Source organism: Mercurialis annua, linkage group LG7 (genome assembly GCF_937616625.2).
Source record: "Mercurialis annua linkage group LG7, ddMerAnnu1.2, whole genome shotgun sequence".
Lineage (NCBI taxonomy): Eukaryota > Viridiplantae > Streptophyta > Magnoliopsida > Malpighiales > Euphorbiaceae > Mercurialis > Mercurialis annua.
In genome coordinates, this window is record NC_065576.1 from 5225983 (window position 1) to 5298071 (window position 72089).

A 72089-nucleotide genomic window follows, 5' to 3' on the forward strand; every position below is an offset into this window, starting at 1 on the left:
TTATGTTATATCCTTAATTATTATCAAGTGATATTTATAAAATTAAAAATATCAAATAACAATTGGATAATGCAAGATTATATTAATATTTGTTAAAATTAATAATTTATAGCCATCTTCACGAATGAATAATTTTTTTTATAATTAAAAAGGGATAGCATTTATTGGTTGAATTAAACCCATGAGCGCTTATACCATTTTTGCATAATCGTTTTTTTTTACCATCTGTTTTATCTTGATGATATTAGAGCACATTTACCAGACAGTTAACGTAATGTGTAATTTCAAAACACAATTCTAAGGAAGAAATAAAAAAAATATAAGCATTTTTAATATGTGTGAAAAACAACAAAAAGGATTTTTAAATGTGATAGATAAAGCATTTATTAACATGATTCTTAATATAATAACAAAAAACTATTTTTATCATTTAAATAATTTTTTAATTGGTGTTTTGTTCAAAACAAACATTTAAAAAGGAACAAATGTTTTTAGTTTGTTTAAATTGATCTATTAACACTATTTTAAAAAATATAAAATTAATCATATTTATATCAAACAAATTATTAAACAAATTTATATTAAAATTGAACCGGTTAAAAATCTATTTTCAAATCAAAAATAAAATAATAGAAGTACTTTTTATTAAGGCTACTGCCATCTAATTAAATTAGGCCTAATGGTAAAAAATACCAAAACTTTACGACTTGTTGCAATTATATCCAAACCTTTTAATTTTTGCAATAATATTCAAATTACATTTTTTTGTTGCAATAATATCCAAATTGCATTTTTTGTAGAAATAATAGTCAAATTGATGGCTAAACTTGTTGTTTTCAATTAAGATATTAGGTTATTATTATGTTTTAATGTATAATAATATAGTAAAATTCCAAAAAAATGACAAAAAATTCAAAAAAATTCACATAAAAAATGCAATTTAGATATTATTGCAACAAAATAATGCAATTTGGATATTATTACAAAAATTAAAAGGTTTGGATATAATTGCAACAAGTCGTAAAGGTTTGAATTTTTTTTGCCATTAAGCCATTAAATTAGCAATTCATTGAAATTAAATCTTGTGCAAGTGCTTGGTCATTTCTAGAAAATTATAAGTAAAAATTTTACTCATTTTATAATCCATTGGTAGAGAGCTCAATGATTTAAAAGATGATAAAATAGTGGATGATGGGTACAATTAACCCATGGGTGGTCTAAAAGGTGACAATAACAGCAGATTAGAAATAGCAAGTGGAATAGAGGACGAGATGCTGAAGTCGACGGTCAGGATTTTCGCAACCGTTTATTTTGGGTTTAAGTTGTGGAGAAGGTTCTTTGTCTTTGGGGTCCACACTCAAATGCGGCGAGAAGCAACATTTCAAAAAATAAATAAAATAAAATTCCAATGAAACAAAAACCCACTTCGTCACTAAGCACAAACTTATTCTCCTTGATTTACTTTAACTGTTTTTTTCTCCTTATTTAACTATATACAAATTCATGTCACCAATAATCTTTTTTTCTTTTTGTGAAGATATCAATGATCTTATTTAATCACTTAATATTTGAGTATAAGCCCTATTCATTTAGTATATATTATTAGAGGCGAAGATAGGGTTAAGCGAGCTGGGACGTCTCTTTTTTATTCTAAAATTTTAGAAACTGATGGATTCCGTCATCTTGACGGCATTTAACCTGTAAAACAGTGTAGATGGCTAGTTGGACGGTTTGTCCGATTAGCTTTCCGATGCTTAAGTTAGTTTAGATTTAAGGGAAAATATTTGTATCTATTGTAAATTGTGTGTTTTTAGACATTACCTTAAACTTTTTATACAGTGGTAAGTGAGAGAATATCTTGTAAATTTTAAATAGAAAAAAAATTCGAATAGAAAAACGGTTCCTATTTGATATGTAAATTTATTTAGAAATATGATTGTTAATAGAAATATGTTTTTTATTCTTCTAGAAGATTGGTCTTCTAGAATCTCCTTTATTTTCGATATTGAATTATAACAAAAAAATTCGACAAGTTTTAAGATTGTCTCGGTGGGCAAACCCCATCGAACTACAACTCGTTGGCACCTTAGGAGGCAATTGATAAGGGGACAAATATTAAATTAAGAAAAGAAATATTTAAAGGTAAAAAAAATTAATGATGTGGAACCTACCAGTCCCAAGATAGGAGGAGAAAATGGGGGTGTTTGTCAAGTGGGAGAAAAGAAATGAAAAGTAATGGAAAGAGGATTGCCAAAATGGACGCTGACATGGGCCGTACTGTTTTCTTCTGCTCTCATTGGCCAACAAACTGACCAAAGAAATTGCAACTTAATTTATTCAAAATCCAAATCCCAATCTTTTAGATTCCACCTCACGTCTCTTTGCGTTCTCCAAAAGCCGCCTCTTTCTTCTACTCTACCCCCTTCTCTCTCTGCAGCCCAAAGTATTCCATTTATTATTATATTAATACTCCCTCCGTCCCATTTAAAAAGGAAATATCCCATTTTTATTTGTCCCACTTAAGAAGGTCATATCGTGTTTTTTGTGCCAATTTATATGAATTTTCCTTTTCTACCCCCATTTCTCTTTCCATAATTAATAACTATTAGCCTATACACAAAATACAACACTATCATAAATATGGGTAAAATAAGAAAACACTACAATAATTAATGTTTTCTTAATATATGTGAAAAAGTCATTTGTCCCTTCTTAAACGGGACGGAGGGAGTACTTCGTTTGCTATTGACCAATACAACCTCCATTTTCTCTTTTGGTACAACATTCGCCAAATTTCGTGAATGAGTTTCAATTGTAAAACGACATTTTTAGATTTTTTATATTCAAATTAACTTCTATTTGAACCTTGTAAATTTTTTGTAGGAAACAAATTCTGATTTCAAATTTTAAACGATTGTATATATGAATACGGTTTCGAACCGCGACCTTACTTATTTATTTATTAAATTTACTATATACTAAATCATCAGCTTTATACTAGATTGCAATTACGTTACTCTCTAAAAATTCTTAATTTTATTTTTATTTTATTTTTTTTAATAATATTAAAGTTGAAAATTTAAAAATTTGTGACTGGCATAACGACCGACAAACAAAGTGGCGCGGCATGTTAGATGCGACACGTAATTATTCATTATATTCACCGATAGTTTGAAGTACTTGCAGTCTTGTATATATTTCACAAGGACGCTCAATTTTATTTTATTTTATAAATAGTGATTATATTAGCACTACCGCAAGGTGTGATAGGCAAAAAGAAAGAAAAACACTAGAACTTTGGAAAGATATCTAGGTATCGGAATACATCGTTACCACCATAAATAAAATGAGGGTTTTGATATCTATTATGAATCACATCCTTATTAATATATAGAAAAACCAAATTCTTGGAGCTTGTAACCTCATTGCGAAAAATCAATTCGTTTCTAGCTTTACATATCTCCCAAATGCTAAAAAACCAAATTGTTGCCCAAAGCTTTTTGTATTTCTAATTCGCTAAATCTATCCACTGATAATAAAAGCTTGAAATATCTCCCGGAACCGACCACACCGTAACACCAATTTTAAAAAGAAAATATGTCCAAAACCTCCATGCCAAAGGACAATAAATAATGATGTGATTACCTGTTTCAATCCCATCACAATGAAAACGCTGCTCATAATCAAGAACACGACGCATAGCTAGAAAGTATTTGGAAGTAATACGACTCTGATGTAGAAGCTAAGTGAAGAACTGAAGTCTAGGGGTTGGGCTAAATAATCAACTGACCGCATAACCAATTACTTGTAATATCTAATTTGTTGTGTCACATTATTATATAGTCGTCAAGTCGGTTACAAATTGTCGTATTTTCAAACAGTAATATCATTGCAAAAAATTAAAAAAAATGGTAAATGAAATTAACAATTTCTAAAAGTTGTGATAGAAATGGGGTATTTATTTATGTAGTTAGTTCTTAATTTTTAAAGATAAATTTAATTATTTTAAACTATTAGCATATCTTTACTAGTTTAATAATTTTAAGTACGTGTCCTTTAAATTGGTGATTATTGATGGAACACACACATTGGCATAAAAAGGTCACGGTAGAAGTCTATAAAAAGGAACAACCTTATTCCCTTCGTTTTTTCTTACATTCATCTATTGTTCTCATTAATATCTTACTGACTTAAGCATCACAGTGAAATTGGGGTATAAAGTCCAAATTCCACCATTTCTCCTTTACGTATCCCATCTGTATATATAGTCCTAGCAATATCCTTATCCGCCCATATCCGCCAAACTAAGACGCATCTTCAATCCGTTTGTCCGGATCCATTATTCGGCGTCGTCTGTGAAAATTCCGATAAAAAATTTTGTGACTGGATTATATAATGACGGAAACAAACAAAACCTTACCACCGACCACATTCTAAGAAAAAGTCCCCCTACCACAAAACCAGAGAAACACCTCCTCCTCCACCTCCAATTGCGAAGGAAACCCACTTACCCTCTAACCCCTTTAACATCGCTTATCCACCTACAAGCACCATGATCAGCTGTCTCGTTCCAGGGATTTGGAACGTCAAATCTGATCACCAAGGAGAATTTCGAATCTACACTCCAAAATATAATCAATAAAACCGTTGACAATACCCTAAGGCGATTTTGTGAGGACATGGTCACGGTCATAGACAAAGCAACAAGTACGCCGATATCCCAGACTCCGACTAGAAGGATAGAAGGAGAACGAGAGATGCGACGGTAGCATGAGGGACATGAGAGGATCCAAACAGGGGACCAACGGAGTAAACTAGAATAACAAATAGAGGAAAATCGTTAGAGTAACGGTCAGACCAGCAGCATAAGCAAAAGGATCGGGAGAGACACCAACATAAGAAAGAAGAGTTAAACGATCGAAACTGGCAACAAAAGGCATTAATTTACTAAAAGCACAGAGACTGATAGTTGAGGCCATGTAATCAGCTACGGACAACAAAGCAAAGGGACACCTTAGCACCAAGAGCTTTACCCGAGGGCTAAGAAGCACGGAAACTTCGATAAAGTTGCGTTTTCCATTTCGGAAACGTTTCGGAAACCGGAAACTCTTGGACACCCGTACGAAACGTTTCGGGCCGTTTCTGTAAATAATAAAAATTAAAATTTGTAAAAAATTTAAAATTATTACCCACAAATAAAAAAATCTAACTAGTTACCCATAAATTTTACATTCGCATTGCCCACAATACAACAAATATACTTATTTGTGTTGAATTGTATTATATTTTTTATATATTTATAAAATTTTAAATATTTAGTACATTAAATTGAATTATTTTGTTAATTATCATAAATATTTAAATAATATTTTTATAAATATATCCCTAAATTTTTGTTATTTACACGTTTCTCCCACGTTTTGTGTCCTTCATTTTGAAAAACTTTCGTTTCCCCGTGTCCGTTTCGTATCGTTTTCGTTTTCCGTTTCCGTTTCCGTGCTACTTAGCCCGAGGGCAATCACCTTTGGCGACAGATATCTTGTTGGAGAAGGTGTCTAAAATGTTTAAAATACACAATTTTGATAACTTTGATAGAACCGAATATCCAGAAAGTCACGCGACTAAATTCTATAATAACTTGGACTTTTCTGACGCCATCTTGTGCAAGACATTCCTCACTACCCTCAGTGACACTGCACAATGTGGTTAAATCAACTTGGAACAGGAACAATCATATCCTTGAAGCAATTGAACCAATAATTTGTAATGAGGTTATTTACAAATATTCCATCCAAGAGAAGCTCAGAAGAACTGTACCGGTGCAAACAAGAAAAAAGAGAAACGTTCAGAGCTTACATAGAACGATTCAACAATGAAGCGATGAAAATTGAAGACCTAAACAATGACACTGTCATGCAAGTCCTAAGAAAATAACCAGGACGAGATTACAGGGAGATAAGCTCAGCTCGAAGAAAACTAAGACATACCCAGAAATCATGGCGGTAGCACAAAAATGCATACATGTGGACGATAGAAGGAGGCAGAAGAACCAAGACTTACTAAAAAATAAGAAAACAAAAGAACATCCTCGCAGAGACAAACGTCTCATTCAAGAAAAGATCACACAAGCGGACATCGAAGTGTCAACCGATACTCCCCTTACGAGGACTCGGGCCATAAGCGGAGCGAACGTAGACATGTCAGTGGGGAATACTAGGGTGAGAGGTATGGTGAGGAAAACCACGTAGAGTAAGAAATATCAATAATACTACATATTTTTGTATATAAATCGAATTTGTATTGGTTAGAAATAAGATAACTAAGTAAAACTATCAATATTTCTTCACTATTGTTAATATTCATAAAAATAAATAAGGGTATTTTTTTCAAATACCTAAAAAAATAATATGAAATACTCCATTTATTTTTATTTTGCACAATTCAAAATAAATTTTTTTATATATATGTAACAGAGAGAGTAATATTTATATGTATAATTTGTCGATATAAAAACTAATGGTAATTAAAAATACATATATATTAGAATAACAAAGCTATATATCTTTTGATTACAGTCGTACAATTTTAACTTTATTTTGAAATGTCTATATATAAATAAGGAATTGAAATTTTTTCAAATTAATTTTAATTTAAGGGGCCAAATTTATGAATTTATATTTTTTATTATCAAATAAATACTGTAAATTAAAAAGGTATAATGCAATGGATTGAATTCTCTCAAGTTCATTTAAACTTGAGGGGGTCATGTCCACGATCTACACCATTCATTGTAAAATAAATGGTGCAGATTAATTTAATTAAAATTATGCTTTTTTGATCTACACTGTTCATTTTATAATGAATGGTGTATATCGTAAACATGACCCCCTCAAATTCAAAACCAACTTGAGGGAATCCCAATCCTAATTCAATTAGTAATGAATGATATGAATCATGAACTTGATTCCCTCATAAATGAACTTGAAAAAATATTATTTATTGACAATTTTTTAGGTAAATTCAATATAACACGTTATCCGTGAACTAAATTAATAATATCATAACACGTCATCAAAATAGTAGTATTACTGTAATATTACTATTAAAAAGTGTAAAAAGATAACAATTAAACTTACGATAATATCACTATTTTAATAAGGCGTTATAGTAGATTTAATACACGGATAACGTAGTAAATTAAGTCTACCTAAAAATTTATCCTAATCCATAGACAAATTTAAGCTATGGATAAGCATGATGTACTTAAAGTAATGAATAAGTTAATAAAGCATGAAAAAGTTAGTGGTAGCATTAATATATAGCGAGATGAGGTCAATTACCTACCAATCTTAAATTATTTTGTCCAATGAAATGCTAATGCTCTTATTCTCTTCTCATGCCTCCAATATATCAGGTAAATTGCCTTTTCTGCCACGTAGTGGACAAGTCAATGTTTCAACCCAACTTTCTTTTCCTTTCTTACCCTTTTCTTTCTTCCTCCACAAATTAATAGCACTCCCTCTTTTTCTTTTTAATTATTTTAAAATAATTATCATTTTATATTTAAATGATAAAAATATAATATACCAAAAGTCAAAATACTAGCAAATAATGTTTCTTCTCAACCAACTTATAAATAATAATAATATGATTTTTTGAAAAAGGTTATGATTTAAATTTAAAATAAATAATTGTTTTAATAAATAAAAAAAGAAATTATAAAAAAGTATATGGACTATTATAGGATACCAATCTTAGATAATCGAGTCAACTCTTTAAAATCATTTTAGCCACACTCTTTTAGATAATACAAGGAAATGTAAATAATAATATTTTTTAACTTTTTGTTAATATTCTATCTGTTCCATTTTATTTTATTTTTTTGTTATAATTATCGACATATATTTCTCTTTTTATCTTTAATAATAATGAGTTTGATATATAGATTAATATGTAAAAATAATAATGGTATTTGAATATATTATATTTTTAATAAAAAATGAGATATGAGAAATATAAAAAATATCTATAATATTTAATATTTTTTTCTATAACTCTTTTAAACCTGTCTAATATAATCAGTTGGATGTCGAGTAAATGGTGTGAATGTTTCATAATTTTATTGAACATGTAATTCAAATGGCATAAGCGTTCGGCAACAAATGGTAAATCGTAAGTTCAAATCATTCCGCAAGCGTTTCCCGCTTTTTGATTATCTGACAATAAAAACTATAACCTCATAAATTAATCAGTAAGAATTACACAAGAGAATACAAGGTTTTTAATGTATGATTCAACTTCCCAAATTCATACTCAAAATAGAACAACATCCATTGGAAGAAATTCAGGTGGGGTTTTGAGTTTTGTTTCCTTCTCATGTACAAAGATGACAACTCAACGATTCACCCACAAATTTCTTAACACTCACTAACCAATTGCAATTTTATTTTTTTATTTCAATATAAAAATTTAAGACTCTCAAATCGAAAGCGTCCTACAACTGTACTATATATGTGGAGATAGTGACAAATAATTTTTACAAAGTATAAATAAAGTGATATTTCATTGGTTTACAATGAATGTCTATTTCACCCTTTTGTTTTCTTAAATATTTGTATATTTTTAATAAATTATAATTTTTAGAATTAATTTCTTAAATTAATTTTTTTTAAATTTACTTTTCATTATCATCATTTAAAAAATTAATTAGTAATAATATTTGTTAAAAAATTAAATTTAAATATTAATTACTCCATTTGTTTTGTTTAAAAATAGATCTATCCCATTTTTACATGTCTCATATAAGAAGTTTACATGGTGTTTTATGTGCTAATTTATATGAATTCCCCTTTTTACTACATTTCTCTTTCTAAAATTAATTACTATTACTCTATATACAAATTATAACATTATTATTAATAGGAATAAATTAAAAAAATATCATATTAATTAATATTTTCTTAACCTATTTGTAAAAGTCATTTGTCCCTTTTTAAACGGGAAGGAAAGAGTATATTTTTAAAAAAGTTATTTGCATATTAAATTTTAGTGTATCACGTTTGTAGCGATTTAGTCTTATTTGTTGCATCACTCATTCTAATTCTTTTAATTTTTAATCTTGTGTAGCATATTTCCGTTTACCTTTATTTTTGGTGAAAGAAGATTATAGACTATACACGCGAAAAATTGAGATATACGACGACGTTTTAATGAGATTAAATCGATATAAATGTGAAACGTTTTGACAATGAGATTAAATCGCCCTAAAGGATAAAGCGAGCAATTTTTTTGGGATGGAAATAGTATAAAGTGGACCACTATTTCATTATACGCTCTATATAAGTCCGTTCTTATATAGAGATAATTAGTTCATAAACATCCTAATCACAATCCAATTATTAAGAAAAATATAGTATAAGAAAACACAAAGCAAGCAATTACAGAAAGTGTAACAAATAATCTAGAAGAAGAAAAGTGATTTGGATTATTATTCATGTCATACAGGATTACAGTCATCACTTGTCACAAAAAAGAAAATTAACAAAAACAAAAACTTAAAAATTACCGGCAATTTCATTTGTTCTCTTTAACCCTAAATAAAGAGAAAATCCTCTACCGGCCACTTACAAAAATAGAAACTCGCCGGAAAATCCATCAGATTCCGGGGAAATTATATGAAAAAAGCAAATTCAATAGAGAGAATTGAACTACGAGCTAGTTTTCTAATCTCTCTCTCTCCCGTAGAACAGTAGCAGTGAACGTCAGATTCACAAAATTAGAACAAAACAGAAACCGCTCTCTCTATCTATATATTTATAAATGATTATATTTATAATTTATAATCTCAACTTCAAGTTTCTTCGTTGCTAAACAAACAGATTTAGCAACTTTCCGTTTTCTCCTCCGTTACCGTACTGATCATCTCCATATCTACTCTCAAAACACGTAACTGTCGTAGTCGCAGACTCCTCTGAGTTCATCGACGGCGTTCCCGGCCGACGAAGCTCGTGTTTCATCGGGGAGTATTTCGGAGAAAAATTCGGCGTCAATCGGAGATCTAAATCGTTCGACGGTTGAAAGCGTGACGGTAACGGAAGCTGCTGGTTGAGTGTAACAGGTTCGTTGTTGTTTGATCGTTTTCTTTTTGGTGAGACTTTAGATCTTGAATTAGAGAAACGAGAATGAGGAGCTGAGTTCAAATCCTGAAGGTTCCACATGTCCGTACAGGTTACTTCAGCTTCGGAGGTTTCATCGGAGACTGGAGATTGAGATCCGCCGGTGAGTAACTCAGGCATCGGCCGTAGAGTTCCGCCGCGTAAAACGGTTTCTACTGATGCTTGACAAACATGCCAGTTGCCTGTCCATAAAAGTCCTACGGCGCCGTTTACTGGATTTACAGTTCTACCGCACGCTTCAAATAATAAAGACTGAAACAAAGCTGCAACAAAGAGAAAAAGATAAAGATCCAAACACAGCTTAAAGACCAAAATAGCCTTTGCTAATCTGTTAATTACGAGATACTAACCAGGTCGTTGATTTTCAGGTACGGCGGAGATGAAAGACATGAGACCAGCACGGCCGAAGAATTTAGCGACGAAGACGGTGGCGTGGCCTTGAGCTTCAGGGCTCTCAATCCACTGTAAACACGGCCGGAGAATACAGGTTTCACTGCATCCTTTTCGTAACACTCTGCACCCATTGCAACTCATTTTTTTCAATTCTTAATTAGTTCTAATTCTTGAATTAGCAAGTAATTATAGTCTCATGAAACAAAATTAGTAAGACCAAATTGATTGCTTAGAGAATAAGAAATTAAGATAGTAAAAATGGTGGGTATAGGAAGAGGAAGATAGAAGAGAAATTAAGGGTGAAATGTAGAGGAAAGATGAGTATATATAAAAACTGAGGAGAAGGAGTTGGGTTCGGTTTGGTTTGGTTAGTTTGGGTTTAGGAGTAAACTAGGGTTGAGTTAGATTAGTAGTGGGTAGATATGTGGAGTGGAGTGTGTGCGATTTTTATTTTATATTTTGCGTGAGTAAATAGAAGGACATAGGGAAGAGGAAAAAAGGTTGGGTTTTTAGATTCCAAAGACTTGGGTGCAAGCGGCTCCGTGTCTCCGCTTATGGTTGTCTCTCCACCGTTGGATTTTCTTTTTTGGATTTATGAAATTGTGGTGGTGCTGTGAGGTGGATATTTTTTGGTTGACGAAGGAGGTGCTTCCCCTTTCGTCATCAATACTGTTGTGTTAATATTTAAATATTGAGAATGTTTTTTTATTTATATAGCATACTATTTGGAGCATAAAAATACTCCCTCGTCATAAATTCATTAAAATATTTAAAAATTATAATTAATTTTTTAATAGTCTAAGTTTTGTCCTGATTCTTTACTCCAAGTGAATAAATAGTGTGTGTATAAATAAATAAAGACATCATATCAAAATCTTGTTATATAAAGTAAAATTACTAATTTTCTTAATTCTTATAAAGTATTTATTTTTTGGGAATGAAGAAATTATTTTTAATCTAGTAAATAAAAACTTAAAAATAGTTTACAATTTTAGATAAATAAAGTTTAACCGTTGAATATTTAGAGTAAATAGAAAATTCTCTAAAGCATTTGACTATATTTTTAGAAAAAAGAAATATAAGTATATAGAGAAAAAATGTGGGTACTTTGGAGTAACAATAGTTAATTCTTTTTCTTTTTTGTATATGGATTTAATATTTTTATTTAATAAATAACAATAGTTAATTAAATGGAAATAAGAAAATGGGTGGGTATGGCATGCACATGTATGCAGAAATGGGGGAAATATTCGCTTTGTTCTTTGTGGGGTTATGATATTAGCTAGTGGGAGTGGAAAGATATTGGCTAATTTTTATTTTATGGCTAATCATCATTGACAGATTGGTGCAATATTAGGAAACACATCCATTGTTAGCGGTGTTTGTTTTCTTTTATTAGGAACAATTCACCAATAATATCTGAATTTTTATAAACCTATTATTTCAGTATTTACAATGAACGAACATTTTTAAAGATTAAATTATTTATAATTTCTAAATAATTTTTTTAAATATGTCTGACATAATTTGTCATTTTTTTTAATAATAGAAGAGGGTATCTATGGAAGGACATAGTTTTTCATTTTGATATTTGGGCAAATATTATTTGCATGCACTATTATTATTATTATTATTATTATTATTATTATTATTATTATTATTATTATTATTAGTATTATTATCTTGCTAATGTAACAATAAAATTACGGAAATATGAGATTTATTTACTTAGTCTATCGATGATCGAAAATAAACTAGTAGAAGATTTATTACTCCCTCCGTCTCAAAACAATAGTCAACTTTCTCATTTTCACACAGTTTAAGAAACACAATTAATGCTCTAACTTTTTACAAATTTATCTTCATTTTTTCTATCATACCTTTATTAAATATTAGGACTATAGGCTAATAGCAATAAATAATACATTTTAAATAAAGACAAATTGGAAAATAAACAATTTAAATTGTGATTTACAAGGAAAATGTACTATTGTTTTGGGATAAAAAAAATAAGAAAAGTGGACTATTGTTTTGGGACGGAGCGAGTATATATTTAAAAAATAGTAATTTAAAACAAACTAAATTTTATATATTAAAATAATATTTTAAATTCAGACATAGTTGATGTAATTTTTTAAGATTATTTTTATTAAATAAAAATAATTAAATTGATTTAAGTATTTCTGTCTGATAAATATAAAAAAGGTAATTTTTTTTTGCAAATGAATTAAGAAATACCATTAGTTTACATATTATTCTATAATGTTCCTAACTTAACTCTAGACTTATCCCAATTAACAAATTTTAATTGGTTAGAATTAAGAAATTTATTGAAACTGCTTGTAATAATTCACTATTGTTAATATCCATGAAAAATAAATAAAAATATTTTTACCAAAAGAGAGCATCTAAAGTAGAGCTAAAAGAATTCTATATTTTAGAACAATTCAAAGTACAAATATTTTCTCTGATTGTGGAGAGTATTTGTCATTCCATCATAAATTCAGATTCAAGTCTCTTAGAATCGCTTGATAAAAAAAGAATCTTAGTCCTCACTTGATTTGTTTTATAACAATTCCCGAAAAGTTAACTTTTTAGAAAGTATAATTTTTGAAAAGTTAACTTCCCAGAAAATTTAATAAATATTGCTCATTTTGATTTTTACTTTTCGAAAAAAACGTAATTAATTTTAATATAATATACTATATTTTTAATTAAAAGACGTAATTGTCCTTTAATAATTTTTATATTGTTAAACAAATAAGTATTTTCTTTTTAAATCGAGCAACAAATAATTTAATTTTTACTCATTAACTCTTATTTTACGATTCAAATACTATTTGAGAGTTTTTTAAATATTAAAATTTAAAAATTATATTTTTTAGTATAATTTTACATAATATTAAAAATTGTCGATAAGAATATTAAATTAAAATATTTAATTTTATTATAAATAATAGTTGTAAAATAATATAGGTATATTTTTCGAAGTAAATAAAATTATTTTTTATATGTTAAGGTTAAATTAGAAAAATCCAATAAAAATGTTAGGAAAGTTATACTTCTTTGAATTTTGATAGGGAAGTTACTTCACTGGTCAATGAAAAGTCAAACATCTAACATTCTGGAAAGTAAAATGTATAAATTGATTCAAGCAAAAAAAAAATTGCTACTTCCCGAGAAGTACAACTTCCCTATTCTATTTACCCCCAACCAAGCAACCCTTAGAATCACTTGTGCTACATTTTCTTTTATTAACGTAAAGTCATCTGATCAATATTTCGTAAACTTCATACTATTTTTTTTTGGCAAAAGGTACAAAACAATCCTGTAATTTTCACAAAAGTACTTATTAACCCTTAAATTATTTTTAAGAACAATTAAGCCCTTTTTGTTTTCAAAATAGAACAAATAACCCTTTTCGTCCAACACTATTAGAAACACCCGTCAATTGTTGACATATCTCTCATAATCATATAAGAAAAAAGTTCAACAATAATCTTAATGTTTAAAATATTTATCAAAAACTTGAGGGGTTAAGTGTTCAAAAAGTAAATTAAAAAGGTTTAACTATTCTTTCCAAAAAAATTAAAAAACCTTTTTGCCCAATTTGAAAACACCGAGGGCTTAAATGCCTCTGAATTTTTTTTAAAGGGTTTATGTGTTCTTTTAAATAACTTAAAAGATTTTTCTATACTTTTTGCCTTTTCTTTTCTTCATATGAAAAATTAGCCATGAAAACATACGTACGGCTCCTTTTTGAACTTTGACAAGAAAAAAAACATAGAGTTACCGTGTTTGAGAGTAATATGTATAGATCATAAAACTTCCCCTCTAGCAAATTGCTTACCATATCTTGCATGTAAAAGAATTACCTATAAACAATTTTAGCATGACCACGTTTAAGTTACCTGTCTCAACCAGCACACCACGTTAAAAGGAATCAAAGAAGGAAAGCCTATTATTACCTCAAAATAAATCCACCAAAGAAATGTCTTTATCTGTGTATGTTTCATTCGCCAATCTAGGATCCTCAACCTGACCACTTCATTTCAACAGAAGTAAATATATAAATTATGTAAATGAGTTTTTATATCTATAATTCTAACTATTTTATTTAATATATTTCTAAAAAATAATTTGGACATTTTTATTCGTCAATTTAGAAATTCAGACAAATATATCTATTTTCAGAATTTATTCTTATAAAATTTTGATTTTATGTAAGATTATTTTACCTATAAATAATTCTTATATTTCTGTCTCTTTTCCAGTTTTGGTCTGGAAGATTATTAAGAAATAGGTTATGAATTATGAAACGCTATCTTCTTTGGTTACATGGTTAGCTGTCAACATAACTTGTAGCATAACATGTTAAATTAGAATGAGTTCATTCGTTTTTTCCTAAATTAGCCATATTTGGTTTACAGCTTCCACTAGTTTATACTCATTATAATATTTCGGAAAAACTAAGAATAAGTTATCCTTTGTCTCATTGTTTATATAAATTAAGAAGATAAATGTTCACCGACACTACATGAATCTTCATTTCAAATTGTGAAATTATGACATTTTTTAATCTGTACTAAATGATATGTGAACTGTTTAGTTTACTTGTGTGAGTGATGTCCTGACTATCCGGACGGACTTAATCTCTACTTATCTTTAATTTTAATATACACCCTGTTCCATTAAAAAAAAATCTGATAGCAGTCTGGGTTAGAGCCTAAAGATGGTTTTGCTCCTGTTTGTGTCTATATTAGTGAATTACCTCTATTTTAATTAATAACTATAACATATATACGATAATTTTAATTTTACAATAGTAAAGTAAATTACGGGAATAAATCTATATTTTCACTAAAAATAGGTAATCTAATAGGTTTAATTAGATTACAAAATATTTTTTAGGAAACTTATTAATAACACTCGGACATTATTGTTTTACATCTATTTACTTAGAGAAGTACAACTTAGGTTTTGCTAAGAAAGTTACTTCCCTAGTCAAGAGAAAGTTAATTTCTAACATTTATTTTCAAACGATTTGGTACTCCATTTTCAATTTTATTAATGATTTGATTCCTCATTTTTAATTTTGTAAACAATTTGATCCTTCACTTCTAATTTCATTAACGATTTGGCATCTAAAATTAACAGTAAAGTATAATAGTTAATGAAATTGAAAGTGAGGGATTATTATTCAAATAAGAAATATAAAACTATAAATTATAATATATATATATAGAGTTTTATAGAAATTTGCTCATTATATTTGATGTTATATCAAACACACCAAACCAACACACAAACACCCCTAAAACTACCCATGAACAAGAACAAATGAATGTAACTTATAAGAATATGCTAGGGAACGATGCTGATGAAAATTAGGAACAATGTCCACTAATAAGGTTACACTTTGATATCATGTTCCACGAATTATTAATGCATGTGCATGAACGGAAAATATATAATGTATTAAAAAATTGAGTCCCACTAAAATTATAACCGGTTCTATTAAGATTTAAAAAAAATCAAATTATGGCCAATTTGACCAAAAGTTGAACTAATCAAAGTGATAAAAGGTTTAATTAGATATACGAGTGCCAATTTATTGATAAAACGAAAAAACAAAAAGAATAATGCTTGTCTAGTTGAAGTGTAAAATCAATAGTCTTTCACTCGGCCATTGATTTGATTTTTGTAATGGATATATTTCATTGGCAATTATAGAGTATCAAATAGAAATTTGGCAAATAAAAATAGACTGTAATTAGGTGAGCGTATAATTAGGGAGAGAGAGACGAAGATGACCGTTGGAAATGTCATGGTCTAGGCAGATGTGGCGTCCTTATCCATACAGTCAATCCTCCGTCATCCCTTTCCCCACTTAAAATTTCCATCTCATAGTACATGTTGGTTTGATTTGGTTCAATTCAATTTGAAATCGGATAAAACCAATAAATCGAAGTTTTTCTAAACCAGAATTTTACATATTAAATTCAGACATTTGTTATTTATAGCGATTTAAACACAACATTTAAAACGGTTAAACCAAACACCTTAAATATAGACCCCCAACCATGCCGTATTCACCAAATAACCAAACTATAATAATAATTTCAATTTATCCAATTCTTGCCTATATATGATGATGATTTAGTTACTTGATTTTCATAAGGTAAATATGTAATTTTTATCTCTTTACAATTTCCATTGGTAGTACACACAAAAAAAAAGTAACTAGAACCATAATTAGATATGTTACAGTTAAATTCTTAAAATCTGCTATGTTCTAAATCCAAGCCATCCGACTTCCACAACAATGGGGAGTCACATTCCCTGTAAAACCAATGTTGCAGGCTTCTTTTTTTTAGACATTTAATTGTTATATCTCTACACTGAATTCAAAAGCCAGAGTAAGTGTTTTGAATATGGAAAAAAAAGCTTCTCTTTCAATGGGCCATTATGCTTCTATGAGGCCATTATGCTTCTATGACTTTCAAAAAAAAAAAAGATCACTGTCAGAACTATAAAATAACAGGAAGAGAGTGAAAAAAGAGAAATGCGATCGATGACCGTAGAATGATAAGAAAGACGATTAAAATTAAAAAGAAAATATCCCCACAAGAAATTAAAAAAAAAACAGCCGATAACTAGCAGCGGAATGGACGGCTGCCTACCCCAGTTCCGCCCCTAGATATGACTATGACATGATTGCATATCTAAGGATGAGATTTTCCAAATTATAATCCTTTCAAATCTTGTTTGCCATTTTTGTTTAATAGTACTCTCATCATCATCGGCTTATTTGAAAACAAGAAATTTAGTGAAAAGGCAAAAGAAATAATTCAGATCAAATTCATTCCTACCTGGTTGAAAATCATTGAATCAAAATTAAACATGGTTTTACAGTATAATTCCAACACTAACAGCTTACATTTTACACAGCCATCAAAATTTGTCTGAGATGAGATATGCAAGTAACAGAAGTATCCTGTTTGTCTAATTCAGAGAAAATAAAGAGCTTTCTATTGGCTGATTATTAGACCTAAACACTTGTTTTCAATACGATTTGACTATGTTAATTGAACATATAGCCAACTAATAGGAATCTCCAGCAATAGACATTACAAACCCTTAATGCAAAAGCTTAAGAACCCGTATAATCACTAACCGAAAAACCAACTAACATTTTGATTCAAAACCCGACTTAACTTCGCATGTGATAGGATAGGAATTTGGATCCCTCCAATCATTAATAATGCAAAATTTAAACTAAACAGACACTCAATTCAGTTAGAGTTTAAAATTTTAAAGAAAAATAAAGCTTTCAGTTAGCTTTTGGTACAAACAAAATCGAAAGACCAATCAAATTCGGTTCGATTTGAAAAATTCAAGATTTTTATAAAATCAATTCAGTGAAGAAGACAAACAAATGAAGGCCTACATCAAATTGGCTATACGAACCAATAAAATTCATGTTCAAGAAAAAGAGAGGAGAAGCTGGGACCAAATGAACCCATCAATATTCAAGCAACAGAGACATTGCAGTATAAGCCTTAATAAAAACAGTAGCAGCTGGGACCATGTATTAAGTAAAAAATCTATATAGGATAAACATTTCTGTATAAGAAAAAACAAAACCTCATATATCATTATGAATATAGGCAAAGATCTTTGAGATTCTGATTTGTGGGGTCATGTAAGAAGGCAATTTTCATTAGCTTGAAACTCATTCTCACCCTCACGATGATGGTTTTACATTATCAGTACTATAATTGCTTTGGTTTATTTAGTTTTTGAAATCAATCCAAGAATTGTAATAATTCTATAAAATAAGTAAATAATAGATAATCCCCCCCTCTATCTACAATTATTAGGCTGATTACCATTGAGTTTGCCAAAATTATAAGCTTATTAGTGTTTTTAGAGGTTAGTTAACATGATAAATATAAAAAATATTCTTAATCGAATTAGTTTTAGTACTAAATTAAATGATAATCTTTGATAACAATAATTATTACTAATTGAAAAAATTTAATAATTTTAATATTAAAAGTAATTTTAGTTGCATTTTATGAGTACATTTTGAATCACTATTTATAAAAGTACATTAAAATGGTGAGTTGATCATTATAATAAGAATATCATAGGGGGAAGTTCTTATCTAGACCCGGTTCATGAAAAATTCATGTACCTATCCAATGAGGTGTTAGAGAAATTAAAAGGAAGAGAAAATAATGAGAAGAGAGAGAAAATTATATTAGATTTTCTAACACCTTATTGGGTAGGTGCATGGAAAATTCATGGACCGGGACTAGGTAAGAATTTCCCATATCATAGGTAATTACTATAATTTTAACTAAAAAAAAAACTAAATTTATTATTATGTTCAATTCAAATAAGCTTATCAATTATGCACGGAGAAAGTATTTATTAAATTTTATAATATAGTTGATTCGAGCCTATTTGATAACTTGAATTTGATTCAAAATTTATTCTATATGTAAATTCAAAATGACCTGAAAAATCATGACCCAACCTTATGGCCACCTTGACATCTAGCCCCATAATTTTTACACTTATAGACATTCAAGCATATGTATCAAAAGTTCAATCAACTTGATAAGTGGTTCAATCACTAAGAGAAGGCATAAAGAAAAATCAAAGTCTACGGTCCAATCATAGCAATTATTGCTTCAATGAAAACAATTATCGACTTACCTAACCCTTTTTTTTTGCTTCCTAGTCATTCCAAGATTGAAAATCTGCCAGCACCATGGCTCCACAATATGGTGCAAGATTGGTCTTTCCTATTGACGTGAAGAAGAAGCCATGGGAGCAGAAAGTCCCGCTCCACAACCGGTGGCACCCAGACATACCCCCGGTAGCAGAGGTAACGTCCGGAGAGCTTTTCCGAGTTGAGATGGTGGACTTTAGTGGGGGTGGAATTACACAAGACAACACTGCAGAGGATATCAAACATATAGATTCTTCTATTGTAAGTAACCTGTTATCTTTAGAGTTCTTTTTACTGTGTCTCTGTGTATGTTCTAGAGTTCTTTTTCTACTTCTCTGCTGCATAAACTAGAATTACTTGGATGCAACAATTTCCAAATAATTCTGGAGATTTTATTTCTAATTAGAATTTAGAAATGTTCTAGGAGGCTGGAATCAATAAAAGATGACATCAGATGTTGATATTTTGGCAGTAGTTATAAAACCAATTCAGCTAGAACACATATAGTTATAATATCATTTGACGAAAAAAGAGATGGAATGACGCGAGGGACAATATAGAAGGAGAGTATAGTTCCGAAGTAAAATTTAGTGACTATGATAGGAGAGAAATGAAAGTCGAAGGACTGTTATTAAAAATTAGCCAAAAAATTGTTCACCTCTATTTGTCATTTACTAACTCCTTGCTATAATTGATGCTGTTTCATTATCTATCATTTCCTAGTAATTTAAGGACAAAACTTATACTCTCCAAGATTCCATTGGCTAGTTCATCCATGGCTCCTTCAACCCCAAGACTTCTAGTGCCTATAGACTTAAAGAAGAAACCATGGGAACAGAAACTGCCTCTTCATAATCGTTGGCACCCTGAGATTCCTCCAGTGGCCGAGGTTATAGATGGTGAATTTTTTAGAGTAGAGATGGTAGACTGGACTGGAGGTATTATAAAAGATGATGAGTCTGCAGTTGATGTAAAAACCATAGACCTCTCTACTGTAAGTATCACTATTACATGAACTAGGTTTGAACTCAAAATCATAATAACATGATCCACTACTAATTTATAAGCATCAGATGAAAAACAAATTTAAAAATGAAATTAGAAGAAAAATATAAGGCATAGTGTTTGCCAGACTAGAAGTTGCCTATGAAGACAAAGTGGAGGCTGTTTTAATAAGATTCTTTAATGTTATTATTAACCGAAACTAGTTTGGAAATTGCTTCAGGTCCATTATCTCAGCGGACCGATCAAAGTTCTAGACAGGGAGGGAATTCCGGCCAAGCCAGGTGATCTCCTAGTGGTTGAAATATGCAACCTGGGTCCACTCCCTGGTGACGAATGGGGATACACAGCAACATTTGACAGAGAAAACGGAGGAGGATTTCTGACTGATCATTTTCCTTGTGCAACCAAAGCTATTTGGTATTTTGAAGGAATATATGCCTACTCTCCTCATATACCAGGTATCAAAACATACTATGTCGTTATAAAACTAAAAGCAATTATATAGTCACACCTATAAGATTTGGACAGGCCACAGCATGCAGTATATGCTGCTCAAATTGGTTTATATGCATATCAGGGGTACGATTTCCGGGGTTGACTCACCCTGGAATAATCGGAACTGCACCATCAGCAGAACTCCTAAACATATGGAATGGACGAGAAAGAGAAGTTGAAGAAAATGGCCTAAATTCTTTCAAACTATGTGAAGTCTTGCATTCTAGACCACTAGCAAATCTTCCGTCAACAAAAGGGTGTCATCTTGGCAAGGTATGGTGTTAAAATGATAAGAATCTAAAAATAACCATGAAGCTTTATGAAAAGAAAGTTGGTTGCTAGCCTAAACGTATATCGTATGCAGATACAGAAAGGAGCCCCAGAGTGGGAAAAGATTGCCAATGAGGCAGCAAGAACAATCCCAGGCAGAGAGAATGGGGGAAACTGTGACATCAAAAATCTTAGTAGAGGTTCAAAAATATACCTTCCAGTATTTGTAGAAGGAGCAAATTTTAGTACTGGTGATATGCACTTTTCTCAGGGCGATGGTGAAATTTCATTCTGTGGGGCAATTGAGATGAGTGGTTTCCTAGAACTCAAGTATATTTCTGTTTTTCCATATCTTCATAACATCTTTATTCATGTTGTAGAAGTTCCATATTATGATAATTAGCAAAAAACAAATACTTCACACACACAACACAAATATCATCATGCATACTGGTCATAAAGTAGATTTGCATATCAACAATGATAAATAGACAGATAACCTATTCCACGTAAGAACTTGCCAATCATAAATTTCAAAGAATGTTGGACCAGCAAATATTTCATTGTTATGATAAGCTTCTTTTTACATGAAATTAAATCGTTAATTGAGTGCAACACAAGGGGTTTTTATTTCCTCAATTCTAAGCTTGTTATTTTGAATTTGGATTCACTAATTCTCTTTTCTGATCTCTTAAATATCCTAATTTGTCTAGTGCTGATAAGATCAAGGCGTAATCTCAATAGCCGTTCAAGAAAATGTACTTTGAACATAAATATTTATCCCTTAATGCCATAACAATAAACTTACTTTATTTTGCTTCTTAATACCAGAAGAGTTTTCTTCTTAAATGCTCTTGCAATATTATATAAGTTTCCTTGAAATTTATTTGGTTTACTATTATCTTTGCAAAGAGTTGTATTTTTTTACTTCTATGGCTTGTGGCAACTCTCCTATAATTCTATCTATGCTAATAGGTTATCCTAGATTTTGACACTAGTTCCTACGCCATCAGGTGCGAAATTATAAGGGGCGGAATGAAAGAGTACCTTACACCAATGGGGCCAACACCTCTTCATGTGAACCCAATTTTTGAAATAGGCCCTGTTGAACCGAGATTCTCAGAGTGGTTGGTATTCGAAGGCATAAGTGTTGATGAGAGTGGAAGGCAGCACTTCCTTGATGCAAGTGTTGCTTACAAGCGTGCAGTGCTAAATGCCATTGATTACCTCTCTAAATTTGGTTACTCCAAGGAACAGGTTCGAGATATCTCCAGACTTCACATAATCTGTCACAGAATTCACAAACATATGCATACAAAGAGCATCACCAATGAATAAAGAAAAATGAACTTTGTTCAACTAATAGGTGGCTTTAATGTGGGCTTTAATGTGATTCTCAGGTGTATCTTCTGCTATCGTGCTGCCCGTGCGAAGGAAGGATTTCTGGAATAGTTGATGCTCCTAATGCTGTTGCAACCCTGGCAATTCCAACAGCTATATTTGACCAGGTAATTAACTCCCATCCTATACTTATAAACCTAGTTAAACTTCACTGCCTAAAAGTTTTACCAGATCTGGCAAACGCTAACCAATGGTTCAGATCATTAGAAGTTAAAAAGCTACTATATCCTTTCAAACTTAAGTTGACAACATGAAATGTTCAATAGCCTGTCCTAACATGTCATTACTAGCAAAAGGATTCCACATGAATAAGAAAACACCGCACTAGTATAATTACGGAGAACATTGAGAGAGCAGAGAAGGACAAGGCATTATGTATAATCTGTTTGTTTTTTCTTTTGATTTAGTTCCTGAGATAATTTCAATCATGCAGGATATTCGTCCCAAAACAAGCAAGGTGCCTATTGGACCACGGCTAGTTAGGAAACCAGATGTCCTAAAATGCACCTATGATGGAAATTTGCCGATCACAAAAAACCCTAGTGCCACGGCATGACTTCGTTGAAGTGTTTGAAGGAAGAAGCAGAACTTTCAGGCTACATATCTTATGCCATATTACATGTGTCTACAAATTAATAACATGAATGCATGTATATACAGAGAAACAATCGAAGATATGACTTAAAGGCCTCTGAATTCTGATGATCATGTTCCAATCTTGAATGGCGAGTTCTTGTATGTTTGAAAATAGAACTTGGCCCATCATCACGCACTATGCTGAACACAATCATGGCAAAGATGAGTTTTAAAATTTAGAACAAGAAGAAATCCTGAAGATAAGATCTGAATCTCAAGTGAATAACTAATTGATTGCATTACTGAGCAAGCACAGAAGCTCATATAGATGCATAAATTAGCACTAGATGATTTCTCATTATTATTTTTCATTAAAATATTAAAAAACACTCCAGAGAATAAGATGATATATACAGAAAAGTAAAACAATTCATTTTAATTACATGGAACCAAAAAGTTAAATTCAGGTGCACAAAAATACATATGAAGGCCTCGCTTAATATTTGAATAATGAAGGTAAAGTGGACAATGAATCTAAAGCTTAGTGTCCACAAAGAACATAATATTTCCCTGATCATAATATGAGATAATTGAAAACCTTTTCATCTATTAGATATTTGTCAAGTTAAAAACATCAGGCAAAAGTACAATTAGTAACAGTATTAAAGTCCAAAAAATAGTTTTCACCTTTCAAAGTGAAGAAACATGGATTAGTTCTCCAAAATTGGCCAATAAAATTACCTCCAAATTTCAAAGGTAATTTATTTTCCCTCTTGTTAAAGAAAAACCTATTCTGAAAATTGTCAACTTAATAATAAATTGATAGTGTTCGATGGTGTTGGAGAGATGGACAACGCACACCAAAAGCCCAGAGCCAAAGGTCCAATTCAATACTCAGCACCTGACATATAAACCATTATATTAGAATTAACAAAATAATGAAACAATTGAAACAGAGAAGCTATGGATGAGAGATTGATATGATTCTTGGGAGGATGGGTGACATTACAAAACTAAAAGGGCTGGAAATGAACTCTGAATGTCAAAATGACGACAGCACTGCATAAATATTTGTTCGACTTGTAGTAAAAACCAACATGAGAGTTTTAATCTTATAAGCATTTCTGTGCATAAACAATGCACTATTCTATATTTGACTTTATGAGAGTAGCCAAATACTATGATTTAATTGTAACCAAATATGATAGTCATAAACAGAATGTTTAATGAACTGCATGACATGCAATGCATCAATATTCCAGAAAACTACTTTATGTATGGCTTATGATTGTGCCTTCAATTACAAGTTGTGAGTATCTTAGAGGTCTATAATAAGCCCATTGCTAATTAATTAAAAATCAATGTCACCAGGGACTTCTTAATAGCATGCTACTGACTAACCAGAGTACATATCATGATCAGTAGCCCTTGACCAGAGTGATTTTTAAGAATTTGATTCCATACATGCATTTGTAAACAAAGTAGAAGAGAAAGTATATGCCAAATATCATGAAGAAAGTATGGACTTATATAAATGAAGAATAGGTAAAATACATACACACAGGGGGTGATGGGTATAAGAGATGAAAGGTTAATAATACCTGCTTTCCTGAAATTACACGGAGTAAGTCCCTCATTTTCTCAACAGCATATATGGAGCATGCTCGTAGTTCAACTTCCTCCTCACTGCCTGAAGCTATAACAGAATCAGACGTGATCATGTTGGCAAGAGTCGAACTATACTTTAGCACACCGAGCTGCTGAAGAACAGCTGGAACAATATAATCAGCAAATATAGTGACTGATCCAATGTCATTAAATTCCCCATATCTTCTGCCCTTGAATGCTCCATATAGATCAGCTACAAATATCTGAGCTCTTTTATACAAGAAAACTTGGTGGCCTTTATAAAGCGAGTGATCACGAAAACCTGATATTGAATGTTGGAATCATGTAGAACTGAATTTTAGCATCTCTTCAATATTAAAGATACATGCTCCTATGCAGCCTTTAAATAAATGTCTACTTCATGAAACCTAATATCTCAATTTAAAGAAGAAAATGGAAATACCAGGAAAGTGACTGGTTATGGTAGCAACAAGCTTTGCAGCTGATTTCCCACAGGACTCTACAAGATTGGCAGCACTACCTCCAAAGCTTCTTTCCAGTTCAAAGCCAACCTAATTACAGATTTGAGGACACCAATCAGTCATTTTGTAATTTCTAATTAGGATGAGAAACTGCATATCAGATTTAAAATTGGAATAGATCAAGAATTTAAACTAGTGTTCCCCAAAAATGGAAACAATATCAAGGTGCTGAGTAAACCTCATGGAGTAGACGAATCCTTTCATCCTCCAAAGGAAGTGGTCTGGGCCATTTCAACAACTCGCGTAATTCAGGACCTGAAAAGCATTTTTCTCATGATAATTTGAAAAGAAACAGAAAATATATAATTCAAGCAAGCATACGCAATTCCAATAATGCTGAGCATGTAGAGAAATACAGTGGCATATTTACAAAAATCAATGTTAATTTTTAACAGGTAAGAAGCAATGAATCAAAAGGACTAACTTATCAAACAGAGAGAGAAACAATGGTACACGTGTGTGTGAGATCATGTTTGCCTATAAAGTGATCTACCTGTGTACTTTTGCAGCCGATCAGCGTCAAAAACAGAATTGTCATTCTGCAAAGCTGCCTTTAGGCCTGAAGCCAAATGGTCATAGTTCAGATCCTTATCTGAGAAGAAGAAACAAGAATTTATCAATAAAAAGAGTGTTAATAGAGCAAACCGTGTAAATAAACAGCTGAAACAAATAGAAAATGCATATAAGTCCATGTTATAGAATACAAAAATCGGATAAAAGGAGCACAATCAGCTCCACATCTACAATTTAACTGTATGCTAAAAAGTGACATTTGAAGGAGAAAACTTCTAAAGGCGAGTAACTTCTAATAACACAACGTTTTAAACAAAAAATAAGGGCCTTGAACTAAAAGATCATTCATCCACTTTTCTTCTTTTAATTAATTGCATTGTTAATTTCCATCAACAAGAAAACAAAAGAATTTAGACAAACATAAATAAAACAGAGCTTAGGACTAATCCAAATTATATGAACTATTAACAACGAACTGAACTGCAAATTAAACTGAAATTTGAAAAGAATATAAAGGCAATAAGTACTACAATGTTTTAGACAGATATTGACAATTTACCGTGTTTAGTATTAATCCGAATTAAACAATTATTCAACAATGAAGTAACTATATACTGAATACCGTAAAAATAAAAAAAAATCCAACACATTTTGAAACAGATATTAATTAAAAAATTAATGAGTAAGACATAAATAGATGTTATACCAGGCCAAAAGCAAAAGTTTAAAGCATCCAAAACAAAAAGGTACTGAACGGTGAGGGGACCATTATCAAAGTAATGAATTCCTTCAAAATTCCATTCTATCCTCGGTATTTCCTGAATATTCTCCACTGCTCTCTCTATTCCTGAACCACAAACACAAATTCAATCCACATTCTTCATAATTTCAAATATTTTACACATAAATTCGGAAAAAAAAACATTCAAATTTGAAATGCGACATTGCAAAAATAAAGAGAATATGAAGAAAAACCTGCGGAATCGACTATGACGTGAGAAGAATGGCTAGCCACCCAAGCTGCGCTCGACTTCACCTCTTCCATGGCTGCTGCTGCTAATTTTGAATTTTTGAACCCTAAATGAAATATTTATATCGTGGAGAATGAAGAATTTTAAATGAAATAAAATTAAATAAGGGTGCGCGCGTGGGCCAATCGTGTCGTAATTTCGAAGTTTCCCGCTTTTCTAAGGGCGTCGTGGAGTATGGCTGTGTAGTTTATGGTTGTGCTTTTTAGTAGTCAGCTTCTTTCACGTGTTTGTTGATTTGGTTTGGTCAATAACCGAAGGGAAAAAGGGCAAAATATACCCCTATGGTATATAGCAGGATACAAATAAACCCTTTATGAATTTTTGCTGTCAATAGACCTATTAGGGCGTCTCCAATAGTTGGAGGTAAACTAGTGTGAATTTCACACTAAAACTCCACAGTTATAGTGTTTTATCTCTAATAGTTGACTATTGTTTTACGTCAAAAAAAAATATTTTCAGCATGTTCCTATCCAATAAATTATCTAAACATCTCACACTCTCCCTTAGGACCAGACCGAGAAATCGAACCGAATCGAAGTTTGATGTTTGGTTTGGTTATTTGGTTAAAATGGTTTGGTTCGGTTACTCGGTTAAAATGGTCTGGTTCGGTTGCGAGTATAAAGAGTTATCAATTATCGGTTAGCGGTCTGGTTAGAGTTTTGGTAAACCGAAATAATCAAAATATATGAGGGAACCGAAGATTATAAACAATGTCGTTTTATACACACGTACCACGTGTGTAAGAAGCCTCTAGAATTCTTCGAAGCCCTATTATCTCTCCTCACTCGCAGCGTTTTGTTTTCCTCTCCCACTAATAGAAAACAATGTTTTAGCAACGAATTTTAACGGCGGATAGTATTTTCAATTTTTGGTTCAGCGACAAAATTTTTCGTCACTATATTAGAGACAGATTCCGTCGCGTCAACATTTAGCGACAAAATCAGTCCCTAAATGAGGCGCCAAACTTGGCGCCTTTTTTAAAGGAATTTAGCGAAGGATGGGGGCTTCGAGGCCCGATTGGCTTAGCAGATCAAAATTATGGGCTTTGAAACTCGAAATAAATTGGGTTTGACCCATTACATCAAATATTTTAATTCAACAACTAAATACAAATCCGCTGGCTCAAACGAGGTCCAATTTCGAGTTCAAACGAAGCCGGAAACATGAAAATAAGATTGGATTGAAGTCCAGAGGATTTGGAAAGTGTTATGGGTTGGGAAAAAAGGGAGATCTCAGTGCTAGAGCATAGTGGTTCCGCGCGGCTCATTCCCAGAGGCGTTAATTTGTCATTTTTCGGCAATTTTGTCGTTTCGATCCAATTTTCATGCAAAAAAACACTTAAAAACACATAAAAACGAACAAATAACACATTTGCATGTACTAGAATAGATATACAGTTGATAGTACACATTAAATCAACTAAAAATATATTTCTAATGTGAAATCATGACAGGTTGAGAAAGAATATGCTTAGCATAAAAGCGTAAAACATACTCTAGCATGCGTTTTGAGCATCAGAATCAAACCAATACATAATACGACTTTATAAAATATGTTAAACTTGCCCATCGGTCCGACTTTTAAAACACTGATATATACGATAATTTTGGTTATTTTAATCTTTTGAAATACTCAACTTAGAAAACGAATCAAACCGAAAATCTTTAAAACCGAAGTGAGCCTATATTTTTGATTCGGTCCGGTTCGATTCTACGGTTTCCGTTAGTTTTTGCACACCTCTATTATAAAGCAAGTGAAAGCAAGCTGTCAAAAAAACAAAACAACGTTGTACAACGACGTCGTATGAACAAAGGTAAAAGTAAAAAGTAAAAAAAACGATTCCGGTACCGGCTGAATTAAAAAGAAACAAACCCCTTTATTTTTAACTTTTCCTCTTTTTGTTCAAAGAATTGATGGCCATAAGGCCTCCTCTGCTACACCAATTCGCAAACTTCAATCACCACCGCTGCCATTTCCAAATTCACAATTCCAACTCCGCCAAAAATTTCCTCTCTATTTTATTTCCTTCTCGTAAATCCAAATTTTTCCCTCTCGACTCGCCGCCGACTACTTCTTTTCTGCAATCCGTTTCCACTTTCTCTCACCGGAAACAACCTCCTGCTCCGCCTCCGCCGCCAACATCGACGCCTTCGGTCCGCGTCCACCGGTTGAGAGAATCAGTTGCTTCTTTGACGGACACGCTGGCGCAGAAGATCGGGAAATCTATTCGCCGCCCTGGCGCTCCTTCCAAGGCTAGGGTTTATGCTGATATTAATGTTGTTCGTCCCAAAGAGTATTGGGATTATGAGTCGCTTACCGTTCAGTGGGGGTATCTCCGTCATTTCCTTTCGTTTTCTTCAAGAGTATAATACATTTTTCTCCTGATTTTGATAGATTGAAAAATTGATTGATTGATTATGAGTTTCTTACCCGTGACATTTATAGATTTGTTTTTTTTTTTTATAATATGATTCAAATAGTGGTTATTTGATGACATTTTTATCTAGGAAGTGAAATTAGCTGATATATGATTGGTTGGATGTAGTGTCATTGTTTTTTGCTATGTTGAACAGCTAATCAGTTATAGATAGTGTTTGGAAAGTTTAAAGAGCTGCGAGATGTTTGGAAATGTTCAAAAAACACTTCGAAATGATGTCAATGATTTGAATTCTTGCATATGATGTATATTGAACAAGTGTGCATATTTTTTAGATTTTTTTATGTTGTTTTTGTAACTCAAGTATTAGAAGTTATTTGATGGTGTTTTAATAGGGAGCAGGATGATTATGAGGTGGTGAAGAAGGTTGGGAGAGGGAAATATAGTGAAGTGTTCGAGGGTGTCCACTGCACAGATAATGAGAAATGTGTCATTAAGATTCTGAAGCCTGTGAAGAAGAAGAAGGTGAGTTTTGCTCATCGTCATGACCTTTAATCTTATTTTTTAATGTATTATGTTTATACTAGTTATATCACTTGAATACTGGTGCTATTCTCTATGTGGATACTGTCATATTTAATCACTCCAAATGTCATAATTCAAGACGGAAAATAATGATTTTTCTTCTTTCAAACCCTCATTATTCATGTAGGTATTGTATTCTATTATAACCATATAGTCTACGAATTACCATGAATATAGGTGATAGTGTCTGCTTTTGGGTTTTGACTTGTAGGATCCAATTTTAGTGCCTTCAATTTTCAAGTTGTTAATGGTTACATTAAGTTGTGTGAAAATTACTTGTCTTATCATTTATCCCATTTATTGTATAAGACAACAAGCTAGAATGTTCTTTTGATAGCTAGGGATTCATAGAATTTAATGACATTTTTTCCGATAACAACAAAATGGTTTGCCTATGCATTATGTAACTAAACAGATATGCCATGCTAGCATTTTCATAATTTCTTTTAGACTAGTTAATATGGCATTTAAATGCCTTTTAGGTGACGTAAATTTACACATTTAAGTCCTATGTTAATTTGATAATTTACTCATCAACTTTTGATCCACCGTCCACGTACTTGCACCCAACACCTGACATGTATCCTGATTCATTATTCTTAAAATATGATAAATTTTAAAAATTGTGTTGAACTTAAGTAATATTATATATTTATAACTAAAATATATTTTAAAGTTGGTATTATTGCTATCAGTAGTTAAGTTTTCTTTTTAATTCATTCTTTTGTACACAAGCCTTCTTTTATTTAGTTTTGTACTCTATGTATGTATCAAGATTGAAATTTTATTTCTCGTTGGTGGTATGTTTGGATGTAATTGGCTACTTGGACTGTTGGATATGGTTTAGTTTAATTATTCAAATGAATCCACTTTCTAGTTGGTAAGATGGATAAAACCCGGAGAAGAGCGTATATCCTTAGAGCATCTCTAATGGACTCGTTGAAAGAGTTATCTAAAAATTCAGATTTCAATAGACTCTTTATCTCTGAAATTTAAAACAGAGAGATGGTTTATGGAGAGCCAATCTTCACTCTCTATGCTATATATCATTAATTATATTTATATTTAATATAATTTTTTTCTTCCAACAACCGTCATTTTAATGTTCTCTTATATATTTTTATTCTTGTAATTTTAAAGAAGGAACGTCAACTACATTTTTTTTTCAGAAGAAGAAACAATGAATTTTAATTTCTTAATGAAGATTCATATTTTATTTATATATTTATTCTTTACGATGTGCATCATTCTCTATGATGCACATTAGAATTCATCGTTTGCATCATTTACAAATTTACAATGCAATAGCTACTCATCTAAAGTTTCCAAGTGTGATTTTGCATTATTAATTCTCGAGTGATTATCCTATGAAGTAAAATTTGTGACCTGCTAGTATTTTCAAAGTTGATTTCTAGAAGGATAATCATGTAATGTTGGGATATACAGATCTTGTTTGTCTTGGTGAGCATACTTCCTTGTGTCCAGATCTTATGTACAGAATTTAGCTGTTAAGCTTTAGTGTTAATGGAATAGATAAAAATAAATGATTAGAACTTAAAGAGTTCATTGGAGTACAATTAAGATTTTTACTCTTTATATTAAAGATGCTCTTAAAAATAAAGAGATGCTTTGGCGTGAATATGAATTGTACTTTTTTCCTTTTTACCCCTCCAAGAGTTATTTCAAATGCATAATCACATGATTTTTATATACATATTCTTACAACTCATGTATTTGGTTTTCTCCAAACACAGTGTCGAAACATTACCGCATAGTAGTGCTTTGATTGCGAGATTCCTAAATCCTCCACTATTCAGAAATTCCTAATTAAAGTTGAACTTGGAAGGTCCATTTTATTTTTTCGTTTGTCTTGTCTATTTGTCCTGAATATAGTTGCAATTTTGTTAAATTAGTGTGTGTACTGGAACTGGAAGTTGTTTCTTCTTAAGAATTTAGTAAGAGCAATTTTAAATTGCTTTTCTAGCTTCAGCAATCACTGAAATTGGTTCTTGTTATGTTTTCTGGAAGATGTGATTTTTTTGACAGGAGTCACATTAATGTAGGTTTTTAGCTTAAGAAATTATTTTTAATTATATAAGTATTTTGTAGTTGAAATTTGCAAGAATCATTTTTATTTTCTGTCATGTTCGCTGCTTTGTCTGCTGTGTTTTCTGAATGATGCTTGAATTTATTATCTTTAGCGGGCACATGCTAAGTCTGTTGCAATTTTATTTTTTTGATATGTAAGCTGAATGTAAAGACCATTATAAAGGAGTGCATGCATCGATTTGCACCTTATGCATGAATATCTAATCAGGGGAGAGCAAAGCCGAACCAAACTGAAAACCGAACCGAACCAAAACATTAGTTGGTTTTTCGGCGAAAACGGTTTGATTTGGTGGTAATTTAGAAAAGTTTGGAGGTCGGTTGACGGTTTGGTTTGGGGGTTGTAAAACCGAAATAACCGAAAAACCGACTGAACCGAACTCTTAAAAAGTAATAAGGATTTTTTGACTTTTGATCTACATTTCGGGGATTTTTTGTTATTTTACCTAAAATTTTAAGATTAAGTCCAAACCAAAACCGAAACCGCGAACCGGCCAAATATTTTGGTCAAATATGATTCTGGTGTTTGGTTAAAAAAAACTACGGTTCGATCGAAAATTTAGAAAATTTCAGCATGGTCAGTTTCGGTCGATTTGGAACTGAACCGATGATACTTACCCCTACATCTAATGCTGCTGTTAGATGCCTGACAAGTAATAATTTAATCTCACTTTATACTGAGCATTAGCATATGTTTGAGTATGGTGACTAGAATAAGTCCAGTTTAGATTGAGACTAGTAGCATCTATAAATTGCTCCCATTTGCATATGAGGTAAGTTAAAGAGGGCCGAGAACCCGAGATGGTTGCGTTTCCTCTTCTTTATTTTCTTCTGAATTAGTCACCGACATGCTTATGAATAATAAGTTGTGTGGAAATTATCTTCAGTTAAATTAAGTTAGGAAACATAAAATGGATCAAAACATATTCAAGTTTGAGGTTTTTTTAATGGTGAAGTTCATTTCAGCTGTATTTGGAAGAATAAAACATAATCGATGTGTATGAAATGAGTTACCTCTATGTTTGTAATGATATGAATGAAATTTAAAATCATGATATGTTTAGAATTCTCATTTAGGTGGATAACATATGAGAATCAAACTCAAAATGGTTTGGATATTTAAGGATCAAACGTTTACAATAACCTGATCTGATTAGCATTGTAATTCCTTGCTGTTTCATCTTTTCATGCTGTGTAAAATTCCAAATGGAAAAGCATATTTATTTACCTGAAATTTTTAATTATAAACAACTAAGATTTATTGGGTAATAATGGGGTATTATATTACTGCACTTTGCACTGATATTAAATTGGTGATGTGTTCGTCTAATTCGTTTCAATTTGGTAAATGAACTATGATTTTAGTGACATCTGGAGGTTTAAAGTGATTCCCGGCCAAATTATGCATTCGTGGCGATTGGTTTTTGATTATTTATGCCAATTTATACATTTATTTTATGTACACCGGTACACACATAATCAACCAAAAATCTCACAATTTTTTTTAGTGAACGAAAATCCTTGTTGAAATTAAATTGTAGTTTAGTCCCTAAAATAAAAGAATTAAAGTATGGTAACCAAAATAAAACAAGCAAAACCCAAGCTATATGTGCTCTTATAGTTATTCTACAAACAATATAGTTATTTTCAACCAATCGAAACTTAATTATACTCATACCATCTATGTCTCGCCAATGACCATGATAATAACGTTATAATCTCCATGTATGATGACTGATAAAATTTCAGCAATGTATAGGATGTTTTTGTCCGCTTTTATCATGGATAATGTGTAATTGACATAATTCTCTGCATTTTATTGTGGGTTTGGGAGTTATAAGCTAATAGCTGTATGCGCCCTTGTTTTTACGAAGCTGCTAGTTTTAGCTGTATGGAGTACGATCATCATCAAACATTGTTTGTGCCTGTGCCCTCCAGAAGATGAATATGCAAAACCTTTTTGATTGTTTTTTTTTGTTGTATGGGTTGTTTATGGATTCACTTTGTGGAGACTAACTCTGGTGTTACACCAATGCAGATTAAGAGAGAGATCAAAATACTGCAGAATCTTTGTGGAGGGCCAAATATTGTCAAGCTGCTTGATATTGTTAGAGATCAGCAATCAAAAACTCCAAGTTTAATCTTTGAACATGTGAATAATACTGATTTTAAAGTGCTCTATCCTACATTATCAGACTATGATATGCGGTATTACATTTATGAACTTCTGAAGGTAAGCTGCTGCTATCTTGTTATTTAAATTGGAATATTGGTAGCACTTTTGCTCATTCATTTTCATTTTAACAGTTTAGCTAATTGGTTAGTAATTTTGTTGAGTTCTGCATGAAGATTTTTGTTCTAGTGTTACTTTTTTATCGACCATTACAATTGCTGTCTGTGGTAAACTGTTTTCCAAATTACTACATTCATTTCTCTCCGTATCTCTTTTTCTTGTTACCTTTTCGTTCTTCTTTTAGTATACTGTGGTAGATTGGATTTTCATGCATTTCAAGGGTTGTGTTATTATTTCTGTGTTTGACCATTTGTACCCATGCACAACCCATAAAAAAAGATATCATCATTTTCTGAGTTAGATTGAATTTTTGGAGTCCTGGAATTTTATTTTTTGGGTTTTTCATGTTAGCTCGAGAAACTTATTGCACCTTTAGTTAGTTTTTTTGGGTTTTTAAGAAACCTAAGTCATCATTTCTAATGTTCTTAGCAGTTCTTAGCTTTAAAAGATTTTAAAAGGATTGAATTTTGGCTATGTTTAACATGGAATAGAATACCTATTCGTAAGGAATGAAATCTATTCTTTACTTTTTGAGAGTACTTATTCCACATAATTATGGAATAACAATTCCATGGAGTTACTACTCCATGAACAAAAGCAAGTAATAAGTATTTTATACGGAATAGCTATCCTATTACGGACCTATTTCAGGAACCAAACTTAGCCTTAAAAGAAAAGTTTGTTTATTATACTTGTTATCTCCACTTAGGAAATTGTTCGCATTGTTAAGAAGCCCTCCTTTTAAGTTTTTAGCATTTGTTTGAGGTACGAACTTGAACAGGATTGAATAACTATCTTTTATTGGATGATTTGAGAAGCTTTGATGCTTTTTGATGCAGTTCCTTGAAATATGATGACAATGAACTGATGTATGAATTATTTCTTGATGCAATGCAATTTGTATTCTTACCTACTGGGAAGTTCCTTATGGTCACTGTGAAGAATTTTTAGTTGTGGCTCCTATGGTTTGTCTGCCAGTTGGTACTTTGTTCAATGTGAGATTTGAAGTGCGTTTTGAAATGTTTTTATGCTTGATACTAGCCTGGGACTTGTAATTGTGTGCTACTAATAATCTGGTTCTATATAACTTAATTTGATGCATTTTCTCTGTATGTTATAGATAAACGCGCACTTACATGTTTCTCTATAGTAGTTGCTTGTTATATTCACATATCTTCAATAAATATTTTAAATTCTTTGGATTGTTGTTGTATCCATATTTTGAATATCATTTTTGTATTTGATAATTGTAGGCATTGGATTATTGTCACTCTCAAGGTATCATGCATCGAGATGTAAAGCCGCATAATGTAATGATTGATCATGAGCAGAGAAAACTTCGACTTATAGACTGGGGACTAGCAGAGTTTTATCATCCTGGGAAAGAATACAATGTCCGTGTCGCTTCAAGGTTTGTTCCTTTTGAAAGTTTTAAGAGCCTTGTTCTGATGTATGTTCTCACTCAATTCTGGGTTAGTTTCATAATCAATTAATCTTTGGTTCACCAAGATTTATTTTTTCACAGTTTGTAGCTTTAAGAAAGTTCCTCATGGTAGTAGTATTAGGTCATTGCCCAGTTGACATTTATATGTTGACGAGTCTCACTGAATTTCGATAGTAGTAGTAGAATTTTGGATGATGGTGGTTCCAGTTTTGAAATTGTATGGTTCTCCATTAAAAGTTTGGTCTGATGTGCAGATACTTTAAAGGACCCGAACTTCTAGTTGATTTGCAAGATTATGATTATTCTTTAGACTTATGGAGCCTTGGTTGCATGTTCGCTGGAATGGTTAGTTTATTTTTCCCCTGTCCTGTTTTTTTTTTCTGCTTCCCTTTCACCCCTTTACTTTCTCTTTTCGGGGTAGACCTCTTTCATTTGCATCATTTCTTCGTTTAACTATGCATATAGTATATTCTCCTTTTACTCTTTTCTGATTCATTTGGAGTGGCGCTTGACCTGTCAATTTAAGTTTGGGACTCGGATTAAATGATACACGATAATGGACTTCTTGGTGTTTTTGCATATACGGGCTTCAATGTTTGTTGTCTTCTTATTCAGATTTGATCTATATGTCCTTTTAAGGTCTCTGGGATTGCTGTTTGGGGCCAAAAAGCCCTTAAACCTTTTTGAATTAAAATTTGATTTTATGAACATTTATTTGCCTGCTTTTTCTTTTTTTTCAGACAACAGTTTCTTTAACTAAAAAATTGTTTTTTTGTTTGTTTGCCGTAAAGCCAAATGCACCATTAATGCCATGGACAAGTGGATCTTGATCGGCTTGCTAAGTCATCTGTGGGTTAAATATATTTGTAATGCTTTCTTAGTGGTGCTTATGTTAGATGTTTGTATTTTGCAGATATTTCGCAAAGAGCCATTCTTTTATGGGCATGATAATTATGACCAACTAGTCAAAATAGCCAAGGTATGTGGGATTCTTATAGAAAATGACAGATAACTCGCTGGGTTTTTGACATTTTTGTGTCTCATAGACACAAAAATTCTTTTTTTGTGCCTCCTACCACCAGCCCGCTATCTGAGATAGCGGGCCCATGTATTTTAGCACCAGCCCGCCATATGAGATGGCGGGCTGGTAGCTAATTACGGTGATTATATTAATCACCGTAATTAGCTACCAGCCCGCCATCTCATATGGCGGGCTGGTACTGATCCCCAATCATTGGGGATCAGCCCAATGATTGGGGAGAGAGTTAATTACTCTCTCCCCAATTATTTGAAACTGATTGGGCAATAAATATTTATGGGTACAAGAAAGACCCATAAATATTTATTTCTAATTTAAATAAAAACGGTTTAAATAATTTTCTATTTCTTAACTTTTTAAAATAAAAATTAATATATAATTTAGATCACTTAAAATAGAAAACTAACCTATAAATCTTGAGAACTAATTCCAGACTCTGATTCTCTATCAAAGAAAAAAAATAGACGCGGATTGAAGTAAAGTTTATCTGAGTGTTTATTTGTGCCATATTATATTTACAACAAGTTAATGAGTATTAAAAAAATTTAATTATTACTTATCTTTTTTATTATTATTTTTATATGACTAACATATCATTAGTTTGTTATGCAAATGACATGATGCAACGGTTTTATTGTATAATTTTTAAATTTATTTTGGAGTTGATAACACATTTTTACATGTACTTTGAAAATAATTAGAAGAAAATCCTAAGTATAGATATACCGGTGAGTTATAACTCATATGATATAAGTGATGAAAAAAAGTATATTTTCAAACTTAATGTGAGTGTTGGCTTATTAATATGCTTCTAATTATGAAATTTTGAATAAGAGACACTGCTAGTCTCTTCGTCAAGGCTATAAAGCTAATCTTGATTTTAAATGCATTTAAAATCAATGCACCGAGTTTTGCTTAAATTTTATTTCTAATTATAATGATGGAATAATTCACATCTTTTATTTATTTTAATAGTATATTCTTTTTTTTTTGAAAAGTTTTAACAGTACATTCTATTGTTTTGTCTAATATACTCAATGATTTTCTCCTTTTTATTTTCTCGAAAAAATGAGTGTTCCTATATTACAAAGTAAATTTTTTTATCATCGATTAATTAATTACTTATCCAATTTTGTCCCGTAGAAGTATTTTTGATTAGGTTAGACTTTAAATTATCAATCTGTGCAATAGTCCGCACCACCATCTACGACTTTCATTTTTACTCGAACTTTATTCGACATTTATAAGATCTTCAAAATTAATGTCAAACTTAACTTCTTAAATTAGATTGGTTCAAACAATAATTACAAATGACATTTATAAAGTTTGAAAGATCAAGTACAATATTCTTTAAATTTGTTTTATAAAATAACGCTCGGAAGTCTCCGAAAATAACCCGAAAATAGTTAACGTAAAAAATAAATTCATTGGTAAAATAATTTTTTTTTTATAAAAAAATAAACTGATTGGGCAATTATTGCCCAATCAGTTTCAAATGATTGGGGAGAGAGTAATTAACTCTCTCCCCAATCATTGGGCTGATCCCCAATGATTGGGGATCAGTACCAGCCCGCCATATGAGATGGCGGGCTGGTGCTAATTACGGTGATTAATATAATCACCGTAATTAGCTACCAGCCCGCCATCTCATATGGCGGGCTGGTGCTAAAATACATGGACCCGCTATCTCAGATAGCGGGCTGGTGGTAGGAGGCACAAAAAAAGAATTTTTGTGTCTATGAGACACAAAAATGTCAAAAACCCTAACTCGCTCTGTATTTTATCCTCATATAATTGTTCCTCTTTGAACTGTCATCTCAGTAAGCTGCATGCTTGTAGCAAAGTCCTGTGAAAAGTGCATTTCATGTTTAGTAAATTTAACTACTTTATAGTTGTCCATGGTTAGGTCTTGATTTTACTTTTCTTTCCCTACAGATACTTGGAACGGATGAATTAAATGCTTATTTGAATAAGTACCGTATAGAATTGGATCTACAACTTGCTACCCTAGTTGGCAGGTAGGTTTTTTGTTTTCTTACACCCAAGAATTTAAGTGCGGCGCTAGTAATTATCTTGAAAATTAATTGTGTGTGTTCTCATCTTGACAGACATAGCCGGAAACCATGGACTAAGTTCATTAGTGGAGACAATCAGCATTTGGCTGTTCCTGAGGTACAGAATTACAAATTTACACGAGGTGAACATATATATAGCATAGAATTGGTTTTTAAATACATGGATTACTTATTTCTTGCAGGCTGTCGATTTCCTTGACAAGTTGCTGCGATATGATCATCAAGAAAGGCCAACTGCCAAAGAAGCTATGGTAATCTCTAGTCTATATTCACTTAAAAAGACTCCACTTTAGGGTTTCAAAATTATACGTGGCCATTAAATTTTTTTTGTTTATATTTCTGCTATTGCTAAAATTGAAATGTCATCATCATTCCTTGATGACTGTCGACTTAGTGGACTGGAAACATCAAGGTAAGGCTTGGTTGGCCTAGTGGAGCCAACTGCAGGAGGAGCAAACATGATCTGCTAAATAAGCTGTATTTGCATATGAATCTGGCTTTTGTTTAATTTTCTGTTCATCTTTTTTTTGGTTTATTAGGTTGTTTTCTCAGTCTAGCAGATACTGCCCATACTGTCGTCTTTTTCTTCAATTTGGTCAAACTATTCTGAAAGTAAATGATCTTGATTTCATGCAGGCCCATCCTTACTTCTATCCAATTAGAAATGCAGAAAGCAGCAGGGTTCGTACGTAGTTTCAACTCTCAGGATGCTGCCAAGATTCAACATCTTACTGTGCTTGCTCAGGGGCCTTCCCTTGTAATCTGACGGAACTCGTAATTTCTGGCGGTGAGCTTGCATTCATGATTGTTTCATGTTTCTGTTGTTGCAAAGCGAAAATTGATTTTTTAAATGCTCAGTGAAAGTCTCCTCTTAACTTTGAGAATGTAGTACTGCTGCTATGCGTTTTACTTTGTGCTATTTGATTGGGAATGGAGTTTTATTTGGTTGTTATATTTTATTTCCTGGTTAGGTTAATGTAACCATATATTAATTTTTCTCTTTCAGACAAGTCGTTCATTTAATGTTATTAAACTAGCAGTTAATTTAACTTCGATTTGTTTTTTAATAAACTTGGAAGTTTATTGTGCCCTTAGCATCTGTTTTCGTTCATATTCTTTTAGGGGCATTAGCAAAACAAATCCGTTTCACTTTTTTTTGACGAAACAAATTCTGACCTTTTCAATATTTGCATGTGGTTGTTATATTATTGGCATATTAAATATCAACGTTTTAAAAATTTGCAAAATAAATTCCAGCTTTTCGCATTTTTGCACTCTATAGTCTAAAAAGGATGACAAAATGGCCGGAATTTGGGATGAGTTCACAAAATACAAAAATTGAAAAGGTTAGGATTTGTTCCGTAACATTCTAAACGTTAAGCTATAATTGCTAAAAAAGTGAAACATTAGAATTTGTTTTGCCAACGCTCCTATTCTTTACTATTCAATTGTTGTTCACATGAGGGATTCCTATATTACGGTAGGTGATCATATGTTAGTCAATTGTTTGGCTTATATCCTAGTAAGGTTCAATTAAGTTTAAATATGATAAGAGATTAAATAAATTATTTATGACTATTTATAAATAAATTTTATTGTGAGACTATTTTAGAAATTCTGTGAATTTGAAGAATTAAAATATTAAAATGGCATGGGATATGAGACATGGTGAAAGAATTGGGCTGTAATTAAGTGGAGTTGAAAAACTACAAATTTGAGCTAATTTGATTTTATTATGACAGATAATGAGTGAAAATTGAGACGATTTTTTTTTGTCAAAGGCTAAAATTTCCATTAATAATAACAAAAATTATATAAATGAACGGTTTTTCAACAAGTTGAAAAATAACTCTAAAATAGTGATGAGAGCTGTAAATACAACAGTATATACAGTCATCGATAAGGATTTTAGCCGAGTTCAAATTGAGACGAGTTCGAATACTCTCAATTGAGTTTATTTTAGAAGCTCAAGATTGCTAGAACAACTGAAAATTAAACATGAGCTAGTTTGATTCGATTATTTATATAAATATTTAATAATAGATATATTTGATTATAAAAAAGAAAAGAAAACATTAACTTTCTAGTATTAGATTGGCGAGTTCGTTGAACTTGATAGTTTAGTGCTCAAAGTCAATTTATTGATTCAAATAATATGAATTTGAGCTTCATTTGTTTGACATTGAATTGGTTTTTGAGTTAATTTTTAAGTAGTTTGCGAAAACTAATAAATCAGCCAATATTTTTGTATTTTTGAATTACGGGAAAGACAAATATAGAAACTCCAAATTCTAAGTAACGGAAGAAAATTGTTGTAAGCAAAAGCAAATTGGCAGAAATAAATTTTAGGAGTCAAAATTGAGCCAATTCTGTTGCGTAAACAGATAATGTCTATATCTGAAACGAACAAAGAACAAATTGCTTAATTAAAATTTGGAGTGGGCACACAATTCTAAGGCATCCTTAAATTCTGCAGCAGCTAATGAAATAAAAAACTACAAAACATAATCTGACAGACCATTCCATTATGCCAAAGTTGCACACGTTAATATTGGCTAAACTTAGCCCATTCTGTTTTCAACATTTAATGCGTTTCTGTTTTTTCTTTGCTATCTCTATTTTCTTGGCTATATCGGACAGCTTTGCTTCCATTTGGAGCATTGAATTTATCCATTTTTTTAGTCTTTTTTATCTTTTGCCAATCGTCAATTGGATGTATATGCCGACGTAACACTCATTCATCAAGTCATCATATTATGAGCTCGCGTATCGAATTAAAAAAAATGTGTATATAATTGAAACGTTTTAAAGTCCGTAATTAAATTGAGAAAATAAAAATAGCTTATTAATTTTTATAACATTATCCCTATTAGAAATAGGTTGAATCTGAATATCTATTAGATCTTTTTTGTGCGTGTTTTTTTAAATACAATAATATTATCTTTAATTAATTAAAATAATTAAATGTGAGTTAATTAATCCCGACATATAAATTTACCTATACTATAGCTCATGCTCGCGCATTAGGTTGAGCAAGAATTAAAACTAAAATTAAAAATCATTATTAAAAATCATTATTTCTTTTAAATTTTAAAAAATTAATTTAGATGATCAGATTTATAATTGTAATAAAAATAATTATTGAAAAAATTTACCGAAAATCAAAATAATTCTTTAAAAATTATTTTTCAAACCAAATTAAATTTGAAATTAAATTAGTTGTTAAGAAAACTCTTGAAAATCAAAATAATTATTTAAATTTTTTGAAAACCAAAATATTCAAATGTAATTTATAACATTACATTAATTAAGAGTGTCTAGATTATCTAAATTATAAGAAAATATTTAAAATCAATATATTTTATCATCATTCTATAACTATCAAAACAAACTATTTGATGCTATTCAAATACGGATATATGATGAAAGCAAAGTATGTTTGTTTGTCCAATTAGACATAATAAAGCTTTGAGTGAATTGACATATTAAAGACATGAAACCTATTATTGGACCCTACATATTCCATAACCTAACATTTTTAATAGATTTATACTAAATTTGCATTTGGTTTAGTCGTCGGTCATGTACACAATCCCAAAGTTGGATACTTCCAAATCATCATAACCAATAATTGTGCTAAAGATGGTTATTCATCTTGTGTCATTTCAGGACAAATTCTTTCCAAATTGGAGCATACATTTTACATTCCAAAGCATAGCATATTGAATATGGCAAGCCTCAAATAAATTTATAATTTTATTTGATTATCTATTAGGGTTAAATGTTTTTGTTTGATCATTTAGAGAGAAGAAATTTTTGATGTTTGTGAGTTAGATTTGATCCCCGACTTTAATAAATATTTTCTAAATCATTTGAGTTATAATTCATTAAATTTTGGTGAATTTTTTTTTTTGTAATTTTTATTTATATCACCTTAACTACCGTCCTCTCCCTAGTTGGCTTTTAAATTTTAAATTGTTTTTTTTAATGAATTTTAAATTATAACTATATTCTCTCATGACATTTATTTGTATATGGATTGTTTTTAACATCACTCTAAGTGAATTTATATAATAATATTATTAGGTTGCTCGGGTTCTATTTAGATCTATTAACTTTTAAATAAAATCATTTAATATGATTTATAGGGTTCCAATTAGCCTGCAGATTGTTATTTTTTTTTATGAAAAATGAAATCAGAGTGATGTCAAAGACAATACTGATGCAAAATAAATACAAATTAATATTTACAATGTTTTCAACAATTATATCATTCTCAAATTTTGAAATTCAATTATATGAGAGTTGTGGTTCAACTAAAACGTGTTTAAATAAAAAAAGGCTAGGATCCAATACTCCCAATAAATTATGTATAGCTCCATTTATATTCATTAGCCCTCGATCTCTATAGTTCTTATTCCTTTTAAATATTAACCATATTTGAATTAAATTCTCTAAATAATTTAAATATTATACAATCAGAACATATCTTTTAAGATTAACATCAATCGAGAGACAAAGAGAAATGGTTGACTCTCCCATCTCCACCATGTCAATTTAGGGCCAAATGTCCTTAACTTTCTAAGTTGATATGTAGTGTTGTCATAAAAAAACAAAAAGGGAAATTAAAAACTTTTTTCATTGACCTCACAATTTATATATTCTCATCTTTTAACTGTATAAAGCACATTATTACAAAAAAAAAATTGTCATAGATATTTGTGTCATAACCTTCACAAACAATGTTGTAATATATTTATTTTTACGGATGAGCTATTATAATATATTTATTTTACTGATGAATTATAATTCAAATGATTTAAACGTTAAGCGGCAAACTATTAAATAGAGAATTCATTTAATATATGTATACTCTTTATATAACTTCATTCATTTTTCAAATATATTTTTTAATTCTTCAATTGTCTTTGTATTTAAATCCTCTTAAATTTTACATTTATTCCTGACCACTAGGTCGAAATATTAGTATTATTAGATAACCTCAAACGAAGACGATGCATTGACCCAAACTCTCTAAAGACACTTATAGAGGTTAAATATTTATATTTATAATCAATTTAAAATTAAACTTTAATTTAATTACTTCAAGAAAGTTAATGAAAGCATAAATATTAAATTTGGTTTGGATTATTAGGTAAAAAAAACAGTGACAAGAGGAGCAAGTGGAGGGGAGTCTAATCAAAAGGGTCATAAATCAAAGTCCATGTGACCCCCAACTAATTATAGTACATAAAATTAGTTTTCAAAATTAGAAATGGAGACAAGATTAAGACATAAGAATCCTAACCTCATCTTCCTTATCAGACATTTGGCATATCATCCGATACTTTGGACCGCTATTTAAGGGACCATCCACCTCATATACACTCACTTTTTTAATATAAACAAGGTCAAATGTCGTAAAAAGGCCAAACCTTTTATAAAAATTTCACAAAAATCTCGATCTTTCAATTTTGTCGATTTTGGCCAAAAATATATTATTTGGTTTCAATTTTGACCAACTCTCAATTTGATTTCAATTTGCATATGTGTCGCCTTTTTGACATGCACATATATTAAAAGGTCATGATTTTTGTGAAACCAAATAATCAATTTTTAGCCAAAATCGACAAAATTAAAAGGTCAGGAATTTTGTGAAACCAAATAATCAGTTTTTGGTCAAAATCGACAAAATTGAAAGGTCAGGACTTTTGTTAAACTTTTGTAAAAGGTTTGGTATTTTTACGACATTTGGCCTATAAACAAATATCTCAAATAGAATACCTAAATTTGAAAAGAAAAGAAAAATATCATTTATGCTCCTAAAATTTACCTCTATAATTAAACAAACTCTTAATATTCGGAAAGGTATAAATATGTCCCAACCTCTTGAAAAATAAACAATCAGGCCCCCATATTAACTAATAAATGAGACGTTATAGGCCTGATTGTTGAAATTGAAGGGCCTAATTGTCCATTTTTCAAGAAGTTAGGGACATATTTAAACTTTTATGGAAATTGAAGGCTTTTGATTCGGGAGGCAAATCTTAGAGGTATAAATAATTTATTTTTTTTCTAAAAAAGGTCATTTATACTCCTAAAGTTTGATTTCAGGATCAAGTAAGCATTCGATGACCGGAAAGGTTCAAATATGCCCCTACGTCTTGAAAAATAAACAATCAGACCTCCCAATTTCGACAATCATGCCCCAAACGTCTCATTTATAAGTAAAAATGGGAGCATGATTATCCACTTTTTTAAAATGTCGGGGCATGTTTGAACCTTTTCGAACATTGAAGGTTTACTTGATCTTACAGTCAAACTTTAGAAACATAAATGATCCTTTTTCCTTAAAAAATCTACCCTACTTTTTCTCTTTCTCTCTATAATTTTTTTTTGCTCTCCCTTGTCTCTAAAAACACTCTTTTATTTTATTCTTTTAAAAGTGGAAGAAGATGATTTTTCCGGCCATAGCCGAAAAATATCTTCTCTCATACTACTACATATATAGATTTTTAAATTTTTCTTTCAGTAAAGTCTTTATTATTTATGCTTTGATTTGTGTTTTTCTTATCATGTTTGAATAATTTATATGGTATTTTCTCCTCTTGTACTTGAATTTATAGATCTTTCAATAATTTTTAATGTTCATTCTGTCTTTAGATCCAAATTCTTGTAGATGTAAAAAATTGAGATATTTATAGATTAATTTTTTTAGAATCTTATTGAAGATGAAAATCGGAAATACTAAGCTTCGTCGGATAGAGCGGATTGCATGTCAAATCGGAAGAAGAATTATCTAAGTAGCCTGTTCAACAGAAACATAGTTCATCGTTGAGTTAATTTTGTGAAATTCATGTTACAGATTTTTTTTATCTTCGATTAATTCGTTTACTTATCTCATATTCTTGCTTAGTATTTAGTAGTTCAAAGTAGAAAGATCATATATTGCCCATTATGATATGATTTTTATTATTTGTACATTAATCTCCATAAATGAATTTTAGCTTTTGAAAAAAAATTTAGCTCAATTGAAACGATAAATCTAATTATAAATTTTATTTTTTTAATTCAGCATAATTTTAAATATAAAAAATCCGAGTTAAAAATTATATTGAAGTAAATGAATCAAGCTAATAAATTAATCAAATTGATTAATTTGGTTTGCTTTAAACTTAAAAGAATTATACTCAATTTGAAACAAATGCGGATTATATACGTATTTAGGAAATGTTTAATCATTAAAAGTATTTATTTTTTTGATTTTTTTTATCTATAAACCAAATTTTTAGAAATTTTAATTTTAGTCTTTTTTTTATTTTTTGAATTTCAACTCTAACTATTGTTTTAAATTAGAATAAAAAAGTCTTAAAAATATCCCCATATTATTCTATGTTTGGAATTACTGATGATAAAAAGGTGTATTATTAAAGGTAAATTAGAATAATTCGAGTAGTATAAAAGGCATATTTATATTTTTTTTCCACTTTGGTTTGAATAAATGGCTATAATTGACACTACAAGAAATCAGCCAATTAGCGACGGATATTTCCGTCGCTAATTGGCTAATATCCGTCGCTAATCTTGATTAGCGACGGATTACCGACGGACTCAATCCGTCGGTACAATTTGGGTCGCTAATCGTTTAGCGACCCAAAAAACGAACCGTCGCCAACTTACCGACGGAAATTTCCGTCGGTAAGTTGACCTGGACCTGTCGGTATTTTGGTCGGGTTGACCGACCAAATACCGACACATTTAGCGACGGACAATTCCGTCGCTAAATCAGCGACGGAACTGTCCGTCGCTAAATGTAGTCGCAAAATTGGACTATTTAGCGACGGATTTTCCGTCGCTAAATAGTCCAATTTTGTCGTTTTTGAGCATTTTAGCGACGGAATATCCGTCGCTAAAAGCTCATATGTGGTCGCTAATTTTTTGTTTTTTTGGCAGAAAATTCCCGTTTTTCGGCATTTTTCGATTTTCCCTATTTTTGAATAGACCCGTTAACTAATCACAGACAGACACAATAGACAACAACAAATAAACAAAAACCGAAACACAAATAAACATAAACCGAAACCGTTATATATAAATAAACGGTAAAAAAGTATACAATTCGATAAATATTAAATAAGTCAAAATATGCAAACTGTATTATAAAAATCCAAGTCCAAATACTATACTACCCCAAACTAGTAGTGTCGTCAGCCGGTGGAGGTGGAGGTGGGGGAAACTGCGGTCGTAACTCCGGTGGGAGTGTAGTCATCAGTCGCGCAAGCTCAGTACGGATCCGCTCGTCGAAACCCGCCTCCACAGTACGGATCCGCTGCTCGACCCGCTCTTCAAAACCTGCCTCCACAGTACGCATCCGCTGCTCGAGTCGCTCCTCAACCTCTCTAGCAATGCGCTGCTCGATCTCCTCACTAACGACCGCCTGCTGCTGTGACTGGGATGATCCGCCGCGGCGCAATCGGCTGCTCTGGCCGATGTAGGATGCTGAAGCCGAACCAATACCGTAGACTCGCTGCTTCTTGATTGCCTCGAGAGACAAAAACAGCTCGTTCTCGTCGATCGGCTCTGGAGTCGACGAACTCCCTTCTCCAGCCGCCTGAGACTGGGTCGCTGCAGCAAGCTCTGCCTGGAAACGGTCCTGAGAATAAAAATACAAATTTATAGTTTAGTAAAACTTTATAAAAATACTTCACAAATATTAGTTTAAACCTACATTTCTAACTAAAATTCGGCAGCATTTTCTCTAAAATTAGATCATCACCCATTTTTCAGGGACATCCTGCAACAACTACAGACAACTCTGTTCAACAATACGAAATAGCAATCACAACACCCACAACAAACACGTAAACATCCTATAAACAACTAACTATATAAAGTTATATTTATATCATAGTAAGCAGTCACTTAAGGTTAAAATAAACTTACGTTTTTATCCTTTGATCTCTTGTCAACGAAGACAGTCCGATCAGCCTTGGTCAGGTGCAACCGTACATGCAACTCAGCTAAAGTGGGCTCTCGACCGAGCTCCTCAGTCTATCATATGAAATGAAAAAGTTAATTAGTAGATAAACAGAATATATAACGATTAGTAATATTAAAAACTTACCATAACTGTCTTATGCCTCGTAGCCGATCTCGATCCTGCGGTATGTCGAACCGGTCCGGTGCCAGCTCCGGACGGCTCACTCAGCCGATTAGCTCGTGCTACCTCAGACTTCTTCTTAGCCTCAGCAGTATCCCAGTCTCGCTTCCACGACGCCCAAGTATCAGCACTAACACTGCCCTCTTTTTTATCTGGCTTCATGTTGTGGAGAGTATCTTTGTACCGATTAGCCGCATGTCGGTAGAAGACCCCTCTAATCAGGTCCTCAGGGTGGGTGGAGTCCCAGCAAAAACCCTTCTGCAAACCATTAATAAATAAAAACAATTAGAAATCAAAAAGACAGTAAAACATATATTTAAAATTTTAATTTAACAACCTTGAACTCCTCGAAGTAGAAGCCCTTATGCTCTGCTGTCAGCTTCTTCCACGAGGAACCCTCAGGGAACCAGCTAGATCGGAAAATGGGCAAGATCGCCCTCGATGCGCTCCCGCTGTCGTTCCTGCTATCTAGTAACCTTTCTCTGTACGTTAAAAAAAAGTTAGTTTTCACATTTTTGAAATAATATTTGTTAAAAAAAAGTTGTCAATCATACCTTGCAGCATCAGGTGTAACTCTAATCCTCCCAGTCTCGTCCGTAGCTGGCGGCTGGTCCTGTGGCTGTCTCGCCGCTCTCCGCGGTGCGGGTCTACCCGCCAGCACCTGCTGCTCAGCCCCTGTATCCGAGCTCTCAAGTGGATCCTGCTCTGGGTCGCCACGTCCACGTCCACGTCCACGTCCCTGACCAGTGTCCCTACCCCGGCCTCGGCCGGCAGAAGAAGAACCTGAACCTCTCATATCTGCAAAACAAATTACAAAACAATATTCGACAAGAAAAAAATAATCACATCTATTATAAAAACCATAACACATAATTTTTTAACAAAATAAAGTTACTACATCAACAAACGTAAATAAAAGTCAAAATTCTACAGAAATAACATTAAAACAAATCATGCAATTTCTATATCATCTTCCGCTCCAATGTCATCATCGTCTGATGAGGATGGTGGATAATCATCTTCCGTCTCTACTATTGGAGGGTTGTGTAATGCAGCCTCGTCCGCCTCGCCATTCGGATCAACTAAATTTGTCGGGTCGTCATTCGTTATGACATCGAGCGGATGTTCTGCACTATCATCTTGGAAAGCTGGAACAGTTGTTTCAGGCATGTCTAGCTCAGAGCGAGCTTTTATCTTGCATACTGCCCACCAATCTTTCTTGTCCCTCTTTTTGCTAGGATAAGGTAAGTAATGTACTTGGTCGGACTGTTCAGCTAAAATGAAAGGTTCATATTTGTTGTATCTCCTTCTGTGATTAACATCCACTATGTTATACCGAGGATGGACTAACATACCAACCGTTTTTGTAGGATCAAACCAATTACATTTAAATAAAACCGTCCTCTTTATTGGTAGAGCTGGATACTCTAACTCAATAATGTCAGTCAACACTCCATAAAAGTCGCTTTCAGCTGGGCCGTAGAGTGATCCTTTTACACAGACTCCGCTATTCATTGTGACCCGATCCTCCCCATATTCTTCAGTATTGAATTTAAACCCGTTCACACAGTACCCCTTGAATGTTTTGACCGATCTAAGCGGTCCCTTTGCAAGACTTAGAATATAGGGATTGGTACTGACAGTTGGGTCTTTCACCTGTAGCACAATTATTATACGGATCAACACGATAATATAATATACAACTACGACGGTAAAACAACATTAATACTTACATATTGCTCGAACCAAAAGGCGAATTCCCTCTCCAATTTGACTACAACTTCGGTCTGTGTAATTTCGGGGTTGAATTCATACAACTCGCCTTCAAAAACTCTTTTTACAAGAATACGAGCGAATTAATACAATTTGTATCAAATTCTTCAATACTGAACTTAAATTTGTATATTAAGACTTACTCTCTGTAAGGTTCGATTTCAGGGCAATTCAAAAGGATGTAGCTTCGGGCAGCAACATATTCAGCATCATCCAGATATCTGTTCCGACAAGCACCTACAGGTCGCCCTTTTGGTTTGAAAATATTTAATCTGTCGAAATCATCATCAACGTCCATTTCGCAAACTTCATTTCTTTGCATCCGACATGGTACCATCGGATCACCATCCTTGAAATAAAAAGATGCAAATTTTGCTGTTTCCTCCAGTAGATATCCGCTGCTAATGCTTCCTTCCACTCTGCCTTTATTCGAAACCTTATTTTTGAGTTTTCTCAGGTATCTGCATAATCATATAATTAGTTAATTTACCTAATTATCGGTTGACGAAATAGAACTTTAAATATATCACCTTTCAAACGGATACATCCAACGATACTGAACAGGTCCTGCCATCATAGCTTCGTATGGAAGGTGTACGGGGAGATGTTCCATCGAATCAAAAAAACTCGGCGGAAATATACGTTCCAACTTGCACAGTATCTTCGGGATATCAAGCTCTAATCTCTGAAGATCTGCCTTTTTCAGCGATGTGGCGGTTAACTCTCTGAAGAATATACTCAACTCTGTTAAAGGCTCCCACACTTCTGCCGGAAGAAGCTCCCGAAGAGCAATTGGCAAAAGTCGTTGCATGAAGACATGACAATCATGACTTTTCATGCCCATCATCTTTAAACTGTTTAAATCAACGCACCTAGACAAGTTGGACACGTAACCATCTGGAAACTTTAACTTTTGAATCCATTCTAACAAAATCTTTTTTAAATCTCTGTCCAAAGCATACAAAGCCTTTGGATATCTACCAGTTTCCTCATCTTGTGCCAGGCCAGGACGATCACAAATTTTATTCAACTCTGCCCGAGATTTTGCCGTATCTTTCGTCTTACCAGGTACATTGAGCACGGTATTGAAAACGTTGTCAAATACATTTTTCTCAATATGCATGACATCGAGATTATGCCGGATCACATTTGTCCTCCAATACGGTAAATCCCAAAATATACTTTTTCGGTTCCAACCACGGCCTTTAGATAGTTCATCATTCGTAGCCTTAGCATCATTCTCATAGGCCCTCTTAAACCCCAAACCGTCCACCTCTGCTAACACTTCATCTCCAGTCCTCACACCTCCAAATTGATGTCTAACTTGTTTGCCTTTTCGGAATTCGGTAACATTCCGACGGAAATGGTGACCTGTAGGTAAAAACTTTCTGTGGCAATCAAACCACGATTGTTTTCCACTCTCGGGCAACGTGAAAGCCTCAGTATTTTCCATACAATGCGGACATGCCAATCTTCCTGATGTGCTCCAACCGGACAACATTGAATAAGCGGGAAAGTCATTAATTGTCCACATAAGCGCCGCCCTCATTTGAAAATTCTGCCGTTTTTGAATGTCATATGTCCGGATTCCAGATTCCCACAACTGATTCAACTCCGCTATTAATGGCTGCAGGAAAATATCCATATGGTTTTTTGGATTACCGGGTCCCGGGACAAGTATTGTTAGAAACATAAACTCATCCTTCATGCACATGCCAGGAGGCAGATTATACGGCGTCACAATAACTGGCCAGGAAGAATAATTTTTCCCAAAACTACCAAATGGTTGAAACCCGTCAGTACATAAGCCTAGCCTGATATTTCTTGTTTCGTCAGCAAAATCTGTATGCAACTCACTGAACCGTTTCCAAGCCGGAGAGTCAGAAGGATGACACATCTTCTCGTCTTCCATTTCATGTTCAGCGTGCCATGTCATATGTTTAGCTGTGGCTTTGGAAGCGTACAATCTTTGCAGCCTCGGAGTTAAAGGGAAATAAAACATTTTTTTGTACGGAACGTTAGCCCTTCTTTTGGCCGAATTGCTTTTCGTTACAGGTTTCCACCGAGGAAATGTGCAAACTTTACAGTGGGTTAAATCCTCGTCCGCCCCCCAGTAAATCATACAGTTGTGGAAACAGCAATCAATAACCTCGACCGGCAACCCAAGACCTTTCACCAGCTTCTTGATATTAGCAAAAAATTTCGGCATTTTGTTGTTCTCTGGAAGCAGTTCTTGTAATAAACGGCAGGTGTCATCAATCAAAGATATCGACCCCTGATGTCGACACTTAATATCCAAAATTTCAACAGATGCGGACAGGGGTGAGTGTTTGCTATTTCCGGGCCATATTTCTTCTTCTGCCGCACTCATCATATCAAAAAACTTCCGAGCTTCGTCATTCGGGGTCTCTTCCTCAAAAACTTCGGGACCAGCAGCATCAATAACCATTCTCTGGCCATAGTTTAAATCTCCCCCTCCCTCATTATAGTAATCGTATTCATTAGCCGGCTGCTGAACTACAGGAGGGACATTCACCTCACCGTGGTGAATCCAGACATAGTAATCTGGAACAAACCCAGACTGCAAGACATGTAGTTTCACAACTTCGACATCTCGAAAATTTGTATTTCTACATTTTGTCCTAGAACATGGGCATTTTATCTCTTCCCCACTCATACACTCGGGATGTTGTACAGCAAAATTCACGAACTCTTCAAGATTAGGGAAAAAATCAGGCGGCAGGAAGCCTCTGTCATGTCTCGTATACATCCAACTGCGGTCTGGATTCATTTCTGGAGGACGTACAATTAGGTACTGGTTCATAAGCTCAATGTAGCAAAGTCAATGTAATTGACTGCTAAAAGGGTAGGGTCCTATCCCATTCGCAAAACTGGCGCCCCATAATTCGATCACGATATATGCATGAATACGGAAAAAATATTCGGCAGCCTTCCGGCGTCGTTCCCCAGGTGCATTATATAATATAGGGTGTGTAACGCTAATTATATATTCCGTAAGGAATAAGCGTTACACAGCCTATATTAAATAGCCACCCGGAGAACATACGCCAGAAAACTACCAAATATTCCTATACCATATCCATACATATATGTTTTTTCGTGATCAAATTACGCAGACGACGGCAGTTTTACGAACTGTACACACGTACAATCCCGTGTCGTTCAATCTCTTGAACACACGGGACGGGTTTCTACGGCTAGGTAAGATTTTATTCGGTGGGAATAAAATCTTTGTTAATTAAATTTAACAGTTGTTCAATTTACTCTAACTAATTAATTAAATTGAAATACAAAAAATCAATAACACTTACTTGTTGAAGAGCAGAACCGCAAATGAGAGGACTCCTGAGAACGGTCGGTTTAGTGCGAAAACAATCTACGGCTATCAGCGCCAAAATCCTACGGTTTAAGTTTTTCATTAGTTTTTAATATTTAAAAAAAAACGGCAGCATTTCCCCTAAAAATGAGCATCACCCATTTTTCAGGGAAAGCCTGCAAGTAAACAATACGTATTCCAACATAACCAACAACTTATTTCATCTCAATGTTTTTCCAATAAAACATATTGTTAATAAATTACGCTAATTTCATTTAATTAACATAAATTAAAATTATAGGTTGCCTTATATTACAAATTAACTAACTTAATTTAACAAAATTAAACAAGATTAAACAATACAATTAATCTATTAAAATATTTAACCTAAAATATTTTGAATTTAACCTAAATTCAAAAATAATTGAATTAACCTAATCATTCAAAATTTAATCAACTTAAAATTAAACAATGTAATTAACCTAGTCATTTATAATTTACAAAATCTAATCAATTTAAAATTAAACTATTTAATTAACCTAATCAAATAACCCAAATTTACATAATTAATATAGAATAACCTAAATTTAATAATTTTAGGTATAAAATTAACATTAATGTATTAACTAATTATAAATTAAATAACCAATTAAATAACCTAAAATTACAATTTAATTTTATTAAATACCTGGACTGTAACGGAAGACAGTGGCGGCAACGGTGGCGGCAGCGGTGGCGGCAGCAGTGGCGGCAGCGGGCGGGCTGGAAATGGGCAGCCAACAAAATCAAAAAAAAATAACCTAAAATTGTTTTATATTAAAACAAACTAATAAAAATAGAGAAGAATACATACCTGGATCGGAAGCGGCAGGCGGAAGAAGGTGGACGGCGGTGGCAGCAAAATTGACGGCGGGAGAAAATGAAAAGGGCAAGGACGGCGGTGGCGGGGGGTCTGAACTGGACGACGGTGGAAGGGGTTCTGAACTGGAACGGCGGCGGGAGAAAATAGAAAGGGAAAGAAAAGAGAAACGAAGAAGAAAAGGAAAGAAAGGGCTTCTGCCCGTTTTATTTTACTGAGATTAGCGACGGACACAATCCGTCGCTAACCTCAGTAAAAATGAAACGCAGCGTTTCAAGGGTTATAATTACCGACGGATTAACATCCGTCGCTAATTTTAGCCCTTGAAACGCTGCGTTTAAAGACACAATGAAATTAGCGACGGAATGTTGGAATCCGTCGCTAAGTTCAGTGTACAAATTTGGCGGGCTAGTTCCCGCCAAGCTTTTTGTGTGAATTAGCGACGGATTGCACAATCCGTCGCTAATTTCAGTGGGAAAAATTGCCGGGTTGGTTCCCGCCAAGCTTTTTGTGTAAATTAGCGACGGATTGCATAATCCGTCGCTAATTTCAGTGGGAAAAATTGGCGGGTTGGTTCCCGCCATGCTGTTTTGTAGAATTGGCGACGGATGACCCATCCGTCGCCAATTCCGTCGGTAATGAATAGAATTAGCGACGGATGATGAGTCCGTCGCTAATTTCGGTCGCCAATCTGCTGATTTCTAGTAGTGTGAAACTGAAAATTAGGGCTGAGCAAGAATCTAACCAGATCAAAAAATTAAACCGAACTAAATTTCATTCTTTGATTCGTTTTTTTTTTTTGGTGAAAACGGGTTGGTTCGGTTCCTAATTTAGGTAAAGTTTGATGTTCGGTTTGGTTTGGGTGTTTTGAAAACCGAAAAACCGAAAAAACTAAATAAACCGAAGTTAAAAATAATGTACATATACATATATATTTATATTTATATTTTTTTTATTTTTATATCTTAATTATTGTTGATATATGAATTAATAATTACTATTTAAACATATATGAACGTCTATTAGACTCTAATTATTAAATATTTGAATTAATTTTAATATGAAAAATATAAAAAATATAAAAATAATTAAATTCGGTTTCAACCAAACTAAACTGTACTAAACCAAAATATCCAGTTTGGTACGGTTTGATTTTTTTGCCTCCAAATTAAAAATTTAATTTGGTTCGGTTCGAAAATTATCCAAACTAAAAAAACCGAAAAATTTCCAACTGAACCGACCGATGCTCGTCCATACTGAAAATTGAAGAACAAGCTAACATTAATGAATTTAAAACTTTTGATAAAAAATTAAAAAAAAAGTCTAAATATAAAATATTTTAGATTGTTAGCCTTTAGAAAATGATAGAACAAACAACACCAATTATAAGGCTAATCTCTAATTTTAAGACAAAAGTCAACTGATAATGTATTTTAATGTTTTTAACACTACGTATAATACTTTATTAATTGGATTGATGGTATTACATATAGTAATAAATGTCAAACGCTCAAATAGGGATAGAGCTGGTCATGGCCGGGTCAGCCCGTAAACCGGTTAGGTTAAACCCGGTTCAAAACTGGTCAAATCCAAAAGGGATTTTTAGACAAATACCTACCAAACACATACTTATTCTCAAAAATACCTTTTGACCACAACTAGTTGAAATTTACAGTTTGACCAATTTTTTTTATAAAAATACTTTTTTTATTTACAATAATACGATTTCGGTTTCTAACAGTTTACTAACGGTTCACTAAATATTGTTTTAACTAGCAGTTTACTAACCGTTTACTAATAGTTTACTAAAGGGTAAGTTAATTTACTAATTGTTTACTAACAGTTTCCTAACGTTTTACTAAAAAATAAATCAGACTCCTAAATTTATAAATAGAAAATAATGTAAAAAATTAAGTACATAATAAACAGAAAGTCATTTTGTCTTAAGATTTCAAATTGAAACATACACAAAGTTTTGGTACAACTCAAATTTTTAATTAACAATTCTGTTCCAGCTAGCTTTAATCATAATCTCAGTCGGATCCACCCTCATTATTGTGGTTGTCGCTCCTCTTGTTGCCAGATTTCTCACCGCTCTCAGCACCTCCACCAGAAAATCCAACAATCGGCAACCCATTGCCGGCCCAGCAATCGACAACCCATCGCTGCCGTCGTTGAACCCATCGCCACCACCGTCGAACCCATCAATCGACAACCCATCGCCGCCGCCGTCGAACCCATCAATCGACAACCCATCGCCGCCGCCGTCGAACCCATCAATCGACAACCCATCGCCGCCGCCGTCGAACCCATCAATCGACAACCCATCGCCGCCGCCGTCGAACCCATCAATCGACAACCCATCGTTGCCGCTGTTGAACCCATCAATCGACAACCCATCGTCGCCGCCATCGCCAGCAAACCCATAGATCCACAACTCGTCACCGTTTTAGCGGCAGCTTTACGATATAAAATACCTTTGTTATTGTTGGTTATGAGATTTCTGTACTTTTCAATATTTTGAGCGTAAAAAAATCAAGAAAAAACGTAAAGAAGAAGGGAGGAAGAAGACTGGTGTATTTTGCCAAGAGGATAAGCGCGTCTGTATTACTGAGATTAAATATGGATTTGGTCGTGGCTGATCTAATTTCCTCAATCCAAAACTGAATTATAATCGGCCCATAATTGTAGAAAGGACGGTTCTAGACCGGTTCTAAATTTATTGAACCGTGAACCAGCAGTTGTGGGGTGAAACCGACGGTTCAGGATTCGAACCCGTTGATAAAAACATATATATATTATATATTTAAAATATATATTACATCTTTATCATATATATATATATATATATATATATATATATATATATATATATATATATATATATATATATATATATATATATATATATATATATATTTGCAATAAAATACATATTATATTTGTTTTAATTAATTTTTTGATTAATATTTTATTTTATTTTTAAAAAAATTCTTTATTTTTTTGTAATACTATCTCCATGAGTTATTTTATTGTTAAATTATTTAGTAATTAAATTTTAATTTTATTTTCAATATTTTTTTAAACCGTCCTAAACCGGAACCATAACCGTCTGGTTCCGAACCGTCATGGAACCGTCTCTTAGGCGGTTCCAAGCCGGTTCCACTTTTTTTTGAACCGCGATCCGCGGTTCCAAACCGGAACTGCCGGGTTATGAACCGTGGCCAGCTCTAAATAGAGATACTAAAAAGTAAAACTAAGGGTGAGCTTGTTCTAATTCGGTTAGATGTGCAAAATTTTAAAATCAACCCAAATTTATTTTATAAAATTTAAACACTTTATTGGTTTGGTTTATGGTTATTTCTGTATGGTTCGATATGAAGAACACTAATTTTTAATTTACCATTAAAATTATATTTATAACTGATATTTATACTAAATATAATGATTATTGGTGATGTTTGGAAGCTCGGTTTTTCTTTTTGGTTCGGTTCACCAAAACCAAACTAGAACTAAAAACAACAGGTTTTAAAAATTATAAACCTAACCGAACCATTTTAACTACTTTTACCAACTCATTCTCAATTCGGTTTGGCTCGGTTGAAATTCGGATTGATTTTTGCACACCTCTGCTAAAAGCAGCCAATCAACAATGCTTAAAACTAAATCATTATTTCTTAAATAAATTTTGTAATTTTAAACATTTATATAACTATGAAAAATAATTTTCAAAAATATATAAATAAGTTGATTTAGAGTTTATTAATCATAGGAAGTCATAATCCTAGAAATTCTTTTGTAGTACTATAACAATCCAAATATATATCACAAACAGAGAGACTAATATAACTATATGTTGTTTATATATTCACATTGTTACAAAAAATTTAATTATATGATATTTATTTTTTGTAATTGCAGTTTAAATCTAATAGACGAATGATGTTCTTATTGCTACAGTTGATTTGTTTAAAGGGTCCCATTATAGTATAAAGATAAAAAAAAATAGAGATTTTGAGTTTTTTTTTAAAGAATGATATTTTGAATTTAATAGAATTAAATATATTAAATCTACCATAAAGATTTATTTATTTCAATACATAAATTAAGTAAAGATACTAAATATTAACTTACAATAAATATATAAGTAATTGATTTTCAGCAAAAAAATATTGCATAATAAATAAATAAATAAATAAAGTAAAGGGGACATGTAATTAAATTTTATGCATATACTCAATTATAAGTAATCTCTCACCGACAAAAACAAAATATAAACTATTCAAAATTGCAAGTAAAAAGGGTGTTTGTACTATTATTATCACTATATAGATTTTGTCTAATTATGAAAAAGAAAAATGTACATTTCTTTCATTATCTTAATATATATTTTGTCCTTGGATTTTATTCCTTGTAGATCAAAAAGACATGTAGGTCCAATTAGAATTGAGCCAAAACACATAAGGCGAAAATCATAAGGCCTTTGATGTGTATTTTTATACAGACAACTCTTTTCCAACTTAAAATGCATGTACCAATCATCATCCCCACCACACCATACCATTTATTTATTTTAGGCTAAATAAGTAGTTTTACTCCTTAACTTTATTGAGTTAGTCATTTGTACAATTATTCCATTTTATTAAAAATGTAAACTGTTTTTTAACAGGAATTAATGTTTTCTTTAATAAAAATAAAACATAATTATATTATAAATCTATATATGATATTATGATATTATATTAACAAAAAGACAATATTTACCAAATTTAAAATATATTTAATTTTAGTAAAATATTTTATATCTAACTATTGATATTTTATATTCACAATTTATATTGAAATTTAATTTTTGATTTACAAAATATGTTGAATTTACATTTCGTTTTGAAGGTTATTTTATTGAATTTGATAATTCATATTCTCTTTATCCTTTGTTAACTTGTAAACAAAAATTAAATTTATGATATACTTATAATAAAAATATATTAAAAATAATTTATAAATAACTAGACATTAATTTGTAAACAATTAACTAAAAATAAAATAATTCATCAAAAAATTTAAAAATAAAATATGCAATGTTTAACTTAATTTCTCAAAATCAATTAGATAATGTATTGAAAGTTTAGGAGATTAAATATTCATGTAGTAAAAAGTCCAATGTAAATGTATAAGAAAAGTTAAGATGTGTAATAGGTGAAAGTGTTACAGTTTCATAGGCATAAACGTTCACTGGACTTCTACTGTATTTACATGGCTCCATGATCATGATGGATGATGATGATGATGATGATGATGCATGTATGAATTAATGATGATGAGTTGAATGGACAGGTGAGAAACGTGGCAATTAAATAGAATTCAGAGATTGTTCTTATCCGAAATAGAGTCACATTTGAGCCCATACTTTCTGTTCCAGTACTTCTTGTCTTCTTTCCTTACCTTTTATTTAAGGGATAATCAATAAGATTTTACAGAAGTTAAAGTGAAAAATGAAAATAACTAAACTCTCCTTCATGCCTATGGCTGTAAACGAACTGAGCTGCAGTTTGGCTCGATAAGAGCTCGATCCTTGTCAGCTAAACGAGTTGAACATGAACATTCTAAAATTCGACTCGGCTGGATTCATTTATACCCCTACAGTTATACCACTGGATCCTCTAAATGCATTTTTGATATTTTGGTTTTGAATTTCAGTATGATCAAGTGATTTAACATTAATTTGACATCTAATGACTAATAATTATTAACTATTAATAAAAACGTAATTAATTATCCTTTATGTTTTGTTAGTAGTTTAATTTAGTAATTTGATCTACAAGGAAAATCACTCCTTTATGTTTAACTCTCCTTTAAAAAAAATTACAATTGTAAAAACTAAAAGAGAACTTAATTAATTAGACTTTACCCTAAAGATATTTTAATAATTCTCTCTTTATTTAATTAGGTTTGAACATTTTGAATGTTAATATTATTTTTTTATATTAAATTTAGAATAAAAAGTAATAAAAGGTTTAAAACTAATTTTTTAATATAAAATGTTAAAGTGATTCACAATTAAGTTTATAATAGTTATTTTATTAATATTATCTCTTTTCTCTACTAGTATTTTTTTAACAACAGATACTATAATTAGACACTGTAGAAGGGGAAGTTACAAATGCGTAAGAAACAGCTGCTTAACACTTTTAGCCAAATTATCTATTTTCTCTATCGATTAATAATTTTTTACAATTCTATGTTTTAAGAAATTCAAATGTAACTTTGTTTTTGTTTTTTTGATAATAATGATGAGCACTCTGTTATAATTATTAAGAAAAGAGGTAGATCATGACTTTTTTAAATTTTATTTATTATGTTAGTGTATATTTACTACTAAAAACAAATCAATCGAAGGAGTCGTATAAATAAAAAAAGAACAAGCTTTGGAAAAGGAAGAACAAAGTAAAAAAATATGTTAAAATAATAAAAATAATCAATAAAATAAAATAATAAAATAAATCATCCTCGATACGGATAATCACAAATCCAAAAAAATGATTAATATAAAATTATAATGACCAGATAATATAAAATTAAAAAAATTAGAAAAAAAAAGATGAAAGGAATAGAACATATCATATTTGTTGTTGAAACTTCCATTAGTATTTATTTTGTTTTTGATAAATTCAGATTATAAAATTATTTGAACAAATTATACATATTTTAATGATTGGAAATTAAAAAAGTAATCCAAATTGAAACACATTTAATAAAAGATTAATATTATCCAGATGTTAAAGTTATTATAATATTAAATTCAATATTTTTTATTATTTTATTTTAATCAATGTATAAATTTAATATAATTTTCTTTTTTTATCAACAATACCTCTATATAAACCAATACATAGGAATAAGCATGCATATTAATATTTGTTGCATTCAATTTTAAGAAAAATATTTATATAAATTTTCCATGCACCTATCCAATGAGATTTTAAAAAATCTAACATAATTTTTTTTTTTGATTTCTCTAACATCTCATTGAGTAGATCCATGAATTTTTCATAGAGTGGGTCTAGATAAAAAATTTCTCAATTTTAAATAATGAATAAAATAACCAGCTTATTTATCATTAGCGATAAATTTAAATTTGAGTCAGATTATATATTCTACATTAATTTTAAAATTTAATTTTTTTTACTTTTTTAAATAAAATTTCTGAATTATTTAGAGTTTTTTTTTCATCTACATACATTATTTTTGATAATTGGATATGGAGAGCGCTTGTGGGAGGAATAGAATTCACGATTTAACAGTTTTTTTCTACTGTAGTCAATGATTAATTTTTATGCTGGCGGCACTCATTTTTTTTATATTGTCTCATTTCATTTCATAAAATAAATAAATAATTTTTTTTTATCATTTTATTTTGGTTGGTTCAAATTAATCGGCAAATTAAACACATATCAATTTGTATGGAAATTGTAATATCCCGTAAAATTTTGAAGTTTAATTTACGAGTTCCGGTAATATTTTAATTGTCGACGTAATTAAATTGTTATATGAGTTGATTCGGAAATGGTTTAATTTAGGTCCGGGTTTCGAAAGGGGTTAATTGAAGTGCGGGTTTCGTTAATAATTTTGAATCAATTACGTATTTGAAATTTGTATCGGGGTATAGTTCGTGGTTCGGTTCGATTATTGGTTCGATTAAAAAAATTAAAAAAAGAAAAAGAAAAAGTTGAAGGTCTCGTTCGAAATCATGATTCTCGAACGAGACCTTCATGAATTTTTGAAGGTTCTCGTTCGAGAACCAAAGTCTCGAACGAGACCTTACTTATTTAGCTGGTCTCAATCCTCCCTCAACCTCACGTAATTTGCGTCCAACTTCTCACGATTTTTGACTCCGGATTTTCAGCTAAAGCTTCTCCCATTTCAAACGTTTCTGAACCCTAATACTATCCTCTATATATTCATCAATCTCCAGCCGCCTTCTGACTCCAAATTGCTGTGAAACTCGTATGCTATCCATCACGTTTCTGAACCATAACTCTGTTCTTCAAACTGAAAACGACACCTCCGTTTGTAATCGATATCTCATCCGTTTCTGAGCCAAATTACGTTCCGTTCGATTCCAGAGATTATAGACTCAGTCCTCTACAAGTCCGAGCTTAGTTTTCACACAACGGTACGCTATCGTTCACGTAATTTCTGTAACCGTTGCCGCGTTTACGTAAATTCTGTTTTTGAGTTCTAAATCGATCTCTTGGGATTTTAATTTGTTTGACAGCCGTTCGGAAGTCGAAATCAATTCCGTTTGTTTCCCGTGAAAGTAGACTCACGCATCTTCGTTTCTACACCTTTCGTTTGTTAAACGGTACGTAAACGAACCCGTAATAATCGCCGCCGTCTCACCGTATTATATTGTTTAAAACTGTGAATATTGATAAAAATAGCTACTGCCGTATGATTCTTGCTTCTTTAACTATGATTTTGTTTTCCTTTTGGGGTTATGATTATGCTAGGCTATGATCATAAGTTTTGGTGTTAGAATCATTAAACTCTTAGCAAGTGTTTATCGTTCGGTTTTAGGATTCATCGTTTTGTTTTCTCGGTTTCAAGTTTCTGTAAATGGCTTCTTTGGATTTGGTTTCTCCTAATTGTGTTGGCTTGATTTATGTGGGCTTACATTGATTCTTGTTGGAATATAAAAGGTGAGGAATTGTTGTTTTGATCAATTAATAAATTCTGAGTTTTTGCCTCTGTATATGCGTGAGGTTGAGTGAGTTAGGGGAGGAAGATGATTAGGTGGCGGGGAGTTGTTGGCCTATTTTAAATTCTTAGGGTAAAAAGTTCTTTTAAGCCATTGATTCTTTTTGCTTAAAACATATTGATTCCTAAACTTAGTTTAGTAACTATTTGATATTGATTTTTGATTTCAATTTGCGAAGTTGGTTTCGACTTATCAATAAACATTTTAAATAATATTATTATTTATAATTTGAAATTACTTTGGGCTTTAATATTTTTAAATTTAAATTAATATTAAACTTATTATGAATTATATACGATTTGATAATTTACTATATTAAATAAGAATTTGGGGATTTTATTTTATTTCAAAGTTTATCAAATTAATTATATTATTTTTGGCATAAAAGTAATATTTGAATATTTAAAAATTAAATTAATAATTATTATTAATTATTATTTAATTGATTAATTTGATATTTTTGGCTTAAAATGCCTTTGTGATTAAAGTTATATTTTTGCTTTGTTTGTTATTTAATTAATTGAGATAGTTGCCGGTAATATTTAATTACTTGAGTTTCAAGCTATTGAGTTCTATTTTTATATTAATTAATATTTTATTTAATATTAATTATGAACTGTGGTTTATAAACTCTGAAATTTTAGTTGGGTCGGTTTGGACTTGGGTCACCGACATGTGGGTTTAACTTGATAGTTTTTGAAAAACTCGGCTAACCCACTATTTGAGGAATTGATTTTATTTATCAATTAAATATTATTTTAATAATATTTACGGATTGAATTTAAGTACGAACTCAATAGTCTTGAATTAATTACGGCATTATAATTTATTGAGAATTGTGTTCTTCTGTGATTTATCTGGTTATTTAATTGTGCTAGTCCTACGTGGTGTCTAGTGATCTTAGAGTTAGGGGTCAACGGATTTTAACCTATTTATTATTTTAGACCCGTCGACTGTTCGTGCTTCGGAGTCTACGCAGGGTTAGCTGTTTGCCAAGATCACGTGGATAAGCAAGCAGTGAGTTTGTAGTGCTATTTACCGCTTTATTAAGTACCGCATCGTATTTTAATATTATAAATGTTTGTGAACTGTTTTTACGGATTATGGATCTGGATTGAAACGAGCTACTCGATAGGCTTGTATCGAGACTGTGTGCACCGGTAAGTACTCTGGGAAACGGCAGACTAAAGTCTTGCTTACGCTGGTATATTTATATGACGAGGATTTGTTCCCGTCCACTCTGGGTTTATCGGTATGCTAGGTCATACTTACGCTGGGATCATTTCAATACTGTTTTCCATAATCATATTATATTAGTATAAAAATGTTTTGATTTAAGGGTTTTAAACTTAATAAATGTGAATAGTATTGCGAACTCATCTCAGTATATCTGACCCCGTTGTTTTCCCAAATTTTCCAGGTTTATGATTTGAAAGCTGGTCCACTCCGATTCTTTTGATTCCTCGGAGGTTTTTATGTTATTAAACTAGTTTTTATTTTTCGAACTCTTAAACCGCAGTAGAACTAGTTATTTATTTCATTGGATTATTATACTTTGGGATTATCGATTTGCTCGATTATTTATTGGCATGTTCACTCCGGATTATTTATTTTTATATATAAGGCATGCTGTTAAACTTTTCAGATATTTAAGTTATCTATATTGTTTATTGTTTTTCCGCAAGGCTTGCTACGGGTTTTGGTACGACCATACCCATACCCTAGCGCCGGTCACGATCCACGAAATTTGGTCGTGACAGAAATTAAGAATTAAAAATAGATAAAGACCTTCAACACTAAAAATTAATCAACGAGGGCTATAGCAATTTTAATTTTTTTAAAATATTTTCTTTTGCTGACCGCTTTTCTTTCTATAAGTTTTATTTGTTCTTTATTTATAAAAAATTGATTTAATATGAAATTTTTATGAGTTTTCTATTAAAAAGTTAAATGTTTAACTTTTTATATTGAAAAAATTATATAATTTTATTTTATTTTATAAAACGAATTGCGGATTATATATTACATTTAGTGGTCAAACTGAGCAAAAACATTCAATAAAAGAAATTTATTCTTTCCCAATTCGTTTTTTCTTATGACACGTAGTAAGTGTTCACGCATTTTGTTCCCGTCTTCTAAATAGAATACCTCCGGAGACCCGGGGATCAACAAACATAAACATAAATATAATTTTTGTTACTTTTTTTTTAATTTCTTGCACTTTTAAATGTTTAAATAATGACATGTTTGTTTAAAGTGAAAAAAAGAAGTCTCATTTGCATGCATGTAATGGATAACAATATTTTTAATTTGTTTTTTGTGTTAATTTGAAGTTTTTAATTAACAAAAATTAAGGCAAACTTGTACGAACTTGATTGTTAGATAAATTTTTAATACTAAGAAAATTATTTTTGAATTTAAATTATACTCGAAATTATTTTAAAAACTCTCAAAGTCCAATTAAATTCAGTTCATAGTCAGACAGAATTGGAAATCCGCTCTACCTTTGATTGAAAATTGCATGAGCATGTAACAATGTCAAGCGGCTCCCTATGATGGATCAGATAGTGTCTTTAAAATTGGCTGGAAGACTTTGTTGATTTTTTTTTCCGCTCCAAATGACACCGTTTTTACTCTTCAAAAATAAAATCAATACGACTACTGTTTTTTTTTCTTGGGTCAGAATGACGTCGTTTTGAGTCTTTCGACCCAAGAGGCAAAAAAAATTAAAACAGCCTCCTCTAGTTTAATATTCTGGCTAAATCTAGTGACGGAGTAAGAAATTCCACATTACAATGACCAAATCATAATATGCATTATATAAGATAATTTTTGAAAATTAAAGGAGTGAAATTGTAATATAATTTAATTTGCTTTACTAATTTAAACAATCTATATATATTTATATAATTAAAAGGACCAAAAAATCAGTCTCATGAGTTTTCAATTTAGATAAAATACTATTTTTTTTTAGTTTTACAAGTTATTATTAATAAATAATTCTAATTAGTTTTTCAATTTAAATAAAATACTTATACTAAATGAGCATTCGCATAAATTCCAAATTTCAATAGAAACACTTATATAATTTTAATTTTTTATTAATAGATAATTTTTATTAATTAGTTTTCCAATTTGAATAAAATATTTATTCAACTTATTTAGTTTGTATTAGTTTCTATTAAGAAATAATTCTACTATATATATAATATTGTAAATTTAATGTCATCATATATCACACCTTTTCACATTTTTTTTATCTAAGCACAAACCACAAAACAACTCACCTAATAACATAACTTTTCATTATGTAGCATATATAATATAAATGTCTAAAACGACGTCGTTTTGGTCTTCCACACCACACGGCCAAAAACGACGTTATATTTATAAAAAATGAAGCATAAAATATATATTAGGTTATAAAGGTCGAAAAAGTTGTACTAATGGATGAGGCAAATTATTGTTTGTGTTTAAAATTAAAAACGCTAAAGGTTGTGTTGTATGATGATATATTTTAAAAATATTTATTAATAGAATATTAGAATAGATTATAAGTTTGCAAATTATGAATATTTGATATTTTTTTAAGGGTTAATGTCAAAAAAAATCACGAACTTTACACGTTTTCTCATTTTAATCACGGCAGTTTAAATTTTCTCATTTTTATGCACGAACTACCACTTTTTTCAAATGCACGAACTACCACTTTTTTCAAATGCACGAACTACCACTTTTTTCAAATGCATGCACGGTGCTGAGATGACATTCATTCATTGGTGTATAATGACCTTCACCTTACTGAATTGCACCAATAGAACCATAACACATCAACACCATGCATGAATTTGAGAAAAAAATGGTAGGTTCGTGTATGAAAATGAGAAAATTTAAACTACATGATTAAAATAAAAAAACGTGTAAAATTGGTGAATTTTTATGACATTAATCCTTTTTGTAATAATGCTCAAAATCAAATTATTATTTAGATATAATATTAATTGATTCCGCGTAGATACATGGATTTGCGACTAGTTTTAAAATGTTGGAGAAAGCGGTCAAGCTTATTTCGTGTCCCCTCGTCCGTCATTGGCTACGCCATTAGTTTATGTCCGGCCCTAAATATGTGGCCGTAGTTTTTTTAGCATTAAGAGTGTGCATTCGATTCAAATTGCACCACACATCTTACTTCTTCATTTTCAAAATCATATCAAATCAAATTAATAAAGATGCAAACCATTATTAGCATCAAACACTCTACGTGCTTAACATGAAGATAAGGAGAAAATATAGGAAGGTGATGGGTTAGTAGAGAACATGAAGCCAATTGAATCAACCAATGCATGTGAGCCACGTGGCACAGTAAGACTTTGATAATGGTCATGAAATGTCAATTCAAACAGTAATTAAACTATTTATGATGAGAGGAGATGAAATTGGAGAGAGGTGGTGGTGGGGATGGGTGCATAATCTTGGGGATTCGACTGAGCCACGGCCAAACCCTAGTGTCGGTCTCTTACCGTACAAAAATGTTACATTTTCATAACAAAACAAAAGTTTTTTTCTTTCATTGTTTTTGTTTTTACAATTGAATTGAAAGAGATGAGAAATGACAGGTACAGTCCCCCTTAGGTTATTAATTTCAAATCTCTATACTAATTCAAAGAACACTCAACTTTGCAAAACCAGATTTGTATCTCAAACCCTATCTCTGCCCTTTGTCTCCTTCTTCTGTCAACATTCAAAGCTGTACTCCATTTTTATAATACACATTCACACACGGATATAATTCAAACATATTTTTAAAGTATTTATGATATTTAAATGTCGTTAGTTTGATCCACCAATTTTTTATTTTTGCCGAGTATAGCCACGATTCATTTGGATTGACATGACGAAAAGTTGTATACGCCACGTAAGATAAATTCTATACATATATACGGACAATATAGGACGACATCGATTTAAAACGAGTCATGGATATATTCGATAAAGATTAAAAATAATAATAAACCAAACTAATACTAATGTGATCTCCCCCCCACCCATGTATTTGTGTGTGTTTTATGTACCATTTGAGTTATAACTTATTGATCAATTTTATTATTTTAAAAAATGAATTTTTCTATCAAAGAATTAGTGTAGAAATTCAACTTAAAAAATTGACTGAAAAATTTAGATCGGTCTACAACATAATTATCAAAATGAGATAGACTGGTAAAGTTTAAAAAACTTAGATAAATATATTAAAAAAAATTATTTATTTGAACATAAAGCTTTTAAAAGAATAAGTAAAAATATAACTGTAACAGTATTTGAATTAAGATTTCGATTAAAGGTCGTAATGTTTTTTCTTTTGGTCATGAGGAACTTGACAGAGTCTGACCACTTTTTTGGAGGCGGAGCCGACTACATGTATAAACTTTCGGAGAGGCTAGTCTAGACGTCTCATCGTTTGAACTTTCCATCTCATACGAGCTTTTAACATCTCGTTGAAATGCTTTGTGGGCCTTTAATAGCTCGTCCAAATATTTTCAGCAAGTCCTGTGAGATGTGAAAATCAATTATATATAATGAGGATTCAGAAATAAATGCATATGAGACAGAAAATATTTTTACCTATTTAGTCAAATGGTAAAATCCGTTAAATGCTTTGATATTTATGTTAGCATAAAAGAGAAGAAAATAAATTGAAAATTTAAATTATATGATAAGATAATGAATAAATGTGCTTAAAGTTCTTTTATATATATATAGTGTTTTTCTTACATTTAATTTTGAAGGATCAATATATATGGTTTTTATTTTTATTAATTATATAACGTTTATTTAAACCAAATACATCATTACACTAATTGCAACATATACTTCTTTTCTCAAAAGAAGCATAGGTCATGGTTGGTCTTGGTCATGATATATACCCACAAGGTCAAAGTTTGCATCTCATTTCTAGTGTTACGGACGGTCCGACCCTGATAACATGTTACGAGGAGAAGAAAACAAAGTCAAATTATTTCCAACTTTAGATTCCTCATTACACTATCACTAAACAAAAACAACGACGTATTTAAATTATAAACTATTTATTTATTGGGCGATCAGGGACGGATCGTAGAAAAAACATACCGGTGAATAATTACACATTTTAAAAGTTTTATTTTTTAAATTAATATATGGAATTGTATAGTATGATTTTTCACGTTAGAGTTTATAATATGTTCATTCTAAATTTATATTTTATCAAATTAATTTTGTCCCTCTTATAAACTTTCAATATAATTTTGTCCATTTTATAAAAAATAATGAACCCGCACATTACATTGATAAATAATCATTAAATAAAAATTTAAATTTTAGTTAAAATAAATATCAATTAATATAATATTAATTAATTGATTTCTTTATCTATTAACATCACGTGTCAGGGGATAATTAAATAGTTCATAATTCTAATTTTTCAAGTTAGAAATTTGTAATTCTAGTTTTTCAAGCTAGAAGTTTCCTGTTGAAGGAAAATGGGAAAATTAATGAACCCATACATATATATATTTATCAAATATACAATTTTTAAATAATAAATTCTCGAGCCACTCCATCAACTATTTTTGGTGGGTCAACTTTTTCAAAACCTAACTCTTAATTTCTGTTTTCCAACTGTCTTAACGTATAAACAAATATTTTAACTATATCCTCTCGTTCCCATTATGAAAGGCAATTAGCAAGATAATTGTGAACATGTTGCCTAATCAATTGTTTAATTCTAATCTAATCCTACAAAAATCTTTTCACTTATATTACATGCTAGTATGCTACCTAAGCTAGGGTTTCAAAATTTCAGACAAAGTTTATGAGACATAACCTAATGCAAATATTGATGTTTCAAATTATCCCTACAACGTTGGTTGTGCTATGCAAAATAATAATAATTTATTACAATATCATGGGATAAAAAAGGCATTTGTACGATCATATAATAAGCTTAGATTACAAAAACAAAGAGGAAACAAGATCTTCCTACAATTTATCAATTTGAGGCAATTGTCTTTGAATTTGTCTCTAACTGTTTTCGCAATTTGTGATATTTATCGTCAAGGCGGAACATATTAACACGATACGCGTGCCAGACCCATGTTTTTTCTTCTTCTTCTTCTTCGTTAGTATTTAAAATTCTAATACTTTGGTATTAGGGTTTTTCATTTTTACAGGAGCAATATATTGTGGTCCTTCCTAGCTATAACTAGCCAGCTCATGATGCTCGAGCTCAAAACCCTAATAATATATATAATTATTTCCTTTTTTGCTAAATGTAATTATTTGATTGGTGTTCACTGTTTAGAGAACATTTTTTGTAAGATTAAAGATTGATTTCTTGATCCATTGTCGACATCATAAGAAATGGAGAACAAAAGCCAAAAACTTAGCAAAGAATCATGTGTTTAATTATGATTATCGTGCCCATTAGCTCCTTTGTCATCAAATCATCTTGTGTTTGATCCCATCAAAATTAACTTTTTATTATAATTAGGCTTTCAAACAAATCTAAATCTTTCATCCTCATACAAATTTAATCAAAAAGTTTAGTTAAATATTTTTAACTCAATTTACATAGTTAGTTTTAATTATATTCTATAAGTTTAAAAAGTATAATCATATACTAAGTGCAGTAATCTTAGTCAAATTTTTTAATTTCTCATGTTTTTTTTAAAAGGAAAATTTATCTATGAATATTTTAAAAAAAAAACTACTTGAATTTTACCATTTTACACGACAAATTTAATTAAAAAGTTTAGTTTTTTTAAGGCCCAATGTCTTAAAAAAAACCCGACCTTTTAGCCCCTTATCGATCTGGTCATTTTTATCTTATTTCAAATTTTGTGTTTCAATTGTACCCTAAAATATTAAATTGATGTCTTTTTTATTTGGAAAAACATGTAAAGACGTTCTCCATATATAGCATATATTAATTGTATGTGTTTATAATTTAGTTTTAGTCTGACAATAGTTTTTAGTTAGTTTTTAAAAATAAAAAAATTATTTATTTTTTTAAATGGAATTGAATTTAATTTTATCTTTAGACATAGTTAATTTAATGATTTCATCATTTAAGTAAAAAAATTGACAAAAATTAAAAAATTGGAGTAAAATTGAAACGATAAAGTGCGAGATATGATAAAATTGACTAGTTTTCAACGTCAGGTTAAGATCGAAAAGAGACTAAAAAGTTGGAGGGTTTTAAAGTATTAGGCCTTTTTAAATCATTAGGAAGCGCTTTTTGGTCAAAATGTTTGAAAGAGTAGGGTATAATTTGTGTATCGATTAGCTAGGTTTTTTTTTCTTTTTGATAAATGATTATTTATTAAGCAATACCACAAGAAGTGGAAGATAAAAGATTCGAAAATGTCAATCAAAAAGTATCAGCAAAAGAATTCAAACATCTAAATATATCGTTTCCGCTAAAAGGAAAACGCGGATGAAAAAATAAATTAAAATTGATCTGCCTTGTAGATACACAAATACGCTAAAGACTAGTGAGTGCTATCAACACCATTGAACACCCTGTCATGAGAGCTAGGTTCTATATTAACTTTTAAATAAGTAAGATTCTGAACCAAATCTTCAATCGGAGACATTATTAGCTCATCTCCAGGAATTTTTTCAGCTTTATGTTAGTCAAATAAATCCAAGTATTTTGGCTTTTTTTTTATTATCAACGCAAATATCTCTTATCGATTCCAAAAAAATCTCAAGATTGATGGAGCCTCGACAATCATGTAGACAAGAATAAAATGATCGTTAAATTGTTTGTGGATTCTTAGTATCATCTCTTGAAGCATCTGATTGATTGTTTAATGATGATTTAAGAATCAATCTCATTATTAATCACTTTGTTTATTTCATTCTCACTTTATTCTAATCCCAATATTTTCCATTAACTTGGTATATTTTTAGAAATATGCTTCCCCATTTTGACCATATCAATCATTTCTACATTATTTAAATCGGTTCTAGTTCACCCAAATTGCATATTATTAATTACCTACTATTATTTTATCATCATCCATCAAATCATTCTATTTATATTAGACAGAATGAATTATTATATATATAACTATATGTAATGAAATTGATAAAATATATTCAAAATAAAAAAATTAATATATTGTGCCAGTAATTTCATATTTTATTCTAATTAAACTAAAGAAGACGAAAAGTTAGCTGATATATAATAAAATATAAGTTATTTTTATAACAAATTACTCGATATATTTTAGAGAAAAATATTCATAAAATTTATTATAAACAAAAAGCATTAATAACTTATTTTTATTGACAAAATTGGATATATAATTTTTTAAAAATTTATGGGCTATTCTTTAATTATAGACCAACTTATTACAAAATAAGTTAAGGGATATAAATATAATTAACTCTTATCAATTACATTTTTTATTTTTATAGATTGATGGAGACATGGAGTAAACTGTCATTATAATTTAATTAGAATATTTAGCAAGTACAATATAATTT

The 72089-nt window shown here is 31.3% G+C and overlaps 6 protein-coding genes and 1 pseudogene across 9 annotated transcripts; 3 read left to right on the forward strand and 4 right to left on the reverse strand.

Annotated features, from left to right (window-relative positions):
* Nucleotides 1-9461: 9461 nt before the first annotated feature.
* LOC126654912 (LOB domain-containing protein 37) lies at nt 9462-10968 on the reverse strand. The gene is made up of 2 exons (XM_050348917.2): nt 10526-10968; nt 9462-10438 (listed from the first exon to the last, which is right to left on the reverse strand). Exons 1-2 carry the CDS (start codon nt 10707-10709, stop codon nt 9867-9869), a joined length of 756 nt encoding a protein of 251 aa, XP_050204874.1. The 5' UTR covers nt 10710-10968; the 3' UTR covers nt 9462-9866.
* On the forward strand, nt 10532-23190 carry LOC126654909 (uncharacterized). 3 transcript variants are annotated; one of them, XM_050348913.2, is made up of 8 exons: nt 10532-10662; nt 19321-19572; nt 20537-20774; nt 20894-21084; nt 21176-21411; nt 22095-22338; nt 22482-22589; nt 22916-23190. In XM_050348913.2, exons 2-8 carry the CDS (start codon nt 19351-19353, stop codon nt 23036-23038), a joined length of 1362 nt encoding a protein of 453 aa, XP_050204870.1. In that variant the 5' UTR covers nt 10532-10662; nt 19321-19350; the 3' UTR covers nt 23039-23190. The 3 variants fall into 3 exon arrangements, with proteins under 3 accessions (XP_050204870.1, XP_050204871.1, XP_050204872.1); XM_050348914.2 differs by lacking the exon at nt 10532-10662 and adding an exon at nt 20035-20305 and having other exon boundaries at nt 19509-19572; XM_050348915.2 differs by lacking the exons at nt 10532-10662; nt 19321-19572 and having other exon boundaries at nt 20615-20774; nt 20845-21084.
* Nucleotides 23191-23640: 450 nt separating this feature from the next.
* On the reverse strand, nt 23641-26937 carry LOC126654910 (uncharacterized). The gene is made up of 7 exons (XM_050348916.2): nt 26697-26937; nt 26428-26568; nt 25702-25800; nt 25387-25463; nt 25130-25238; nt 24660-24988; nt 23641-23959 (listed from the first exon to the last, which is right to left on the reverse strand). The coding sequence occupies exons 1-7, from the start codon at nt 26764-26766 to the stop codon at nt 23867-23869; spliced, it is 918 nt and encodes a 305-aa protein (XP_050204873.1). The 5' UTR covers nt 26767-26937; the 3' UTR covers nt 23641-23866.
* Nucleotides 26938-28533: 1596 nt separating this feature from the next.
* Nucleotides 28534-39720, forward strand: LOC126655908 (casein kinase II subunit alpha-2-like; annotated as a pseudogene).
* Nucleotides 39721-46826: 7106 nt separating this feature from the next.
* Nucleotides 46827-48654, reverse strand: LOC126654874 (uncharacterized). Of its 2 annotated transcripts, none has more exons than XM_050348875.2 (6): nt 48386-48654; nt 48169-48313; nt 47796-48089; nt 47615-47722; nt 47028-47324; nt 46827-46982 (listed from the first exon to the last, which is right to left on the reverse strand). In XM_050348875.2, the coding sequence occupies exons 1-6, from the start codon at nt 48625-48627 to the stop codon at nt 46857-46859; spliced, it is 1212 nt and encodes a 403-aa protein (XP_050204832.1). In that variant the 5' UTR covers nt 48628-48654; the 3' UTR covers nt 46827-46856. The 2 variants fall into 2 exon arrangements, with proteins under 2 accessions (XP_050204832.1, XP_055962447.1); XM_056106472.1 differs by having other exon boundaries at nt 46828-46982; nt 47796-48086.
* A 420-nt stretch (nt 48655-49074) lies between these two features.
* LOC126656681 (uncharacterized) lies at nt 49075-51754 on the reverse strand. Its single transcript, XM_056106473.1, has 3 exons — nt 50135-51754; nt 49565-50065; nt 49075-49487 (listed from the first exon to the last, which is right to left on the reverse strand). The coding sequence occupies exons 1-2, from the start codon at nt 51724-51726 to the stop codon at nt 49744-49746; spliced, it is 1914 nt and encodes a 637-aa protein (XP_055962448.1). The 5' UTR covers nt 51727-51754; the 3' UTR covers nt 49075-49487; nt 49565-49743.
* Nucleotides 51755-55299: 3545 nt separating this feature from the next.
* Nucleotides 55300-56229, forward strand: LOC126656682 (uncharacterized). Its single transcript, XM_050351293.1, has 2 exons — nt 55300-55356; nt 55816-56229. Exons 1-2 carry the CDS (start codon nt 55300-55302, stop codon nt 56227-56229), a joined length of 471 nt encoding a protein of 156 aa, XP_050207250.1.
* The last annotated feature ends 15860 nt before the right edge of the window (nt 56230-72089 follow it).

What these genes read in the sequence shown, in the direction of transcription:
- LOC126654912 (XM_050348917.2), bottom strand. Translation starts at nt 10,709, where the DNA reads ATGAGTTGCAATGGGTGCAGAGTGTTACGAAAAGGATGCAGTGAAACC. An exon ending in ACCTGAAAATCAACGACCTG is followed by an intron (nt 10,439 to 10,525) that starts GTTAGTATCTCG and finishes TCTTTGTTGCAG; the next exon opens with CTTTGTTTCAGTCTTTATTA.
- LOC126654909 (XM_050348913.2), top strand. Translation starts at nt 19,351, where the DNA reads ATGGCTCCACAATATGGTGCAAGATTGGTCTTTCCTATTGACGTGAAG. An exon ending in AAGGGTGTCATCTTGGCAAG is followed by an intron (nt 21,085 to 21,175) that starts GTATGGTGTTAA and finishes TATCGTATGCAG; the next exon opens with ATACAGAAAGGAGCCCCAGA. An exon ending in CAACAGCTATATTTGACCAG is followed by an intron (nt 22,590 to 22,915) that starts GTAATTAACTCC and finishes TCAATCATGCAG; the next exon opens with GATATTCGTCCCAAAACAAG.
- LOC126654910 (XM_050348916.2), bottom strand. Translation starts at nt 26,766, where the DNA reads ATGGAAGAGGTGAAGTCGAGCGCAGCTTGGGTGGCTAGCCATTCTTCT. An exon ending in GGATTCGTCTACTCCATGAG is followed by an intron (nt 25,239 to 25,386) that starts GTTTACTCAGCA and finishes ATCTGTAATTAG; the next exon opens with GTTGGCTTTGAACTGGAAAG. An exon ending in CATAACCAGTCACTTTCCTG is followed by an intron (nt 24,989 to 25,129) that starts GTATTTCCATTT and finishes ATTCAATATCAG; the next exon opens with GTTTTCGTGATCACTCGCTT.
- LOC126654874 (XM_050348875.2), bottom strand. Translation starts at nt 48,627, where the DNA reads ATGAGAGGTTCAGGTTCTTCTTCTGCCGGCCGAGGCCGGGGTAGGGAC. An exon ending in GTTACACCTGATGCTGCAAG is followed by an intron (nt 48,314 to 48,385) that starts GTATGATTGACA and finishes TTTAACGTACAG; the next exon opens with AGAAAGGTTACTAGATAGCA. An exon ending in AGCGGATGCGTACTGTGGAG is followed by an intron (nt 46,983 to 47,027) that starts GCAGGTTTTGAA and finishes CGTACTGTGGAG; the next exon opens with GCGGGTTTCGACGAGCGGAT.
- LOC126656681 (XM_056106473.1), bottom strand. Translation starts at nt 51,726, where the DNA reads ATGATTTACTGGGGGGCGGACGAGGATTTAACCCACTGTAAAGTTTGC. An exon ending in TGGATGTATCCGTTTGAAAG is followed by an intron (nt 50,066 to 50,134) that starts GTGATATATTTA and finishes ATGATTATGCAG; the next exon opens with ATACCTGAGAAAACTCAAAA.
- LOC126656682 (XM_050351293.1), top strand. Translation starts at nt 55,300, where the DNA reads ATGTCAAACGCTCAAATAGGGATAGAGCTGGTCATGGCCGGGTCAGCC. An exon ending in CCGGGTCAGCCCGTAAACCG is followed by an intron (nt 55,357 to 55,815) that starts GTTAGGTTAAAC and finishes ATTCTGTTCCAG; the next exon opens with CTAGCTTTAATCATAATCTC.